This window comes from Hordeum vulgare, chromosome 5H (assembly GCF_904849725.1).
Source record: "Hordeum vulgare subsp. vulgare chromosome 5H, MorexV3_pseudomolecules_assembly, whole genome shotgun sequence".
In the NCBI taxonomy this organism is placed as follows: Eukaryota; Viridiplantae; Streptophyta; class Magnoliopsida; order Poales; family Poaceae; genus Hordeum; species Hordeum vulgare.
Genome location: NC_058522.1, coordinates 515,929,472 through 516,001,560, shown reverse-complemented (window position 1 = coordinate 516,001,560; position 72,089 = coordinate 515,929,472). Strand labels below are relative to the sequence as shown.

Genomic DNA, 72,089 nt, shown 5'->3' with positions numbered 1-72,089 from the left:
TCACGATAAACTACACCAACTTCCCCAAGGGAGCAGAGTTTGCCATCATCTTTGACATCATGGCTGGCAGCCTCTTCATCATCGATGGTGCACCGTCTGTTCGTTCGTGTGCAAAAATCCAGAGCGCGCTCAGCAGCCCATGGTTGGTTGCTAGTAGGGAGACTTGCTGTCATGACAAGATGGAGAATGTCCTTCTCCCATTGTTTGCCCACCTAGCAAGCACCGACACTCCGTTTGACATGGAAGAAGTGATTTCAAGGTTTATGTTTGACCTGGCTGCCACACCTCTCTTTGGCGTGGACCCTGGCCTCCCGTCCTTATCCTCGGACATGTTGATGCCACCCATGGATGCCATGGTCGCCATGGAGACGGTCATGGAGGTGGGATTTATCCGACAATTAATTCCAGGTTCTTGCTAGAAGGCAATGAGGTGCCTAAACATCGGCCCCGAGAGAAAGCTTCGTGGGGCCCACAAGGTTGCACCCATCGGCACCTATCGAGCGCAGGACAGTGGCTGCTGATGAAATCATGCCGAGTGGCCACGTGGTGCAGGTCGAGAACACAATCCTTATTTCTCTCCACTCTATCGACCGCAAGAGAGTGGCTGCTAATGATCTATGATTATGATGGATATAAATAAATATCACTATACTGATAATAATATCGACCACGATGGAAATAAATAAGGACTACAATGAATAGGCCCTAATAACTTCAACAAAATCAGCTTCCATCACTGCTAATGTGACCGATCCCGGTAGCTTGGGGGAAGCAAACTCACTTTGTTTATATCCATCGTGATCAAAGATCGTTGCCTAAATTCAACTTTTAAGTTCCATGAAAAAGATACCGGTATTAGTAGCATTAAGGTTTATTAGCTGTCACATTTTGAATTTCATAGGGAGACAAAGGAGATACTGTATACAGCTAACCATCAGGATAGATGCCCACCACCAAATAACCGAAAAGCGTGTTTCCTAGTCGGTAAGTGATCGGCTACTGACCAACTGCTAATTAAGTACAGTTTGGAGACTTTTCTCGAGCGCACAACTCTTTTGCTGGAGCTATTAATATATCTTATATTTTTGACAAATGCGGTGAATCGGGCCAGCCCATACTGATCATAATATCATTCATGATGGAAATAAATATGGACCATAATGAATAGGACCTAATAACTTCAACAAAATCAGCTTCCATCACTGTTAATGTGATCGATCCTGGTAGCTTGGGGTAAGAAAACTCTCTATATTTATATCTGTAGTTCAACTTTTAAGTTTCATAAAAAAGATACCTTGTTTGTAATAGTAGCATTACAGTTTATTAGCTGGCACGTTTTGAATTTAGTATTGACATAAAGGATACATACAGCTAACCATCAGGATAGATATCGACCACCAAATAACCAAAAAGACTATTTCCTAATCAGTGAATGCTCGGCTACTGACCAACTGCTAATTAAGTGTAATTTGGAGTCTTTTCCGGAGCAACAAATATATCTTATAGCGGCTGTTAGAATAAATCCGAGGTGCACCGTCGATGATCCGAGGACCAAGCAATCACACGAGTACGAGATCGGGATTTGTTAACGAGGTTCATCGGTATGGCCGCATCTCCAGGGCCTGACTACGGACAGTCCTTCCCATGACACTATGGCAATACCGCACCCTGGTCGTCCTGGGCGCTGGCATACGGCGCCGGCTGCCCCTATGCGTCTGTACTATTATGTTGGCATATCTTACATTGTGTGACTAGCCGCGTTATATATGAGAGGCCTAGGATACAAGTGTTCTATTAGGACACAACGCCATTCCTACTAAACAAAATACAACTACAAGTCCAGTTGTAACCTATCTTGTACACAATATTCAAGAGAACTCTAACAAACTCCACCTTGTTGAATATTCTCCACCAGCTTAAATTCGTTTGTATGTCAAACTTCCATATCCATTGGACTTGTGCTTATCCATGAGCATTGCTGCGACTCCAAAGACTCCATGTGACTCCACCTGCAACTTGTAGTCCCTTTTTTTCTTGACCACAGTCACCGCTCGAGTGAAATTAAGTTTCACATACTCTTGTTTGCGCTCCCAACTTCCAAAGAATCCGTTTAATGTCATCACACATCGATCACTTGCCTGCATGAAAGTGAACAACTCACATATTGCATGTCACAAATAAAAGTTACCTGAACTCAACATCACCGCTCTTCCTTGACCGCCTGTCTAAAAGTTGAAGAAATTTCACCATTGCTTGTCGTCATCTCGAATCAAATTCGCAGTTGTCTGATCACATGTATGACCACCAGAGCCTGGGCCCGTCTCCATGTCTTGTGTGTACCGCACGCCTCGCCGCTATTACCACATCGAGCCTGCGCTGTGTCGATCGAGGCTCAAGGGTCGCGAAATCCTCACCACTCAAGCCCCACTGCAGAGTATCACCGATAATCGTCGATCGATGATGAGTATGATGTTTCCATCAGACCATCGGGCTCGGTCCCGAACCACGTGTCACTTGCTTTTCCCGCTGAATAGGCTTCGACTCTGCGACGTCTTACGCCGTAGCCCCTCAATCCAGCTCCACCTTCACCATGACTCCTTGCTAGATGATCAGTCCATCCTCGCGCCCCGTCGATTTCAAGCTCTCATGTGCACCGTCTTGAATCAACCCTGCACCATAGTCTTGTCGAAGCCACACAAGCCGTCAGGCATGCGTGACATATTTCCACGTCCAGAAGTCGGTCACCATTAGCATCACGCTCCTATATCGTCATCGCCGATCCCACCACCGTCTTTTGTAACAATCGATTTGCGCCGGTCCATCAGACTGTCCAGTCCAACCCAACCAGACTTGTTTGACTAGATGACACACTCGAGCCTCGCAAATCATATTCCGTAAATTTCCGTCCATCACATAATAATTCCATCATGGCTGACATGACTTCCCGTAATGTCTTCAAGCATCCATGTTGTGCCAATAACTTTTTCACCCTTGTCAGTCATAACCTAAGGTTTTCTCTTCCGTCGAACTTCTTCGCCTTAAACCTGATATCCATTGACGTCATGTTTCTTCGTATGGCTGATCCGTGAAAAAATATCCGAGCTAACAACGTGATGCCCAAGTACACCAAAAGTCTCGACGTACTAATAGCAATTCCAACCAAAACAACCTTCTGCTCTTCACGTCTGTAGCTCCATGACACAATCAACCCTAATACTAGCAATTGCCTTGTCAATGCCTTTTGCTAATTTCGATGGATGCCAACATAATGGATTTTTGCTTCACCAACTTGATCTGCCTACTGCCTCGCTCTGTCACATGAGGACTCGGTAAAAAAAAATTGTTTTTCTCAAACATATCTCAGGTCCGGATTACTCTTGTCGACTACGGCTGCAAGAGAAGCTCGAGCCTCGTGTGCCATTCGTGGTCGATTTGTCTTTTAGCTTGACTCGAGATCGACTCGAAAACAAACAGATTAAGTTTCAACACTTTATGGAGCTCGACCGAAAAATGAATCGATCTTGAGCCAAGACTAGCTCGCTCGATTTTAGCTCGATAGCTTGAAAACATATCTTTATGTTAAGTGATAATATCATATATTAAATGGAATCAAAATAATTTATTACCATATATGTTGTCCATGGTTTTCTCCACTTTATTTAGTGACAAATGTAGAGGCTTAATTAAATGCAATGAAGATTTAGGCCTTGTTATGGTATTTGGCCCATAATTCTTCTTCCAAATTATATGTCTGAATCATTATTTTATTTTGTGATTACGTTTGGTTGTGAGAAAATAAATCAAACTACTTTGATTTTTCAATAATTATCATCGTCTTGATATAGAATGTTATTTTTTAGTGTTTTTTATAACGTGTTGAGCCTTATCTAATTAGAATAATCATCATAGATTTATAAGTTTTGCATACTCAGCTCGAAACTAGCTCGAGATCGAATTGAGATCGTTACAAGCTGAACACGAGTCATGTTCTACGACTCGATCTTGAGTTTCACTTAGTCTGAGCTCGCTCGACTTTTAATATGAGTTGAGTTTAGTCAACTCTAACTCGCTCGAACTTGACTCGTTTGCAGCGCTATACGGGACTTGATCCGGCACACGCCTTGGTCTTCCGCAGCCAATGCCCATCGATCAATCCGACCAACCTGATGTCATATCTGCCCCGTGTAATGCGCCGCCACCGCTGCTTCACACACCCGCTTCGTCACGCCTCATGCTGCCATGCACGCATGCGCCTGGCTATACGCTCGCCCAATCGATCAGCAGATCTATCGGCCCGATCGATCAGCAGATCGGTCGCCGCACGTCTCACCAGGTGGTGTATCACGCACACGCGCCTCCTGATCATTCTCTTGGATCTGACAACGTCTCCCAATCGCTTTCGTCCGTTGCTCGCTGACGATGATCATGACATCAAATCTTTCTCTTTTAGATCAACCCTCAGCAACCTGAAACAACCTAGCTCTGATATCACTTGTTAGAATAAATCTGAATGCACTGTCGATCATGAGAGGATCAAATAATCACACGAGGACGACACCGAGATTTGTTAACAAGGTTCATCGATATGGCTACAAACCGAGGGCCTGACTACGGACGCTCCTTCCGGTGACATCGTCATAATACCGCACCCTGGCCGCCTTGGGCGTCGGCACACGCTGCCGGCTCCCCATGCGTGCATGTGTTATTATGTTGCCTTAGGATACATCGTGTGTCTCGCCACATTATATATGAGAGGCCTAGGATAGAAGTGTCCTATTAGGACACGACTTCATATCCTACTAAACACAATACAACTACAATTAGTTCAACTGTAACCTACCTTGTACATAATATTCGACACAACTCTAACAGTGGCTAGCCAATTGTTAGTTAGTCTACTTTACAATGCAAAAGCGTGTGCACACCAATGGAGTTAGATCGAGGCAACTTGTCTATAAATGAAGACATCCCCATGTCGATTGCAGGATCCATAAATCTAAGTAGTACTATAGTAGCATATCCCCCACTACCCTCATGATAATATTGTCAATTTGTTTCTCGCAAGAGCTACTGATCTCCACTCTCGTGCTACTTGTCCCTATGTACTTGTACTTCAAGTATAGTAGTAGATCAAAGAACCCATCAATGCTTCCCACAAACTGGCCAATAATGCATATGTTACCTTCCTTCCTGGCCAACGCCCGCAACTTGCATGACTATCTCACCAAGGTCCTTGCCGAATCAAGCCACAACTTCAGGGCACGTGGCCCGGTTGGGACTAGGATGCGGTTACTAATCACCTGCGCGACCCTGCAAATGTCCGACACATCTTCACGACAAACTACACCAACTTCCCCAAGGGAGCAGAGTTTGTCGCCATTTTTGACATCATGGCTGGCAGTCTCTTCACCATCGATGGTGCACCGTCTCTCCGTCCACGTGCAAAAATCCAAAGCGTGCTTAGCAGCCCATGGTTGGTTTCCAGTATGGCGACTTGCTGTCATGACAAGGTGGAGAATGGCCTTCTCCCATTGTTTTCCCACCTAGCAAGCACCGACACTCCCTTTGAAATGCAAGAAGTGATTTCAAGGTTTATCTTTGACCTGGCTGCCACACCTCTCTTCGGCGTGGACCCTGGCCTCCTGTCCTTCTCCTCGGACATGTTGATGCCACCCATGGATGCCGCGGTCGCCATGGACACGGTCATGGAGGTGGGATTTATCCGACACTTAATTCCAGCCTCTTGCTGGAAGGTAATGAGGTGCCTAAACATCGGCCCCGAGAGAAAGCTTCGTGCAACGCACAAGGTGCTAAGAAGATTTGCTGCAGAGATGATCAAGGAGAGGAATAAGATCACTCACAATGGAGGAAGACGTGCATTAAGTAATAATGAGGAACACGAGGATATTCTATCTTCCTACATCAATGACCCAGACTACATCAACACTGACTTGCTGCATGCGGTGCTCCTCAGCTTCATGCTTGCTGGTCGGGACACGGTTGGTACCACTCTACCATGGGTATTCTACAACCTCATCCTAAACCCTGACATTGTGTCAACTATCCGTAGTCAACTCTCACCCATTGCATCACGCAAAGAACCCATGGGCCCGGGTGCTATGATGATCTTTGAGCCGGAGGATACAAAATCTCTGGTCTATCTCAGAGCTGCCTTGTACGAGACTCTTAGGTTGTACCCATCGGCACCTATCGAGCGCAAGACAGTGGCTGCTGATGATATCATGCAGAGTGGCCACGAGGTGCAGGGCGGGGACACCATCCTTATTTCTCTCCACTCCATGGGGAGACCATCCTTATTTCTCTCCACTCCATGGGGAGAATGGAAGACCTGTGGGGTAAAGATTGCCTTGAGTATAACCCAAATAGGTGGTTGTCGGAGGATGGCAACACCCTGAGGTACGTCCCATCTCACAAGTTCTTGGCCTTCAACTCGGGCTCAAGGATCTGCCCAGGCAAGGAAATTGCGGTTATGCATATGAAGACAATAGTCGCAACCGTGGTGTGGAACTTTGACACGGAGGTGGTGGCAGGGCAGATCATCCAGCCTAAGCCGTCTTGTATTCTACAGATGAAAAGTGGATTTATAGTAAAATTGAAGAAGCGGGAATTGTAACATTATGCTCTCCTTATATTTAAATTACTTTAGGGTCATTCGTGGTTCTTTCAAGGCCTGGAATCTCGGTATTGTATTTATATACACGGCTTGTTATTTATATGATAAAATAATCGGAATATATATTTATATTTATATCTATTATTTGCACACATTTTCTATTGAATCGGGAAGATGGATGGTTTGTCTCTGAAGCATTTTCTGTTTGTCTTGGACGAGAAGTGGGCATAGTTGGCCAGGATGTGGCTGTGCTGTTTTGTGTTGTTGACTCACTCATGGTTTTTACTTAAAATCAATCGAGAGGCCATACCTAGATCATTAACATTTTTGGTTGATTGAGCAGTATGTAATCGGATAATTTTACGTTGTTATTGAAGTTTAGTGAATGACTCTACACCACCTCCATGACCATTCGCCATCATTGAGCCCACCTGTCTTCTCTGGTGTTACCACTTTATAGGCATCATTGACAAGAGAGAGCGAAAGACAAAGCCATCTAATATATGGTAAGCGTAAATGTTATATAGTTGGCTTTTCGATTGTCAATTATTATTTTTACTATCGCTTTTCGACTGTCAATTATTTTCTACAGATATGTTTATCACATGTGGGCTCAACATCCATGTGCAAGGAGAGTCACAAAGGATGTACATTTCTTTCTTCTGTTGCTACCAGCGTATGACCGCGATTGTCCTAAATATACACCACGGTCAAAGTTTTAAAAAACGGGTTATTGCAAATAACATCATAAGTGTTAATGGGTAAATTTGGCGCGCTAAAGCGCATTAAATGATCCTAAATGGCTTAGCGTGATCCCCTCCGAACAGTGTAGCACCACGGACCGTCGAAGTAGCGTGATATTTAAAACTCAGACCACTATACATAATAGTATGAATTATTTTGGATATAAATATGAATCAAAACATATAAGAACTAATAATAACTTCAACAAAAATAGCTTCCTTTGTTGCTTCTGTGGCAGGTTTACAAGCGAGAACCAATCACTCCATATTTTTAACCATCACGATCATAGATCCTTGTGTCAAAACGTGAATGTTGGTGTAAGTTAGCTTCAAATACACACGTTTGTAATAGTGGTATTAGTGTCCATTACTAACTAGACACTAGATTAACAAAGAATTTGGTTCTTTTCGTTTGAAGTCCAATGTCCTTTTTCACGGTTTCTATGCCCACCCTTTTATGTAGGGGTGGGAATAAATAACAAACACTGATACCGTACCACATGAATTCTGTATTTTTTCAGTCAATACCTAAAATAATTGTTTTGATATCTGATTAACTAGACTAACATATGGTGATCTCAGTTGTTAGCAGTTAAGTAAAACCCCAAAGTAACATGCCCACATTTATGTATTATTCCCGACTCAGCTAGATATTCCTTGCATGATGGAGGAGCTGTGTGACTGCTAGTTCTATAAGAAAATATTTCTATTATATATTAGAGCATCTATAGTCGGACTTGAAAAATCCTATCCCTCATACACCCGCGGGAGCTTCCGTTCTGTGTCCGGGCGTGTCGGTTTTGAGGCCTTACTTTTCGCCCATGCAGCCGCACTTCTCATATTGTTTCTCATATGTTAGGCCACCTGCACATGACTGATGCACAAGAAAAGAAGAAAGAAAAGAATGAATAAAGAAAGAGAACATGTTGTCTGTTGTGGTGCCGCGTCCTACGTGGCGGACTGATGGGGCATGCCCAATGCGTCCGTCAGCCCTCAAATCGTCTTTATATTTAAGATGGATCACTAGTAAAAAACAGGGCTATCGTTCGGCCCTGGCCAGCCTATTAGTCCCGGTTCTTCAAGAACCGGGACCAATGTGTGGTATTAGACCCGGTTCGTGAGCCCAGGGGGCCGGCCGGGGCCTCGTGGGCATTGGTCCCGGTTCATGTGGAACCATTTGTCCCGGTTCGAGCCACGAACCGGAACCAATGGTCCTCGCTGCTGGCCCACAACCTTTAGTCCCGGTTCATGCCACGATCCGGGACAAATAACTTGCCTACATATATACCCACCGCCGCGGCAGAGCACTCCACAGTGCTCTGTTTTTGTCGAGCCGGCGAGGGGAGGGCATTTGGGTGCTCTAGTTCACCTCCTATGCACATGAGGTGTTCGATGAAATGCCCGAGCCACACTAGTTAAGCTTTCTCCTCTCGAAACTCGACCTCCGAGCTCCATTTTCAACGAGACTTGTCTAGATTTAGCAGTCCGTCACGCCCCGTCCTCGCCCCGTCTTCACCGCCGTCGATCGCCCGCGCCGATCTCGTCACCGGCACCACCGTGGTGAGCCTCTTGTTCTTATCTTCTTACTGAAAGAAAAAAATTATGACTTCAGATAGATACTTGTCTAATTTTCTTACTTTTATTATTCCTTGTTATTATATAGTGCGATGGTTTTGGTATCCGCCCCCGTCGGCCCTCGTCCTGTCTATGATTCAGATGTGGTATATATTATCTTTTCATAACTATTTGATTCATTTATTGTTTATGACAATTATGATGACCAACGTGACATATATTTTTAATCTAGGAGGTATGTGAACCGGAAATTCCAACCCACCTAGAAGTGCTTCTCGAGAAGTTAACTTTGGTTGAAAAATAAAACAAACACTTGAAGGAAAAATTGAATATAATTGAGGATCAGAATATGGAAATAGAGTTGCATGTTGCCGAGGTCATTGACGATCGCAAGATGAAGATCGATGCGATGCGGTTGAAGATGGATGCAATGCGCTTGAAGATGGACGAAATGCGCTTGAAGATTAGGAATATTAGAAAATATGCCATTGATAAAGAGGCTTGGTATCATTATGCTGTTGGGTCCATTGTTACCTTACTTGCGATTTTGATCGCGTTTGTTGTTGCATTTAAATATTTTATATAGTTGTATGTTGTTTTATGAGAGAACTTTATGTATTTATTTTTCAATAATAACATTTGATCACTATTGTGCTTTGGTTTTAATGTGATGATGAACTTGTATTAATTTGGTCATTTCTCTATTCATTTTGTTCTGCAATGGTTTTTTGATATATACTTAATTTCATAATAGAGATGAACCGCCAATGGATGTATGGTGACCGACGCACTTTGGAGTAAATTACGAGCCGAGACTAATGCCCGAGTCAAAAAGGGTTGTAAATTGATGATGTGGCTTTGAATGGTGCATTTTGAACACAGAAAAACTATGGAGTTCAAATAAGTTCAAAAAAATGAAATCCCTTTGTAACATAAGTATTTTGTTGTAAGTAAAAACAAAACAAAATAAGCTAACTAGCACTTTGAATTTAAGTAGAAACAAAACAAAATAAACAAAAGAAAAAATAATGAGTAAATGAAACTAAAATTATCAAAGTATTTTCTGTTAAAAATCATTAAAAGCAAAAAGAATTTTCATAAAGAACTTTTTTTCTTAGAAACTTCATTGGCAAAAAAATTATCATATATAAAATAAATAAGTAATTAGAAACAAAAAAAATAAAAAATAAGTATTTTGTTGTAAGGAGAAACAAAACAAAATAAGCTAACTAAAAAAATAAACAAAACAAAAATAATGGAAAAAAAATAAAAAATAGATGTGAATTTATAGAGAAAATTCAACCTAAATTCAAAGTATTAGTTAGCGCTAACTAATAACTAATACTTTGAATTTAGGTTGAATTTTCTCTATAAAATCATTCCTCTCCACGTTGCAGCCGCGACGGAGCTTATAAACAAGCTCGGAAGCCCTTCGCTTGGCGAGGTGGGACTAAACATTCAACCGCACCACGGCTGTGGGAGGCAACCGGTCTCAATGCAAAAAAGAAATAAAATAAATAAAGCAAAAAAGAAAACAAAAAAACTGGGAAAAAATAAAAAATTGCCACCAACTGGGCCACCACGGCCTGAATACGACTAGAAACCCATCCATGGGCCGCAGTAGGCTGAGAAGGCCCATCAAGCAAAGCAGTAGCAAGTAGGCCCGTAAGCCTGAAGTGGAGAGGAGCTCGAGAGGGGTGCGGCAGTGGGGCTTATAAACCACCCGCGCCCCTCTCAACTAGGGAGGTGGGACTAAACTTTGGCTGCAACGCGGGCAGCACAGGGGGCATTGGTACCGGTTCGTGGCATCAACCGGTACCAATGCCGGTTGGTGGCACCAACCGGGACTAAAGGGGGGATTGGTACCGGTTGGTGCCACGAACCGGTACCAATGGCTTTGATATATAAGTCCGCGCTTCTGAAATTTTCGTCAATTTCTTCGATCCCTCCGACGACGCCGGCAGGCTGCCCGAGATCCCGACCACGCCTCTGCCCCCCGACCACGCCACCGTTGCCCCGTCCCCGCCCACGTCGCCGTCGCCGCCGTCGTCGTGCCTCTGCCCCCCAACCACGCCGCCATCGCCGTGCCTCTGCCCCCCGACCACGCCGCCGTTGCCGCCGTCGCCGTGCTTCTGCCGCGCCCCTGACCCACCCCGTCGACGCCGTCGCCGCCCTCTGCCCCGACCACGCCGTCGTCGCCGCCCTCTACACCGACGTCGATGCCATGCCTCTGCCCCTGCCCCGACCAACCTCTCCCTCCTTGGTCAGGCCGGCGACGCCGCCCCCCTGTCCTCTCCTCTGTTTTTTTCATTATATGATGTTTTTTCCACATTATTTGTATATGTGTGAGTATATGTATGTATATGTTTTTTTCATTATTAGACTTTTTTTTCATATATATGATGATTTGTTTTTTACATTTTTATAAAAATTGATGTACGTATATGTTCTCTGTGCATATAAAAGTTAGATTTTTAATACATTTGGGTACATTTTAGGTTAGTTTAATCTATATATGTTCTCTGATTTAGTATATTTTAGGTTAGTTTTGTCTATATATATTTAGGAAGAAGGAACAAGGAAGAAGAAGAAAAAGTTTTATATAGGCAAAAGTTACATTTTTAGAAAAGTATTATATATCTAGCTAGGAAGATAAGGAAGAAGAAGAAAATGAATGAGAGGAAAAAGGAAAATAAGAAGAGGAAGAAAGGAGAAGAAGAGGAGAGCAAGAAGAGGAAAAAAGAAGAAAAAGAAGAGGAGAAGAAGAAAGGAATAGAGGAGAAAGAAGAAAAAAATAGAAAATTCTTTCTATTTTTTTTCTCTTTTCTCCTCTGTTCCTTTCTTCTTCTCCTTTTTTTCTTTTTTTTCTTCGATTGCTTCTTTTCTATTCCTTTCTTCTTCTCCTCTTTTTATTTCTTGTTTTGTCTTCTTATTTTTTATCCGCTATGTCGTTGTCGATATATACCCCCTCCCAAATTTATCAAGTTAAAAGAGCGTTGTCGTCGAGGCCACCCCAAACCCTTGAAGCGTTGTGTCCAGGCCACCCCAAACCCTTAAAGCGTTGTGTCGACGCCACCCCAAACCCTTGAAGCGTTGTCTAGGCCACCCCAAACCCTAGAGAAGCAGCGTCGAGTCCACTAACATGATTTCTTATTGTGATTAGCTAGCTAGTTTTACGTTTGCCACTAATATATATCCATCTGTACCATGTTTGAATAATAATTGACATGTTGTAAATATTTGCAGAAACTATGGATCACTCCCGAGACGAAGAGGAAGAAGCGATGTTGGGGGAGATAATCGCACAAGGAAGTGATGTCATTGCGTCGTTTCTCTACGACACCGATGGTCTGGAAGGACCGGGTGAAGAAGAGGGCTATGTTCATGATGATCTGGAAGGACCGGGTGAAGAAGAGGGCGTTCATGATGATCTGGAAGGACCGGGTGAAGAAGAGGGCGTTCATGACGGCTCCGTGACCGAATCGAGTCCGGCCAGGTATATATATATTACACTAGTGGGGACGGGGCCTTTAGCCCCGGCCCGTAAGGGGCTTTAGTCCCAGTTCACCAACCGAGACTAAAGGGGCGGGACTAAAGGCCTAACCTTTCGTCCCGACCCTCTTACAAGCCGGGACTAAAGGTGCTCCACATGGGCGCCTCGTAGCGCCCCAGGGGCAGGCCCTTTAGTCCCAGTTCGTTACACGGACCGGGATTAAAAAATTTCAGATTTTGCTGGTTTTTGGGTTTTTTTTTGAATGAAAATATTTTTGGGTTTTAGGGTTTTAGGGTTTAGGTGTTCGGGAGATTAACGTGATGCCTCGTTTGGTGTTCGGGAATTAGTTTTCATATAATTTAAATAGAAATAATTATGCATATATATATATATAAGATTAACTTATCTTACAAGTGAGCATATATATACAATTATATGGAGATCTGAATTATCGGGACTAGAGTCCGTCTATTCGATTACATGGACGAACATCAGTAATGGCCCTTAGCTACACTAAGTCGTCCTTTGAGCTCTATAACTTCCGTCCTCAGAAATCCCGCAAGCTCCTCTGCAACAGCAATCGCGCGTTGCTCTAGTAGGACCTTCGTCCTCATGGCCGTGTGCTATATAAGAAGAGGAGATGAATATGAAAATCAATCATGATAACAAAGAATGACGAGTAAAAATAGAGGTGTGGATGTTCATTGCTTACGTCGAATCTGTGATCCTTGAACTCAGAGGTAAACGTGCGAATGGTCTCGCAAACATAGTATCCGCATAGATGCGTTCCCCGTGGCTGCTGGTCGCACTTTACGAGAATAGAATATATATAATCAAAATAATAATCTAGCATCATAAATGTATTGAAAATTAATAGAAGTATATCATACTACTACTTACCTGAGCCGCTCTAAAGGTCAGCTTATCACGAAAGTTACCGAGAGTCACGCACTTGAACCGCTTCCAAACCCTGCCCGACAAGGATAATGATTTGCTAAGTTTTTCATTAATTGATATATCAGAAAATCATCGAAAGAGACCGATAGAGCGCAAGAATGATTAAAATTACCCTTGGAGCATGTCCTGCAGGCTTTAAAACTGTTCCAAGGGTCTCGATAATGGGTCGAAGGCATCAACTCTTCCCTTACCAATTTGAATGTCCAACAGAATCCAATGGAAGCTGCATATGTATATATATATATATATATGTGTGTGTGTGTGTGTGTGTGTGTCAGTAACTTATCAATTACACTTATAAGTGAATGGACACAACAGAGTAAAGACCCTCACCTGAAGTTGTATGGAAACAGTATGTGGTCACAGAAATTTTGATCTATTAAAAACCTTAGAAGGTTTTCCTCCGTCTCCTTGGGTATGTCAGTTAGCGTCGCTATATGTATTTTATCTGGGTCAATAAACCCAATATTTAGGATGCTCTTACTTTTACAATCCAGAATCTTCATTCTGCATAATAGAGTACAAGTTATATATAGACAATGAATTGAAATAACTAAACAAGTTATATGTAGACAACGAATTGAAAAACTTACAGACAATAGCAACTCATAAGCGATTTGTCGAGGGCGTCGCCATTGTACATCTGGAAGAGTTCATCAAAGTCGATATGGATTTCTTCGGAGCGACCGTAGTACTCCCGTGGGACACTCAGCACGATCATCGTTCTCCCATTCTTTGATTCACTTAAGTACCATTTATGCAAGTAACGCATATTTGTTGGGAGATCATCTTTGCTGACCAAAGGCTCTCCCATGACAAACTGTGGCTTAGGGGCTACCACAGCCTTGGGTATCCTGTTGTCTTGGGAAGCCAGCAAATCTTCAACCGAGATACCACATTCAGCCGCCAACTCCTTTGCTCTTTCAAAAGCTTGCCCCTGCACCGGAGGGGGAACATTCTCGGTTAACACCTTGAGGGGTGGGATCGACTGTTTGGCCTGTTGTCCCAGCTGAGGAACGTCTGATTTTTTCTTGCTTGTAGTTGAACTTGATTTGCTCCCACTTGCACTTGCACGTGAGCTTCTCTTTTTCACTTCCTTCTGCAATGTGCGTGTATAGTCATCAGGCTTATAGTGTAAGTCATACTGTGATGGAAGGGTTATGAAGTCTTTTGCCCATGCTATTTGCTTCTCGGTGTATTCCGGGCGGGGCTCGGGTTCCTTCTTTTTCATTTGCGCATCATGTTGTTCCTTTGCTATCCTGGCGTTTTCCTCGGGGGTACGATCGTAAGGTATGATAGGAAGATTAGCATGAGGTACCTTTGGGAGGGGCGACAGTTTGCGTTTTGGGGAGATCCGTCGCTTAGAAATCATCGACGGAGCGTTCTTGCTGGCATGCTTCTGCTTAGTATCCTGTGCGGGCGGCGGCGGAGACGGACGACCCAAGTCCGGCGGCGGTGATCGAGATGGACTCGTGTTGTGCTGGCCGACGTCATGTGGAGGGCTTGGAGGTAATAGAGGTGTAGGTGACCTGCGACGACTCGGAGGCGGTGTTCTCCTTGGGGCCGAGCCTGGAAGCTTGATGTAGTTCTTGTCCCATAGGATGACTCCACCCAGTACTTCTCCGAGTGTCCTCTCATCTTCGGGTCCAGCTATGTCGAGCTCCAAATCATAAAACCCCGTCATGATTTCATCCACCCCGACTTTAGCAAAGCGAGCTGGAATCTCACGGCCATGCCAGCGTGCATCAGGGCCAGAAGGTAAAGCTTGTCCGACGGCCACCTTCATGGATATGTTCTTGAATTTCTGATGGAGTTCACATGATGTTGACTCCTTGATTCCATCCACGGGGTAGCCGGGACCGCCCTCTATCATTCTTCGTGCATCGTCGGGCGGGGCCTCAGATTCAGCCACGCTGCTTTTCCGCTTAGATGGGGCGCCGGTAATATCAAGTGCAGGATCTTCCTGGCGCGGTACTCCTCTAAGCTCATCAATCTGCTTCTGTTGCTCGTTAATCCTGGCAAGCAACTGGTTGAACTTGTCATTCTCCTCATCCTGCTGCCGCTTCTTTGCTCTCTCTCTCGGCTTCTGTAAGTGTCTTGTTCTCTGGCAAACCCAAGCCACCACGGTTAAGAAGGACCGAAGCCTCGCGTTCGTCCTCCATGTTCGTCATTGCCGAGGACCAGTGTGAGAAAATCCTTATCTCTATCTGAAGTGAACTTTCTTTTTCCCTCCTTAATTTCTTTCACTATCCTTTTCCAATTCTCCCTGGGTATCCTAAGACCGTCATTGCAGATGAGGTCCCCTGTTTTTTCGTCGTACGACCCACCATGCGCAAGGAACCAATTTCTTGCTCTCAATTCCCACTCATCACGGAGTGGTTCAGGTACGATGCCTTTATCTATCAGATCTTGCTCTTTCTTATCCCACTTTGGGATGGCAGTCTGATAGCCCCCTGGCCCCAGCTTGTGGTGATATTTCTTCTTGTCGGCATTTATCTTGTTCTTTTCTGATAATGTCTGGGCATCTTCTGACTCCTTGTACTCTTGAAATGCCTTCCAGTGATTCGCCTGCTTGGCTAGATACCCCTCGAATACTGGCACTTTCTTTGTCTTCAGATAGTTTTTCCATAGCTTCTACTTCCAGCTACGGAACAGTTCGGCCATCTTCTTCAGAGTCCACTGCTTGACTTTGGCCCTCAGATTGTCTGCGGCGTCTTCATTCTCACATTCTGGCAGGTTGAAATGTTACATGAGATCATTCCAAAGATTATCTTTGTACCTTTCTGCGACATAGTCACTATCGGCTGCCCCTTTGCGCTTGTTCCACTCCCGAACGCTGATCGGGACGTGATCCCTAACGAGAACTCCGCATTGCTTCTTGAATGTGTCAGCAGCATTCTTAGGAAGCTTGGGTTCGCCCGTAGGAAATATCACCTCAAAGGTGTAATGCGTCCGTGCATCCAACTTTCTAGTCTGGCCTCGTTTCGTAGTTTTGCTCGATGTGGAGGCCTAAGAGGGAGAAACAATCGTCAAATGAATGTATATGTATACAATATAGAGCTATCTCCAATATTTTTCACATATTACAAGTGATTGTCGAACTTCATATGTATACCTCGTCGGACTTTATTATTTCTTCACCGGCTTCTCCATCAGTGGAGCTATCTCCTTCTCCGTCATTGGACCTATCTCCTGCCCCATCGGCTTCATCTTCGTGTCGCTGGACCTCCATTCCAACGTCCTGGTTTAGATATGACGACGGAGATTCAGCTGGTTCAACGTCGGGGCCGTATTTGATTATATCTTCGAGAAGTTCTTCCTCTTCGAGGTTCCTCATATGTGGATCCATAGTTCTGCAAAGAACGAATTCTCTTAACCTTTGTACCAAAAAAGAATTATTCTATCAGGAACTCCGTTCCAAAACAACTTAAGTCCCGGGTGGTGGCTCCACCCGGGACTCCTAGATTTCTGCATGGTATTCAAAGTAGGAGTACTTTTCCTATTTGAGCATTCAATAAGCAAAACCAAATCGTAAAATAAAGTAGTATTCAAAGTAGCATGCATTCAATTATAAGCTAATACATCATCACTTTTGTCCGTACATCGTCGAATATTATCACTAATACTCCTCGAATACTATCATACATATAGCATCACTGATACATCTAGAACCGTAGCGCCCGTCGGGTATCGGCGCGGTCGGTGGACACCCAAAGAGAAGGAACCATCACAGGATCATAGCTCCAGTGAGATCCCCGAAGAACCAGCCAGGTATGCTCGAACCTGCCCTCCAACGCAACCATGTAGCGACGGACGTGCTCATCCTCCTCGCTGACACGGTGACGTACCACCTCCGCGGTGTCCGGAAGCCTCGGCACCCTCACTGGCCCACGCGACCGCCACCAAACAAGGATCGGGTCAACGACGAGCTGGCTCCTCACCAACCTACGGCCCCCGGAAGGTAGCACCTCCCAATACCAGCCGGGCGGAGCCCAGTCCCAGACAGGGCCCCTCTGATCAAGCAGATGTCCTCCGCCAAGTCGACGACGAGGATGCGGGATAGGCTTCGTAAAATGAACTAAAAAAATAAACTAGTTCCATTAATTTTCTTGCTAAAAATAAACTATTAAAACTTAAGCATATACAATACCAAAATTAAACTATTAACACTTAAGCATATACAATAGCAAAATTAAGCAATAATCTAAGAAACACTATTAACACTTAAGCATGTACACTATACAATAGCAAAATTAAGCATATACACTATACAATAGCAAAATTAAATGACACTATACATATTTTTGTTCATATACACTATCTTATTTTCCTATTTTTGTTCATATTTCTTCTTCTTGTAACCCTAACCTAATTCTAAATATTACTAACCCTAATAATCTAGCACAAACCTAATAACAATAGGAATTAAATGACAAAAAAATATTTTTCTTTTTCTTCTTTTCTTCTCCTTTTTCTTCTTTTCTTCTCCTTTTTCTTCCTTTCTTCTCCTTTTTCTTCTTTTCTTCTCCTTTTTCTTCCTTTCTTCTACTGGCCGGAGTGTTGGGGAGGAGGGGGCGGGAGGCTTACCGGCCGGAGGTGTCGACGGCGCGCGGCGAGGAGGACGGCGTGGTGCGCGGCGAAGAGGGCGGCGCGCGGCGAGGAGGACGATAGCGACGGCGAGGAGGACGGCAGGCAGCGGCGAGCAGGATGTCGGGCAGCCTGACGGCGTCGTCGAGTTCGTCGTTGTGCCGCGCCGGGCAGGAGAACGAGAGGAAGAAGAAGAGAAATGGACGATTTGAGTTGGAATTTTTCGAAGTCCCGCTTATATACGTGGATCTTTAGTCCTGGTGCGTGGCTCGAACCGGGACTAAAGACCCCCTTTAGTCCCGGGTGGAGCCACGCCCGGGACTAAAGCCCCTCGTTTCCCGCCTCCTCGCCTGCCGAAAAGGGGTCTTTAGTCCCGGGGCGTGGCTCCAACCGTGACTAAAGGGGGTCTTTAGTCCCGGGGCGTGGCTCCACCCGGGACTAAAGCCCCTCATCGGGTGCACGATAAGTTTAGTCCCACCTCGCCCAGCGAGGGGGACTAACACTTGTTTATAAGCCCCGTCGCAGCTTCTTCATCGAGCTCCTCTCTAAAGCAGACTTACGGGCCTAAACTCACTGAAAATTGAAACTATATTAGAAATTATAGGGAAAATTCAATCTAAATTCAAATGAGAATTTAGAGTGAATTTTCTCTATGATTTCGAATATAGTTTCAATTTTTTTTTATTTTCATAATTAATAATTTTGACTATCCAAACTAGTATCTATTTTGTTATTTTCAATTAAAAACTATGTTTATTAAAAAAATTTGCATATTTGAGAATTTGACAAAACTATGATAATGAAAAGTGTTTGAAATTGAATAAATAATGCAAAACTATTTTCTATTTTCATAATTAATTATTTTGACTATCCAAACTATTATATATTATGTTATTTTCAATTAAAAACTATGTTTATTAAAAAATCTTTTTGCATATTTGAGAATTTGACAAAACTATGATAATGAAAAGTGTTTGAAATTGAATAAATAATGCAAAACTATTACAAAGGGATTTCATTTTTTTGAACTTATTTGAACTCCATACTTTTTGTGTGTTCAAAATGCACTATTCAAAGGCACATCACAAAATTTCAACAATTTCTGACTTCATTTGGTATTCTTCGTGCATTTACTTCTTTTTTTTTGAGCTAGTTGACCATGTAATTGAACAGCACTAAAAATGAACTCTGAAAATGTTGAAAGTTGGCATGCTATCATCATTTCACCCACATAGCATGTGTTAAAAAGTTGAGAGGGCTACGACAAAAACTGGATGCACTTCGTGTACAAAACGGACCATCTCTCTCGAAGTAGCAGGGTTTCGAACGAGAACTCATCTCTTACAAAGGGATTTCATTTTTTTGAACTTATTTGAACTCCATACTTTTTGTGTGTTCAAAATGCACCATTCAAAGGCACATCACAAAATTTCAACAATTTCTGACTTCATTTGGTACTCTTCGTGCATTTACTTATTTATTTTTTGAGCTAGTTGACCCTGAAATTGAAAAGCACTACAAATGAACTCTGATAATTTTGAAAGTTGGCATGCTATCATCATTTCACCCACATAGCATGTGTTAAAAAGTTGAGAGGGCTACGACAAAAACTGGATGCACTTCGTGTACAAAACGGACAATCTCTCTCGAAGTAGCAGGGTTTCGAACGAGAACTCATCTCTTAGAAAGGGATTTCATTTTTTTGAACTTATTTGAACTCCATACTTTTTGTGTGTTCAAAATGCACCATTCTAAGGCACATCACAAAATTTCAACAATTTCTGACTTCATTTGGTATTCTTCGTGCATTTACTAATTTTTTTTGGAGCTAGTTGACCTGTAATTGACAAGCACTACAAATGAACTCTGAAAATGTTGAAAGTTGGCATGCTATCATCATTTCACCCACACAGCATGTGTTAAAAAGTTGAGAGGGCTACGACAAAAACTGGATGCACTTCGTGTACAAAACGGACAATCTCTCCCGAAGTAGCAGGGTTTCGAACGAGAACTCATCTCTTACGAAGGGATTTCATTTTTTTGAACTTATTTGAACTCCATACTTTTTGTGTGTACAAAATGCACCATTCTAAGGCACATCACAAAATTTCAACAATTTCTGACTTCATTTGGTATTCTTCGTGCATTTACTTTTTTTTTGAGCTAGTTGACCCTGAAATTGAAAAGCACTACAAATGAACTCTGAATATGTTGAAAGTTGGCATGCTATCATCATTTCACCCACATAGCATGTGTTAAAAAGTTGAGAGGGCTACGACAAAAACTGGACGCACTTCGTGTACAAAACGGACAATCTCTCTCGAAGCAGCAGGGTTTCGAACGAGAACTCATCTCGTACAAAGGGATTTCATTTTTTTGAACTTATTTGAACTCCATACTTTTTGTGTGTTCAAAATACACCATTCAAAGGCACATCACAAAATTTCAACAATTTCTGACTTCATTTGGTATTCTTCGTGCATTTACTTATTTTTTTTGAGCTAGTTGACCCTGTAATTGAAAAGCACTAAAAATGAACTCTGAAAATGTTGAAAGTTGGCATGCTATCATAATTTCACCCACAGAGCATGTGTTAAAAAGTTGAGAGGGCTACGACAAAAACTGGATGCACTTCGTGTACAAAACGGACAATCTCTCTCGAAGTAGCAGGGTTTCGAACGAGAACTCATCTCTTACAAAGGGATTTCATTTTTTTGAACTTATTTGAAGTCCATACTTTTCGTGTGTTCAAAATGCACCATTCTAAGCCACATCACAAAATTTCAACAATTTCTGACTTCATTTGGTATTCTTCGTGCATTTACTTATTTTTTTGAGCTAGTTGACCCTGTAATTGAAAAGCACTACAAATGAACTCTGAAAATGTTGAAAGTTGGCATGCTATCATAATTTCACCCACAGAGCATGTGTTAGAAAGTTGAGAGGGCTACGACAAAAACTGGATGCACTTCGTGTACAAAACGGACAATCTCTCTCGAAGTAGCAGGGTTTCGAACGAGAACTCATCTCTTACAAAGGGATTTCATTTTTTTGAACTTATTTGAACTCCATACTTTTTGTGTGTTCAAAATGCACCATTCTAAGGCACATCACAAAATTTCAACAATTTCTGACTTCATTTGGTATTCTTCGTGTAGTTACTTATTATTTTTTTGAGCTAGTTGACCCTGAAATTGAAAAGCACTACAAATGAACTCTGAAAATGTTGAAAGTTGGCATGCTATCATCATTTCACCCACAGAGCATGTGTTAAATAGTTGAGAGGGCTACGACAAAAACTGGATGCACTTCGTGTACAAAACGGACAATCTCTCTCGAAGTAGCAGGGTTTCGAACGAGAACTCATCTCTTACAAAGGGATTTCATTTTTTTTAACTTATTTAAACTCCATACTTTTTGTGTGTTCAAAATGCACCATTCTAAGGCACATCACAAAATTTCAACAATTTCTGACTTCATTTGGTATTCTTCGTGCATTTACTTATTTGTTTTTTAGCTAGTTGACCCTGAAATTGAAAAGCACTACAAATGAACTCTGAAAATGTTGAAAGTTGGCATGCTATCATCATTTCACCCACATAGAATGTGTTAAAAAGTTGAGAGGGCTACGACAAAAACTGGATGCACTTTGTGTACAAAACGGACAATCTCTCTCGAAGTAGGAGGGTTTCGAACGAGAACTCATCTCTTACAAAGGGATTTCATTTTTTTAACTTATTTGAACTCCATACTTTTTGTGTGTTCAAAATGCACCATTCAAAGGCACATCACGAAATTTCAAAAATTTCTAACTTCATTTGGTATTCTTCGTGCATTTACGTGATTTTTCAACCGTTGATGATGGTCGCTACTCCTACTTCCCCTAGTGCATAACCAATATCTAGCACAAGGAGAAGAAGGAGAAGCGACCCCCACAACAAAAGTGGTTCCGCGGCACACCAGTGGTTCCGATGCACGCCACGTGGTTTCACTGCACGCCACGTGGGACTAATGGTCTTTCATTTTTAAATGATTGTTTTTATAAAAAACATATCTGTTACAAAAGGGATTTCATTTTTTGAACTTATTTGAATTGAAGACTTTTTGTATATATATGTGGTCGAAATGCATGATACCATGAAGTTAGAAAGGGCTAAACCATTCAAAAGTAGCAAATGAAGTTAGAAAGGGCTAAACCATTCAAATTTGGAAACTATAATGGCACAAACAGAAACTAGACATATATAAATTGGTCCAAGAAATACATGATACTAGTCCAAACAGTACATAATAATAGCTACCATAGATATATATACAAGTGTTCGACGTTCAGAACACTACTCGTCTGGATCATCTAAATCAGAATGTCCACCTTCCTCGAGGTGACGCTGGCCATAGTGGACGACTCGAATCTTGCGGTATAACTCGTATGAGACGTATGCATCTTTTGCTGCATACTCAATGTTGATATCATCAAGTGGGCCCTTCTCCCAAAGTTTGTGTTGATACTTTGGGAAACTGGTCTTCATATCACCATATCCCTCGTCGATCAAGGCAACTGCCATATGAGCCATCGAAGTCCTGTCATGTCGAAGTCTGAATACCGTTTGGAGATCAACGATGCAACCAGCTGGTATCTCAATACCGAAGCTGTGCCTCATCTTCAGCTTGTCGTTCCTTATGTCAACGGAAGCAAAAGTGATGCCGCTGCGAAGGAGGTCCATGAGTTCTGGACAATGCTTGTCACTCCTGCAACAGAAACAAACTAAAATGGAACAAATGTTACATACTGCTGCAATAAGGAAACATGTTTCACTACAACTAAAGAGAAACTTATCTTTAGGATTCAAATAGAACATATGCAATGGAACCTAGAGAGATCACTATAGCTATCCAATGGAACCTAGAGAGATCACTAGCTATATGCAATTTTCATGACTATGACATATCATATTGCTATCCAATGGAACCTAGAGAGATCACTAGCTATATCCAATTTTCATAACCTTGGATCAAAGAACACCGCATAAAATTGTATCACTACAACTATGATTTCAATGGAACATATTGAACCAATCAGATTTTTCAAATTGTGGAACACTATTCCAATCAGATTGTGTTCCCTTCAACTAATCAAAATTGTTTCACTACAACTATTTGAAGCGAACCAACTATGATTCCAATGGAACATATTAAACACTAGTTGATTCTAATACGATTTTTCAGATTACGGAACACTATGCCAATCAGATTGTGTTCCCCTTCAACTAATCAAAATTGTTTCACTATAACTATTTGAAGGGAACCAACTATGATTCCAATGGAACATATTAAACACTAGTTGATTCTAATACGATTTTTCACATTATGGAACACTATTCCAATTAGATTGTGTTCCCCTTCAACTAATCAAAATTGTTTCACTACAACTATTTGAAGGGAACCAACTATGATTGAAACAAATAAACTTACAATGTCATTATCTTGGATCAAAGAAAGCCTCAAAACTTACCTCGCCCATTGGAAGACCCAAGACATGGCGTGCGAAGCATAGTTGGATGACAGCAACACCGCGTTGATCGGCCGTGTACTTCGGATCAAGCCCCAAGAACTTCTCATGATCCACTGCGTTGTCAAACCATTTTTCCTTCAACTGTTGAAGAAAAAACGGCACCTCCCTGCTCAGGTTTGTGTACACGACATCGAGCTTGGTCGTGCCATGTGCGAGCACCTCATGAAAGCTAGTTGGCATGGTGCAAGAAGAGAAGGGAAGAAGAGAGGAGAAGAACAGAGAGGGAGAGCGAGAGAGAAGAAGAAACAGAGAAATGGCGACTGTACGCTTCGGTTCGTGCTTTTCATCGCCCGAAACAACGCGGGATGCAAACCGTTTGGGTCTTTAGTCCCGGGTTGAGCCACCAACCGGGACTAAAGAGGTATACCAACGGTTGCCACCACTACGGCAGGCCACGTGTTAGTCCTTTAGTCCCGGGTTGAGCCACCAACCGGGACTAAAGGGGGATACGAATGGCTGCCACCACCATTGCCCGCCGCGTAGCCCTTTAGTCCCGGTTTGGGACACGAACCGGGACTAAAGGATCCTTACGGGCCGGGACTAAAGCCTCGAGGGAGGCATTGAGAATTGGGGCGACGTGGTCGGGCCTTTAGTCGCGGCCCAAAGGCAGGCCGGGACTAAATGGTCCCGACCAAAGGCCCGTTTTCCACTAGTGTTAGTTAAGCCCGTGCTAACTAGTTAATTGATGCATTCATTGTTTTCATATGTACACATATTAATTAACTATCGTCTTTCTTCTTTTTTCTCTAGCCCTCCACATCGACCTCAACTTTGTTAAAGAAACGAGGCCCGAAGAAAAAGTTGCGCTCGGATGAAAGGTTTGAGATCACAGCAATCGCGCGCGATGGCAAGACGATTGAACCCATCCGGACAAGGGATGCATTTCGTGCTTAGTGCGGGGTTCTTGTTAGGGACAAGATCCCGATCAGTATCCAGCAATGGTTAAAGCCAAAGAAGGAAGACCCTGAGGTGCCGTCGTCTTATGTCTCCGATAAACAGAAAGAAGATCTTTGGACAACGCTTAAGGAAAATTTCACCCTACCGCCAGACGAGGATCCAGAGAAGCGAGTTAAAGAGGAATTGATCAAGTATCATGCTCTTAAGAAGATGGCAGAACTATTCAGGAGGTGGAAGAATGAGCTGAAAACGTATGTCAACAAAGAAGAGACACCAGAATTCACCGGCCGGTTTGAGAAGATCAGAGATCAATGGTCCGCATTTGTGGCCCACAAGACATCGAAAAAGAGTAAGAAGATGTCAGCGACAAACAAGAAAAATGATGTGAAGAAGAAGCATCACCATCGCACGGGGTCAGGTGGTTACCTCAAAGCCCGACCTTTGTGGGACAAGGCTGAGAATGACCTGATTGCTAAAGGGGTCGAACCAGAGACATTGAGATGGCCAGACCGTTTCCGGACTTGGTTCTTCGGGGTTGGCGGAACCTTGGACCCTGTATTAGGGGAGTGCGTTTGGATGGAAGAGCAACTGCGAATACCCGTCAGGAAGCTTCAGCACTATATCGCCGCAGCACAGGAAGGGGCGTTCATTCCAGACAGAGAGAATGACGAGCTCACAATGGCCCTCGGGAATCTTGAGCACCCTGGACGAACACGAGGCACGCCAGGCTCCCTTCCGTGGAAGGCTGGGTTTCTGGACACAGGGGGTTACAAAACCCAGGAGAGGAGGAAGAAAGAGGAGCATAGCCAATTGCAGGCGCTGCACGAAAGGGTACAAGGGTATAGGAACGAGAAGCAGATCGCAGCAAACGACGTGCCGAAGCTTCCCCTAAAGCTACCCTGCCATCTCAGCGGAGAAGCAGCGTGGCTTCCACCGAGCAGACTCAGCAGCTGGAGCCTGTCTTCACGGGCTATGCCGTGGATGCTATCACAGAGTCTCAACATTGCTACCTTATGACGCCATGGATGACATTAAAAGTCAAGGCGGGTGTTGGCTCTGTTATACCTAATGAACCTGGCTCAACCTACCACGGCCAGCCGATTCCAGAAGGATATGCTAGGGTGATGGTGGATCAACTAACGGAAGGATTTGAGGACCTTGAGCTTGACCACCTTACGGGTGAAGGGGAGATTCAGCTGGGTTCTTCTCTGAAGACTCCATGCCTATGGAGGAAGGAGCTCATCAACCTTCCGAACTGGACGCCTCCGCCTCCTCCGGCGAGTCAGGGCCCGCCTCCTCCTCCGCCTCCTCCTCTGCCTCCTCCGGCGAGTGATCAGGGCACTCAGCCTCCTTCTCCGGCGCGTGACGGCACTTCGCCTCCTTCTCCGCCTGCGCCGGCGTGCCCGAGCAGCCAGCTGCCTCCTCCTTCTCCGCCTCATCAACAAGGGCTGAAGAGACCTGCCGCCGCTCCGGCTCCTCTGCCGCGTAGTCCTTCTCCTCCGCCTCGTAAGAAAGGAAAGACAGTCGCAGCCGCTCTGTCTGCTCCGACGTATAGCAGTACATCCAGAGGCAGGCAATACAAATATGGTCCTTCTCTGAATCCTCTAGAGAAGTTACCATACGAGAGGAGCCAGGAGGAAAACGAGAAGATCGTGCAAGCCGAAGTGGCCAACTTCTTTGAAGGGGTCAAAGCAAAGAAAAATCCACCTCCAGAGGAGAAGATAGATCCGGTAAAAGCGAAGCGTACTCTGGCTGCCCTGACGAAACCACCAAAGTCTCCGGTGAAAGACAACTATCAGCGCATTCTTACAAAGTCATTTATCGCAGCGGAGCGGTCGGGAAGTACTGTTAGTGCTCAAAGGTTAGTAGGACGACGAGTTCGGAATAAAGTTGCCCAGCTCGGCGAACACGCGAACCAATCGTTGCCCCCGCTCCAGGTGTCTAGCGTCGTCGCGAATCATCCGGGCGGGATGGTGCACGGTTATAACGATCTTGGAGATTACCTGCCCGACTCTGCACATTTTGATTTCTTGGAGGTGGACGAACACAGATACGTGTACGGGAAGCCTCTCGTCAAAGATGAAAAATCTCTAACAACGATGATGCGAAGATTCCATTATTGGTATATGAAAACCTGCAGAGAGTCTGGGGAGGAATATAGTTTGATGCTCAGAGTTAAAGAGGAGCATGACCTCATTGGAATTGATCTGTTGAATGTTCCATTTGACGAGTTTTTCGAGTTTTTCAATCTAAAAGCCCTTGATAAGTCAATTATCACTTGCTACTGCCTGTAAGTAGTACTACTTCTATCAATAAGTCTCTATATATAGGTCAGCTCTTTCATTGCATGTATCTTTAATTATTCTCATTATATTATGCAGATTGAAGATCGCCGAATTGAAGAAAAGACAAATCGGTGATATTAATCTCATAGATGAATATATGGTTAAATATCATGCCAAAGATACCGAGACCAACCTGCTAGAATCGTTTATATTAAATCAAAACAAAGCTATAATACTCTTCCCTTACAACTTCGAGTGAGTGTTACTGTCTTGTGCATATTCGGTTTCCCTTATTAGTCGAGGTTATAGTAATTAATGTAATTGATGACTTATGCATGCGTGCGCAGTTTCCACTATATTATCCTAGAGATTAAGCTTGAGGAGGGACTAGTAACCGTCTTAGACTCGAGACGAAAAGATCCCAAAAAGTACGCAGACATGACTAAAATTCTAGAGAAGTAAGTTAAATCTATCATTATCGCACCATATCGGCAACTTCAATTTGTTCATTTCCTTATATCAAGTAATTGTTTTCTTTGTCTGTCAGGGTTTGGAGTAAATTCACCTTAAAAACTCCGGGACTGCCAAAGAAGATGCAGTTTAGATACCCAAAAGTAAGTACTATAGTAGCATATATGTTCCACGCATCTCCTAGTGATTCAAGCGCTAGTTTCATCAATACCATTTAGCATGCTTGCTAATTATCAGTTTGATTGACCTCTATTTCTTGTAAAGTGGTTGTGGCAGGAAGAAGGGACTAATTACTGTGGATACTACATTTGCGAGTCCATCCGCAACACGACCTATGAGCGGGGCTACTCCGAGAAACAATATGAAGTGCGTAAATAATTATATTCACAATTTTATTTTATTACCATCGTTTGTGTTCAGTTTCATTTATTCATATATATGTATTGACCCCCTTCTTTAAATTAGATATTTCGGATGCGAGATGAACTCCTAGCACCAGATCATATGCGAGGAATTCAAGAGGAATTGGCGGCATTCTTTCTTGACCACGTGATCGCTAAAGACGAAGAATACTATGTGGACCCTACAGGGTTCAATTTTAATTAGGAGATTATATTGTAAAAGATACTTATATTGTATATATGTAGCCAGTAGCGTCGGATAGATATACGAGAACTTGTTGTTCGACCAATCTCTCAGAGAAGGAGAGGTGGTCGATATCACTTCTCTTTGTATGCATCTATTCATGACGATCTTCTGTTTCCTTCATTTGCTTAACTAGCTAGCGTGTCTAGTCCTCTCGATACATATAGTATGTAGCATCGACCAAGCACGGAGATAAGAAAGGACACTTCTCTCTATTAATTAGCATGCTAACACAATATATGAAACACCTAAATTAACCCCCCAAAACCCCAAACCCTTCCCCCCCCCTTTCAAAAAAAAAACAAAAACCCCAGCACCTGAGATGCTGACGCGTGGATGCCTACTGGTCCCGGTTGGTGCCACCAACCGGGACCAAAGGGCCTCCTGCCTGGGCTCGCGGCACCGTCCACATGGAGGCTCATATGTCCCAGTTTATGCAAGAACCGGGACTAAAGGTATAGGACATTAGTACAGACACTTTAGTCCCGGTTCAAAAACCGGGACAAATGGCCCTCACGAACCGGGACAATAGGTCCTTTTTCTACTAGTGGATTTGAGGGATGCTGGTGAGTCTGAGCGTTTAAGACAGGTATGAGGGGTCCGGTTGGATCGTGTTTTTATGATCGGCCACTGACCGGACGGTCTACCCGGACGTTTGAAACATATGTAAGGGGTTTAGTTGTAGATGTTGTTTGGTGTATGCCCGCTCGAATCAACTGGTTTCCATATAGGGACCCTAGCTATCAGTTAATTATTCCTAGCTTAGCATTCATCGCTGGTTCGATCGACATTGGATAGAGGATCGCAATGAATATAAGATACTTTTCATTTCATTCTTCGCTTGCTGCCGGCCTATGATTATGATGGATATAAATAAATATTACTATACTGATAATAATATCTACCATGATGGAAATAAATATGGACCACAATGGATAGACCCTAATAACTTCAACAAAATCAGTTTCCATCACTGCTAATGTGACCGATCCCGGTAGCTTGGGGGAAGCAAACTCACTATGTTTTAACCATCGTGATCAAAGATCGTTGCGTAAATTCAACTTTTATGTTCCATGAAAAATATACCGGTATTAGTAGCATTAAGGTTTATTAGCTCTCACGTTTTGAATTTGATAGTGACACAAAGGATATACTATATACAGCTGACCATCAGGATAGATGCCCACCACCAAATAACCAAAAAGAGTGTTTCCCAGTCGGTGAGTGATCGGCTACCGACCAACTGCCAATTAAGTACAGTTTGGAGACTTTTCTCGAGCGCACAACTCTTTTGCTGGAGCTAAAAATATATCTTATAATAGCTAGTTAATTGTTAGTTAGTCTACTTTACGAGGCAAAAGCGTGTGCACACCAATGGACTTAGATCGAGGGAATCTGTCTATAAATGAAGACATCGCCATGTTGATTGCAGGATGCATAAATGTAAGTAACACTTTAGTAGCGTCTTGAAATGAATTCTGTATTTTTTCTGTCAATTGCTAAAATTGTCTTGATATCTGATTAACTAGACTAACATATGGTGATTTCAGTTGTTAGCAGTTAAGTAAAACCCCAAAGTAACATGCCCACATTTAGGTATTATTCCCGGCTTAGGTAGATATTCCTTGCATGATGCTGGAGCTGCGTGACTGCTAGTTCTATAAGAAAATATTTCTATTATATTAGAGCATCTACAGCCGGACTTGGAAACTCCGAACCTTCAAACGTCCGCTGACGTGTCCGTTTTGAGGCCTTATTTTTTTGCCCGTGCAGCCGCATTTCTCTTTTTTTTTCTCATATGTCCAGTCACCTGCACGTGATTGATGGAAAAAAAATGACTAAAGAAAGAGAAAAGGTTGTCCAATGTGGGGTCACGTCCTACGTGATGGACTAATGGGGCATGCCCGGACACGTCCGCCAGCCCTCATATCGTATTTATATTTAAGATGGATTTGAAGGATACCGATGAGTCCAAGCGTTTCAGACGGATATGAGGGGTCCGGTTAGATCGTGTTTTTATGATCGATGACTGACCGGACGGTCTATCCGACATTTGAGACGGATATAAAGGATTTAGGAACCCTGGCTAGCGATTTTTTTTTTCAGAGGCCGGTCTGCAGGCGGCGCGGAATCCACCCGCCCAAGGTAGATTAGAATATCGATACTTTCTTTATGCAGTACTCAATTGCCCACTAGTTTGAGTGTTAGTTTGTAGAAACAGAGAAATCCACCATGAATGTGTGTTATTAGCACCCAAATGCACAACATTTCTTTTAAGAAAAGAGGCACATTTAGCTAAATATTTGTTCAAAAATAGTAGATAATTGCACAATAATTTGAGGTTTAGTTTTACGAAAACAGAGAAATTGGTGATGAATATGTGTCATTAGCAGCCGGACGGTGGCATAACATTTTTTAGAGAAATTTCAAGATGGTCCAAAGCAATATAGACCGTTAAATTTTAATTATCTAATGGCTGATTTAACTATTACACCCTCTGATTTTATTTACTCCATATATTAAATTTGTCTAACATCAAACCTTATAAACTTTCAACAAGTTTGTAGAAAAATATAATAATATGTACACCACCGAATTAACACCAATGTATTCATAATAGAATATATTTTCACATCATGTAGATTTGTTACTGTAAATGTTCTTATTTTTTAGACAACAGCCAAAGCTAATATGCAGAGTACATAAAAATGGGGGGAGTAGCTCTTAGTAGGTAATATGAGGTAATATACCATTAAGGATGGCGTGGGGTTTAGTATGGACATTGTTGTGGTATGGTTAAGAAAAGAAATCATTATAATTTATTCCTATCCTTTTAAACTGTGAGTATATAAGAAAATAAAATAAATAGAGCTAATTAATTCCATATTTTGTTTCCAACTTTGTTTTTCTTAACGTACCTTATCATCATGTCTAACAAATGAAATAAGAAGTTTGTCATGTTCTATCATATATATCTATGCTTGTTTTATATTGTCAGTTGGGAGATAATTAAACAAAAGAAAATGCACTGCATAAGTTTTTAGAAATCACCATAAATGAATACTGCTTGACCAAATCATAGCAAAAAACAGTCAAAATACCATCCGAATTTTTCTGGAACAAAGCAACCATGTGTACCAGTGTTATTGCACATCTTTTTTGAGGGGTAACACATTTTTTGTCAGAGCAGATAATATATAACGGAGAGCATTTTGTATATTTCTCACACAAGAAAGAGTCACACGGTCCTATCATGTGTGTACATTTATTTTGTTTACTCGCTCTCTTAGAATGATGTGAATACATGTATTGATGATTATTACGTTGCAATCTAGATGAATTATAATAATGTCTTTTATAGCGTGTATATAATTCATTAGGATCACATGGATATTTATCATATTATACAACATGAGAATTATTCATCTCCATATGGTAGATACAACACATATGTACAGGGGTCAAATATGAACTATTATTATCTTAAAAGGAGATGTGGGAAATATTTTAATCATTAATTTTTGACAAGTAATTGCCATATTACAATTTGTGTGGTCAAATATATCCTTGATGAATGGACAAAGCAAATATTTCTCTTGCCTCTTAAAAGGTAAGAGGGACCATCTTAAGAGAGCTCTTTTTAAAAAAGAAGAAGAAGAAGAGAAAATTTAGTTAATTTTATGCTAAAAAAATAACTAATTCCACACTAATTTGAAGATTAGTTTATATAAAAAAAAAGAGAAATGCTCTGACGGTACATATACAGAAAAACAGCCGAATAGAAAATTGATACCTTTTGAAGTTGCTTTTTTTTTTGGGCTAGTGTAATAATAATTGCTGCTGCAACTCTGCTGACGGGGCATGGCCTATCCTGTGCTATTTCAAAAACCTGGACATGCCCTGTTCGTTTCACCGGTACGAGCAGGCCTGACAATGTGCCACTTTCATACGGCTGCACTATTCATGCATATGTATATTAGCCCGTATACCTCGAAAACGCCTGATAAAAACAAATCGCGAAGTCCTTTTCCACGAAGGAGATTCTGAGTTACCTCACGCTCGGCCTCTGCAAAGCCCTAGCAGTTAATTATTCCGAGCTTAGCATTCATCGCAGGTTGGATCGACATTGGGTAGAGGATCGTGCTTCCTGCCGGCTTATGATTATGATGGATATAAATAAATATCACTATACTGATAATAATATCGACCACGATATGCAAATAAATATGGACCACAATGGATAGGCCCTAATAACTTCAACAAAATCAGCTTCCATCACTGTTAATGTGACCGATCCTGGTAGCTTGGTGGAAGCAAACTCACTATGTTTATATCCATCGTGATCAAAGATCGTTGCCTAAATTCAACTTTTAAGTTCCATGAAAATGATACCGGTATTAGTAGCATTAAGGTTTATTAGCTGTCACGTTTTAATTTGATAGTGACACAAAGGATATACTGTATACAGCTAACCATCAGGATAGATGTCCACCACCAAATAACCAAAAAGAGTGTTTCCTAGTCGGTGAGTGATCGGCTACTGAAAAACTACTAATTAAGTACAGTTTGGAGACTTTTCTCGAGCGCACAACTCTTTTGCTGGAGCTAGAAATATATCTTATCATAGCTAGCTAATTGTTAGTTAGTCTACTTTACGAGCCAAAAGCGTGTGCACGTCAATGAACTTAGATCGAGGGAACCTGTCTTGAAATGAAGACATCGCCATGTTGATTGCAGGATGCATAAATGAAAGTAACACTGTAGTAGCATACTTATGATAATATAATGTCAACCTGTTTCTTCCAAGAGCTGCTCATCTCCACTCTCCTGCTACTTGTCCCTCTGTACTTCTACTGATCAAAGAATCCAGCAGCGCTTCCCACAAACTCGTCAATAATGCACATGTTACTTTCCTTCTTGGGTAATGCCCACAACTTGCATGACTATATCACCACGGCACATGCCCTGTCTGGGACTGGGATGCAGTTATTCATTATGTGCGACCCTGCGAACGTCTGGCACATCTTCACGACAAACTACACCAACTTCCCCAAGGGAGCAGAGTTTGCCGTCATCTGTGTCATCATGGCTTGCAGCCTCTTCATCATCGATGGTGCACCGTCTCTTCGTCCGTGTGCAAAAATCCAGAGCGCGCTCAGCAGCCCACGGTTGGTTGCTAGTAAGGCGACTTGCTGTCGTGACAAGGTGGAGAATGGCCTTCTTCCATTGTTTGCCCACCTAGGAAGCACCGACACTCCGTTTGACATGCAAGAAGTGATTTCAAGTTTTATGTTTGACCTGGCTGCCACACCTCTCTTTGGCGTGGACCCTGGCCTCCTGTCCTTTTCCTCGGACATATTGTTGCCACTGATGGATGCCGCGGTCGCCATGGACACGGTCATAAAGGTGGGATTTATCCGACACTTAATTCAAGCCTCTTGCTGGAAGGTAATGAGGTGTCTAAACATCTGCCCCGAGAGAAAGCTTGGTGCGGTGCACAATGTTGCACCCATTGTCACCTATCGGGCGCAAGACAGTGGCTGCTGATGAAATCATACCGAGTGGCCACGAGGTGCAGGCCGGGGACACAATCCTTATTTCTCTCCACTCCATGGGAAAAATTAAAAACCTGTGTGGTAAAGATTGCCTTGAGTATAACCTGTTAGGTAATCTTGTCTTAGTCTAGTTGATGTTCTAGTTGTATACGTGTTAGTAGTAGTATTCCTGCCTGCCGTGTATACAAAGGACTTATTAGGTTAGTAAGTCGTGTGTTTTGTTTAAGCTGAGTTTAATTGGAGTCCAAATAGTACTAGGACTAGAGTCCTTATACGGACAGGATTAGAGGTAGATCCCGTGTTGGTCTAGAAAGTTTTGGGTCGGCTGGTTGTGTATATTTATATACACAGCACGCTGCAGGTTTTGTAAAATTGTGAGTTGAGAAAAAAGAGAAAATAAAGAGAGAATAATTATGGCACGACAAGGACCTTTGGCTACATGATTTTGTATGCGCGTATCCGTCGTGATTTGATGTGACCGGTCCCGTGGACGAGTTCAAATAATCAGTATCTAGAGCAAGGTCAAGGTGAAGTTGTGCTTGCCCCGGGGAGGCGACCCGACTAGCGCCTCGGGGCGGGCCATGAAGTCGCTGGGTGGAGCAGCGACGAGGAGGATCTGGCGATTGTCATTCGATGGAGCGGCATGGAGGAAGACGACAGGCTGTTGTCAGCAAGGAGGTGGAAGAAGATCGTTGATGGGAGCGGTGGTGCCGAGGTGCGGTGCCGGAAAATCCGTCAAGATCATCGTCCCGGGAATCAAGGTGTCGTGCGGGTTATCACATCTCGGTCGTCATAGTCATCGTCCTCGTGTCAGTGTCGTCGTGGCCAAGTGCTCATCTCTGGGAGGAGGTGTTAAAGATGAAGCTCATGTCGTCTATGCGTCCCGACGGGAGGATCAAGTTCAAGTATGCGGGGGCGGTAAACCAGTGAAGGTGAGTCTCTTCGATGAGGCCATGTCTCTACATGAGGCTGGAGTGCATGGCATAGTGCACGGGGTGGTGTTTTCGTAAGGAGTCGGCATGTATCTCGCTAGGGTGGATGGTGTTGTCCACTGGGTGGTATATGTTGGAAATATGCCCTAGAGGCAATAATAAAGTGGTTATTATTATATTTCCTAGTTCATGATAGTTGTCTATTATTCATGCTATAATTGTATTAACCGGAAATTGTAATACATGTGTTAATATATAGATCACAATGTGTCCCTAGTAAGCCTCTAGTTGGCTAGCTCATAGATCAATGGATGATCATGGTTTCCTGATCATGGACATTGGATGTCATTGATAACGGGATCACATCATTGGGGAATGATGTGATGGACAAGACTCAATCCTAAGCATAGCTTTATATCGTGTTGTTCGTCTGTTAAAGATTTTCTAATGTCAAGTATCATTTCCTTAGACCATAAGATAGTGCAACTCCTGGATACCGTAGGAGTGCTTTGGGTGTATCAAACGTCACAACGTAACTGGGTGATTATAAAGGTGCACTAAAGGTATCTCCGAAAGTGTCTGTTGTGTTGCACGAATCGAGACTGGGATTTGTCACTCTGTGTGACGGAGAGGTATCACTGGGGCCACTCGGTAATTCATCATCATATTCAGCTCAGTGTGACTAAGGAGTTAGCCACGAGATGATGTGTTACGAAATGTAAAGAGACTTGCCGGTAACGATATTGAACAAGGTATGGGGATACCGACGATCGAATCTCGGGCAAGTATCATACCGTAGACAAAGGGAATTGCATATGGGATTGATTGAATCCCTGACATCGTGGTTCATCCGATGAGATCATCATCGAATATGTGGGAACCAACATGGATATCCAGATCCCGCTTTTGGTTATTAACCGGAGAGGTGTCTTGATCATGTCTGCATGTCTCCTAAACCCGTAGGTTCTACACACTTAAGGTTTAATGAAGCTAGGGTTATAGGGAAATAGTGTACGTGGTTACCAAAGGTTGTTCGGAGTCCTGGATGAGATCCCGGACGTCACGAGGAGTTCCGGTAAAGATTGATATATAGGAACTGAGGATTTGGATGCCGAAAGTGTTTCGGACGTCACCGGTAATGTACCGGGACCAGCGGAAGGGTTCCGGGGGTCCACCGGCAAGAGCCACCAGCCCCAAAAGGGTGCATGGGCCAAAAGGTGGAAGGGAACCAGCCCAAAGTGGGCTGGTGCGCCTCCCTCTCTCAGCCCAAGGCGCACAAGGGTGTGGAGGGGAAAACCCTAGGCGTGGGAGGGCACCCTTGGGCCCGAAGGCCCACCCTAGGGCGCCTCCAACCCTGGCTGCCGTCCCTTGCCCTAGATGGGGCTTCCGCACCCCTTAGGGTGGGAAACCCTAAGGGTGGGCAGCTCCTCCCTCTCCTCCTATATATAGTGGAGGGTTTTGGCCTTTTGGAGACACACAATTCATCTCTCCACGGCGCAACCCTACCCCTCCTCCTCGTCGTCCTCCGCATAGCTTGGTGAAGCCCTGCTGGAGTACCACGTAGCTCCACCGTCACCATGCCGTCGTGCTGCCGGAGCTCTTCCCCAACCTCTCCCTCCTCCTTGGTGGATCAAGGCGTGGGAGACGTCACCGGGCTGCACGTGTGTTGAACGCGAAGTCGCCGACGTTCGGCGCATAGATCAAAATCCACCGCTATCTGAATCGCTGCGAGTACGACTCCATCAACCGCGTTCTAGCAACGCTTTCGCTTAGCGATCTTCAAAGGTATGAAGATGCTCTATAACATCTCTCGTTGTTGGTTTCTCCATAGGTAGATCCTTGCATGGCGTAGAAATTTTTTAAAATTACTACGATCCCCAACAGTATATTCCACAGGATACTGGCAAGGTTGGGTAGTCCAAGGCATATTTGTGGTGATCCGTAAAATTCGCCAAGTTAAAATTGAAGGGGAGATTGTTGTGATCAATGAATCCTATCAATTTAACTTGTCGTGGTGCAAGATGGATGAGTCGACAAGGGGTGAAGCTTCAACGAGCCAAGACCAGCGAAGAGCGGAAGACAAAAGTCAAGATTAGGGAATGATTGTTAGGTAAACGTGTCTTAGTCTAGTTGATGATCTAGTTGTATACGCGTTAGTAGTAGTATTCCTGTTAGGATTACTATTTGGCCGTGTATACAGAGGACTTATTAGGTTAGTAAGTCGTGTGTTTTGTTTAAGTTGAGTTTAATTGAAGTCCAAGTAGTAGTAGTACTAGGACTAGAGTCCTTATACGGACAGGTTTAGAGGTTGATCCCGTGTTGGTCTAGAAAGTTTTGGACCGGCTGGTTGTGTATATTGATACACACAGCACGCTTCAGGTTTTGTAACATCGTGAGTTGAGAAAAAAAGGAGAAAATAAAGAGGAAAGAATTAGGACACGACAAGGGCCCTTGGCTATATGATTTTGTATGCGCATGTTCGTTATAATTTGATGTGATCGATCTTGTGGACAAGTTCCAACATAACCCAAATAGGTGGTTGTTGAAGGATGGCAAAACCAGGAGGCACGTATCATCTCACAAGTTCTTGGCCTTCAACTCGGGCTCGAGGATCTGCCGAGGCAAGGAAATCGCTGTTATGTATATGAAGAATGTAGTCGCAACCGGTGGTGTGGAACTTTGATGTGGAGGTGGTGGAAGGGCAACTCGGGCTTTTTAAATAAGCTTAGACATGAGGGGGGTGTTTAAATATATTGTTCGTCTTTCTTCATTAGTTTGGAGTTTTGAACGAACTGGTTGGAGCATGAATTTAATAACAATTTCTTCTTAGAATCAACCGAGAGTCTATACCTAGATCATTAGCATTTTTGTTAATTGAGTTGTATGTAATCTTTACGTTGTAATTGAAGTTCAGTGAATGAATGCACACCGTGTCCATGACCATTCGTCATTATTGAGCCCTCCTATCTACTCTAGCGGTACCACTTTCTAGACATGACCAGAGAGAGGGAGAGAGAGAGGGAGAGAGAGGAAGTCATATAATGTATGGTAAGCCCAAATGTTATACAGTTGGCTTTGATATATGGGCATCATCTTTAGCAGACCTCGTATAAGTGATCAAACCCGTAATTTTTGTGTGTTTTATAGTTTTAGTCATAAAAAGTGTGCAGAACAAAAACCGTAAAAATGGTTCAACCCGTAAAAATTTTAAGGGGCACGATAAAATCACACCCGAAACCCTTATTTTTGAAGGTTGGAAGGCCGATTCCAGGGGGCCTAGAATGGACAAACCTCGTCGGAGCAAACACGCCGTCGCGGAGTTTGCCGGAATCTGCCCTAAACTTGCTGGAATTCATCGCCGCAAGCCGGAATAGGCCGCTGGATGCCGGAATCGATCACCGCCGGTTTGAATTGGACGAGATCGACCTCGCCATGGCCTCCCATGACCTCAGTCTGGCCGCCGGAATCCTCCCAGTGCGGCAGGCAAAGGGGCACAGCTCGGCAGGCACGACTGGCAACAGAGCAAGTCACTAACGACGGAGGCGACAGGGCATGACCGGCGGGCGACAAGGCATGGCCGACGAGGCTGGCCGCAGCCGGCGTGGTGATGGGGTGCAGTCGACGGGAACGGGCCGCAGTCGACAGGCGACGAGGCATGGCCGACGGGCGACGGGGCGCGTCCGACGGGGTTGTACGCGGCCGGCGTGGCCGATACGGCCGGCTGGAGGAAGGGGCGGCGACCGCGAGACCGAAGGAATGAGCTCTTTACCGCAGTTTTATAGTGTTTTTTTTTTACAATTTCTGTTCGGGCATAGCTGAAATAAACCCTTGAAATGTCTTTTTTCGACTCGTATTCTACTTTTGCAGTTTACGTTTTTATAGTGTCTGCTAGAGATGCTCTTATATAGTTTTTTTACTCTTCCTTTTGGATAGTTAATTATTTTCAAAGAAAATGTTTATCGCATGTGGGCTCAACATCCGTGTGGAAGGAGAGTCACAAAGGACATACATTTCTTTCTGTTTCTACCAGCCTACGACCATGACAGTCCTAAATATACACTACAATCAAAGTTTTAAATAGGGTTTACGGCTAAATTGTCGTGCTAAATGATGCTAAATCCAAAATCCATTCTTATCCCAGGCTCATGTGCATCCCTGCTGAGTAAAAAAAACAATATATATTATTATTTTTTAAAATTCCAAACAAAATTTGGACGGTAGATAATTTGATGTGTGAGGTTTGCTCCATTTTTTTGAATAGTTTGGACATCTGAGCATCTATCGGCAAAAATGACAAATTCGGCGTCTCTAAAAAAGTTTACTGTTCTTGTGCTATTTTGATTCGATTTGTCTTTTTTGCCAAGAGCTGCTTAGATGTTTAAATGATACAAAAGGTGAAGCAGACCTCAGGAATCAAATTATCTATCATGAGGAAAATTCTGAATTTTTTAAATTTTTTTAGTATTTCTTTTGAATTGTTTTCTAAACGGGTGTAGATGAGCGTGGGCACCGAAACGCTGCACTCGCTTACCGTGATCCCCTCCGAATAATATAGCTCCACGATAGTGTGATACTTAAAACTCGGACCACTATACATGATATTATCGATCACTATGGAAATAAATTTGAATCACAACATATAAGATGTAATAATGACTTCAACAAAAAATATCTTCTTTGCTGCTTCTATGATCGGGTAACAAGTGAGAAACGAGCACTCTATATTTTTAACCATCACGATCATAGATCCTTGTGTGAAACTGTGAATGGCGGTGTAAGTTTTTCTTCAAATACACATATTTGTAATAGTAGCCCATTACCAACTAGACACTCGATTAACCAAGATTTTTTTCTTTTTGTTTGGAGTCCAATGTTCTTTTTCACGTTTTCTATGCCCACCCGATGGGCCATTTAGATAGGGGCGGGAATAAAAACCGAACATTGATACCGTGCCAAATTAATTCTCTGTTTTTTCAGTCAATAGCTAAAAAAATGTCTCCATTTATGTTTGGCTGGACTAACATGGTGATTTCGGTTGTTAGCAGTTAAGTAAAAAAACCAAAATAGCATGCCCACATTTAGGTATTATTACCGAATTAGGTAGATATTCCTTGCATGTTGAATAAACATTTGAGCGGGTGGAGGGTCACAATCAATAGGATATTTTTCCTGTTCACTTTTGGGTCTCACCGGCCTACGATCGTGATAGACATTAATATATTTGGTGATACATAATATTATGGAACACAATCAAAGTAAATATGGATCACGACTGCTAATAAGTACTAATAACTTTGAGGAAAACTTCTCCGTCCACTGCTACTTGATCTTGTAACAAGGGACAAGCAAACCCTATATATTTATAACAACCATGATCGAATATTATTTTTAATATAATTATAATTTTCCTAGAAATGGACATGGATATGTAGTAGCATTTGTTTATGTTAAGAAGGCAGATAATTAATTGAGAATTCACTTATTTCCGTTTGGTATTTTGTTTGATATTCGGTTTCAAGTTTATTATGCCCACCATAGTGGATTGGCTTCCATATAGGCACCTTTAAGTAGTTAACTATTTCCTAACTAGAAGATCAGCATAGACTGGATCAACATTCACGAGGAGGGATGGCCACAATGGATATAAAGTATCAATCATCCTTCTTCACTTACTACCGGCAACTGTCACGATGCATATAAATATATGTCACAAATAATCCAGAACTTATGTTGTGATTTAAAACTCTTTGTAGGATGTCACGGCTTGTGTGCTGATATAGGAGTATTTCATTTTTGTGTAGTAGTTTTTTGGTAGGGAGTAATGACGTCCATCTGGAATATACTTGCATGAAGATACATAATTATTTCTATTTTTGTTGCAGAATTTTTTCGTAGTTAACTTGCATGGGTGCCCATATGATTTTATTACCTCATATTTTAATATGAAAGCAAAATTAAAATTTGTATATTTGTATTAAAAGCACACAATGGCTATTTAGATGTGTACCCGGCGTCATTGTCCTATATTTTTAGGGAAAGCCAGTTGGCACATTAATGTTCGTTTAATAGAGTTACATCCTTCAAGACATGTGGGAGAAGAAATGGCAGCATTGTCATGTTAACTGCGCAACATTATATTAATTCAGATAAGAATAGCTATGCGTGTACTAATTATAGCTGTAGCAAAGTAAATATCTACAATACATCCTTCTAAACAATGGTTTTTAAACCTTGTCCGATGGACGTTCTTCATCTGATATGAGTATTGCGTTAAGCATACCGTATGTCATTATTTTAAGGAACACAAAAGAATCGACCTGTAAACAAACAGAATTTTGAAGATATGTACTGTACTTCTTTAGTCTCTGCCAAACAAACACAAATTTCGTCATGTAGTTTTAAGCAATAGAAAGTGGACAGTCCGACAATGTGACTGAACCAACTGAAAAAATAATCATTAAAAAGACTGGGCGAGAAAGCAACTAAACAGAGACAACCATCACACCTAACTCGATAAGCTCGGCCAACCCATGCAGCGCAGGGCTAGCATCAGAAAGAAAAAGAGTATTTATATTAAGAGAAGATTTGGATTGAAATGTTGATAATATAGCAACATCTATTGATTCCATTAGTGACTTGTACTGCCACCATTTTGTTCTAGATTATACGATTTATTGGTGTATCTAATTTTTTTTCTACAATCACATTAGACGATTTAGTTCTAACACATTTCCAGAAATTTACTCCTAGTCTCAAAATAAAGATGTTGACTTTTTAGTCTCCGATGCATAATGAGATAAATACGGTTGAAAAAAATACATGTGCAATCCATGTTACTTTTCATATGGTCAAAATTTAAAACATCGACCACATCATAAGCTATCTCCTGATCGTATGTAGCTCAGCTTCACACCGTAAATGCTTTCTAGTTGTCTAGGATTACAGATATCTTTCTGGTGTTAAACTATGAGGATCATGTAAATAGAGATTGTTCACAATATGCGTAAGAAATGAAAGCAAGCCAGGTATAAATCTGAATCTCCTTAAACACCATATATATAATAGAAATAAAGAGGCATATTATAGGAACCAACCTGCTATGCTTGTAGATCTGCATCGTTCATATCCTACTCATTTATGCCAATAAAGAGTTGGGAAAACTATACATACATGGAATTGGTTGTACAATTTTAGTTAAGAGAGTATTCTTTACAAGTATTTTGGAGACCTGAATAAATGTATTTTGGGCTTAAGTAAAAACATGAATAACATCTTATTGTACTTGGTATTACGACCATTATGCAAAATACTGCTAGGTTAACAACCTTTCATGTGTACAGCTGAAACACGCATGGAGATATTCAAAAGAATAAAGTTATCAGTCTCAGAATAATATAACCACGAAACGAAGCTTGTAGAGCTGCAAATATGGCTTTAGAATGGAGTTACCCTTGAGAGGAGGCTTATAGCTGATTCAACTTGTTGATGAATGCTTTAGAATAATATGGATTTAGAATAATATGCTGAATACTCCCTCCGTTTCTAAATATAAATATTTTAAGAAATTTCACTAAGAGACTACATACAAAGCAAAATGAATGAAACGACATTCTAAAGTATGTCTATATACATCCGTATATAGTCCCCTAATGAAACCTATAGAAAGATTTATATTTAGGAACGGATGGAGTAGAATAATAAGGAAGTCATCGTTTGCTAATGGAAATATATACTCTCCTTTTTGCAGTTTACAACTTTACATGCTAATTAATCTTAGCACTTTGCAAGATTCAACTATATAGAACCCGATTTGATACCAACTATATATATATGACAACAACAAAATATTTGTAGCACTGTATCAACTCCTAATCATTCCTATTCTTGGTAATTTGGTCCTTACTTCACGAAATAGGCTTTCGTCCTGCTATATATATATAGCAACCACTAGATATAACCAAAATCCCACAGTTGGGGCAGTCAGCACAGGAATGCCCAAAAGAAATAAAAGAGAAATTAAAAAGTGTGACAACAGAGTCGGATCGACAAAAACGATGATGATACCGCACCGCTGCACCCTCCGAAGATATCCACCGCGCTCCTAGCACTTTGGACCACCGCATAACAAGGAGCATCTTCAGGAAGGAAAGCGACGATGGCGACCCTGCTGCCCGGATTGCTCCTGGGGTTACCCCCGTGTGTGGTGGGGCGAGAGTGAGTGGAAACCCTGAAGCCCTTCAGGAAGGAACGACGGCGCCCACGGGCGTCGCCGCGTCGGTGCCAGCCACGCTTGACAAGGATTTCTCCCGTCCTCCACACACACCACCCCGATCGATTCGTCGTGCATCACCAAACTTGTTGCTCACCAACATGCGCCACCACACTCCAGGAGAAACCGCCGCCGTCTCACCATGGAGAACGAAGCGGGACCAACGGGGCCGAGAGGAAGTAGCCAGGAATGAGGAGCGATAGAGTCAGCAGCCACACGGAAGGGGACAACCTCCACCGCCCTCGACGGTCAACGACCGGACGCAGCAGGGGGAACACACCAGACATGTAGATCTGCTCTAGCCCTTAACGGCCCGTGAAGCTCCCGTTGTCGCGCTGCAGTGGGTGTGCCGCCGTCTCTGCAACCCCTCGCACGAGCCACCCCCTCCGTCCACCGAAGCCGGCGTAGGTGTAGCCGAGCCAGGCCCGCCTAGACCCAGATTGGGCCCCAAAGGGCCCATATCTGGGCCAAGAGAACGCCGCGGCCAACTGATGTGCCAGCCCGTCGCCAAGTGACCGCACCACCACCTCCTCACCATCCAGAGCAGCGCCGCCCGAGGTAGAGCCGCCACCGGAACCACCGTTATTCGAGGAGCATCGCCGCGCACCCCCGACGGGACGACCACCTGCAGCCGTCGAGCCCGAAGTCGGACCATAGCAGCCGCCCACGCTGCTTGCAGCCTGCTTCACCAGGAGCCAGATCCTGCCGCTGGCCGATCACGATCCACGACACATGCACCCCACCATGACAGCCACCACGCCACCACAAGAACTACCGGAGCCGGCGGGCCGCGACCATCCGGAGCGCTCGGATCAGCACCTCCGACGGCCAGCCATCCCGCACCGGCCAGGGGGGCCGCGATTAGGGGAAGGAGCGACCCCGCCGCCGCCCACGCCAGCCTGGCTTCACCTAACGGCAACTCGGGGCGGTGGCGAGGAAGGGAGAGGCCGGAGGACGAGGGACTAGGGGCCAGCGGCTATGGTTCCTCCCATCGCCGCGCGGGAGTGGCGAGGGAGGAGGAGAGGAAAAGGGGGAAAAGCCTCACAATTTGGTCCTTACTTAAGACCAATTAGGAAGGTTATGTCCCTTAAATAAAAAATATCAGAACATATGTGTCCACACCTAATTAGTAATGATATTGTAGGACTTCCGTTAATGCAGCACTGGTTAAAAACTACAAATTGTTCATCTAATTTGATTGATCAAGAACATGGATCTTCCTATCTCCTCTTCACAAACACCAACAAACACATGATTCTAATTCGAGGGAACTTTTAAGAAGCACGTGATCATAGAGATACCAGAGAAACCAAAATTTTCACAAATGGAAGATGGTTACTTAAACAACAAAGATAATGGGTGAATGTGTTGCTGCTGGACTTAACACGTGATGCTGATCCACCGTGCAAACCTTGCATGTGCAATGTGGATGACAGGCATGTCATGATGGTCCACTGCAGACACATCCAAGACAGGCTAATCAGTGAACCAATTGGATGTATCTAGTGAGTATGCAACGCGAGGAGATAGGAAGTGCTTGCCTTATAGCGCCTTATAGCATCTTTAACAGATGCCCTATTTTAATCTTCGTGTGCGAAAAACTGCTTTTTAAGTCATCGATGGGCAAAAACACAGCTCCAACAGGTGCCCTAAGCGGTGCCCTAAAATGGGGCAGCCCTAAATTTTGTGCCCTTTATTTGGGGCAGAGAGGACCGCGCGGAGACATGCCCTATCCTTTCCATTTTCGCGCGCGCCCAACCGCTCTTCCTCCTCCCGCTCTCCACCTACCGCCACCGCCCCGACCGGCCAAATCCGCCGCCGCCGCTCACATCCAGCCATCGTCCGACGCGCCCAATCGCATCCGGCGCCGCTCGCAAACCCTAGCCGTCGCCCCCAAATCTCGTCCGCCGTCGCCGCCGCTCCCGAGCTCCCCTGCCCCCAAATCAGGTCCGCCGCCGCCGCTCTCGTGCTCCCTAGCCCGCTCTCGTGCTCTGCACCCATCCGCCGCCGCTCCCTACCCCCGCACGCAAACCCTAGCTGTCGCCTCCGCACCTTCGACACCGCTGATTTGGCCACTCGGGCGTACGACTTCGTCGGGTGGCGGCTCGGCGTTCCATAGGAGGATCTCAACTTCCCGGACATTACCTCCCTGCAGGATGCCATCTTCGTCGGGCCCCCGATGAAGAACCGGGAGAAGACCTGGTTGGTGAAGAAGAAGGAGGAGCCGGCGAGGGTGATTGAGACCGACGACGAAGCAATGGCTCGGTTTGCTCGGGAGCTTCCCGAGTACGTGCAGTACGAGCACGAGTTCTTATGGAAGCACGAGATTGAGAAGAAGAAGAAGCTCGACGAGGCTGGACCATCAATGGTGAAGACGGTGATCGAGTTGAGCTCCTCCTCCTTCGAGTGGACATCGGACGGATCATCCAATTCGTCGGATGAGTTTGTTGGCGTACGTTGTGAACTCGAGTTCAAATCGAGTTTAGGTTATGTAGAATCGAGTTTAGGATATGAAATCGAGTTCGAATGATGGTTTGTAGTTCGTAATTTTAAAATCGAGTTCGATTTTTTTTAAATGTTGATAGGGCATATGTGGGAGAATGTGTGCTCTAAAATAGGGCATGTGGAATAACAAAAAAAAAATTACTGCCCTAGAACGCTAAAACAGGTGCACTATAACACAAAAAACTGGATATAGGATAAGGCATCTGTTAGTGTTAGAGATGCTCTTACGTGTGTGGGCAGATCGAGGAGTTGTGAGCGGGTCTCCTAATCTTAACTTGGAGCACAGGCTAGCCGTCGCTGTCATCGGAGCGAGGCCATCCTTTCCCCAATGAATCCTTTTCATGAGAAGGGTACACAATATTTACTAAAGTTAATTATTTCTTGCTGTTCAATGGAACCCCACGGAGAGTCCTTTTACAATTTTCTGCAAGTCTTTACAGAACACTACATTGCTGCATAATAATGCGGCAGCGTGGGCAACAACTCTTCATTTGCCATCTACTATAGGCCAATGAGCAGCTCCTAGGGTTAATATCGTGAAAACATGGGCCTTCTCCTTGAGCATGTATTTCTATTTCTAAAGATTTGTGGGCCTTCTAATCAATTGTTTTTTTACAAATTTATCACAATTCCAGCCTAGAATTATGTGGGTTATCTACATCATAATAACTCGGTCTCATCAGATGAACGGTTCATATATAGTTGTGTGCATTATTTTAATGCAGAGACTAGGGTCATTCCTCCTTTTCGAAGAAAAATGAACGGATCATAGTTTCTAAAGAACATTATAATTTTTTGGAATTTAGGTATACATAGATAGATACATAGCGGCTCAAAAAAGATAGATACAAATATAGATAGATAGATGGATAGATTAGCTGGCACGTTTTGATATGGTACAGCTAACCGACCCGATAGATACCCATTACCAAATGACGAAAAAAGATTCATTGAAGAAAAATGGAAAAAAGTGGTTGGCTACTGATCAACTCTAATTAAAGATGATTTGGACATTTGGTCGACGTTTTTTTTAGAAAGGGAGGTTAAACTCGTGGCCTTTACATCAATCGATGCATACATTTATCTTTATTAAATATTTGACAAAGGTTTAACAAAAGCATACATCAAGCCACCTGGAGCCACCACTCACACCTACAACATTAATAATGTGAAGTGTTCTCATTCTCCATATCTAAAACCAATGTTGTCGCCGATCCATCCATATAACATATCGGCTTTAACAACCGGTGTAGCACACCTAAAGCGTACACCACATGCATACGATTTATAAGCCAACATCATCACCGAGCCACCGTTCCATCTTCAGGCGAGAGATCCGTATCATCCTTGCCAGTCCGCCATCCGTCGACGCCACCATGGCACCAAACGGCGCCACCGCCCTGCGCTCGTTCATCCCGATGCGAAGACTCTAGAAGATCTGTTGTGCGTAGCACCTGCTGAACAGGCATGACACATCGTAGCACCTGTCGGTTAGGCATGACTTGACATCTCCACCGAAGCTCCGCTCAAGACGACGTGGCTCCGCCTTCTGCCTCTGTCTTCCAGCGCTACTCCACAAACGATGCTCTCAAGAGAGAAACGACACCGTAATGCAGCCATTGTCCGATCTGGAATACCAGATCCCAGCGTTTCCCCCGGAGTAGCACGAGTAGATTGACAGTAGTTACATGACGATGCCTTCATCAAGCTAACGACGCAGAATGCTGCCATCGCCTGCGTCGGCTCGGTTTTTACCGGCAACTATGTCTCCCCAACTCGCAGCCGGAACTAGATGACCGATCTCGAGATCCGACCACCCAGCCTAAGGCCGACCGCCTCCGAAGGAGAAGATGACCACCACCGCCAGCTGCATCAGCCAGAACAGATCTGACTGGAGATGTCGCTAATCCGTCCACCAGGCCCTCCATGTTCTCGCCGATCCGAAACCAGATGACGCGTCGCCGCTACCGACCGCATCACATCGCTGCCCAAACCAGGCCAACCGCCGCACGCCGCCGGCCGTGACCAGGTTGCCTGACGCATCGGCAGTCGCCGTCACCCGAGGTAGAGCCGACCACCGCCGACATCGTTGCTTCCATCGTCGCCTCTCCGCTAGATCGGTCGCGCCACCACGCATGTAGGGGGGCGCACCACCCCTGAGACGCGGGAGAGAGGGAGTCCCCCGCCACCGCCCTCGGCCTCCGGGCTTAGCCCGGCGACGACGAAGGAAAGGGAGGGGGGAGTGCGCGCCCCGGCGGCTAGGGTTTGGGCGCCATCCGAGTCGCCCACGCTGGGACGACACGTGGGCAGTTCTGTACAATTGATCGATTGGATTCGATAGGCCATTTGGTGGACCGTAGAACTATCTTCGAGGAGACACTAAAATATATCTTTGTAGTAGGCTAATGATTGGCTGGTCCATATGCAATGCATAATAATGCAAAAAGATGTGCACACGACCAATGGAGTTAGATCGAGGGTCTTGTCTATAAATGAAACAATTGCCATGTAGTAGCGTGTATCCTCCCACACTAGTGATAACAATGTTGATTCCGTTCTGGCAGGAGCTGCTCATCTCCACACTCGTGCTACTCGTTCCCATGTACTTGTACTTTAGGTCTAGTGGTAGATCAAAGAATCCAGGAGCTCTCCCCATAAACTGGCCAGTAATGCACATGTTCCCTTCCTTGCTGGCCAACGTCCACAACTTGCTCGACTATTTCACCTTGGTTCTAGCTGGATCAGGCCTCAACTTCAGAGCGCACGGCCCAGGCGGGGCCGGGATGAGGTTCTTCGTTACCTGCGACCCTGCAAACATCCGGCACATCTTCACGAAGAACTACACCAACTTCCCCAAGGGCACGGAGTTCGCTGCCATTTTCGACATCATGGGCGATAGCCTCTTCAACGTCGACGGTCCGCTGGCTCTTCGTCCACGAGCGAAGATCCATACTGTACTCAGCAGCCCACGGTTGGTTGCTAGTATGGAGGCTTCTTGCCGTGACAAGGTGGTGAGCGACCTCCTCCCGTTGCTTTCCCACATGGCAAACACCGGCACAGTATTTGACATACAAGAACTGATGTCGAGGTTTATGTTTGACTTGGCCTCTACGGCTCTATTTGGCGAGGACCCTGGCCTCCTTTCCATAGACATGCCTCACATGGATGTCTCGATTGCCATGGATACGGTCATGGAAGTAGGCTTTTTTCGGCACATGATGCCGGCCTGTTGCTGGAAGGCGATGAGGTGGCTAAACATTGGCCCTGAGAGAAAACTCGGTGCGGCGCACACAATTCTACGAGACTTCATCGCAAAGATGATCGAGCGGAGGAATATTAACAAAGGACATGTTAATAGTGATCACGAACAAGAGGGTGTGGATATTTTCTCTTCCTACATCAACGACCCAGATTTTTCCGACTACGACTTTCTCCGTGCGGGGCTCATTGGCCTCATGCTCGCTCTGCGGGACACAGTTCGTACGACGCTGTCATGGATCTTCTACAACCTCGCCCAGAACCCTGATGTTGTTTCAACCATCCGCAATGAACTTACACCAATTGCACTACGCAAAGCATCCACGGCTGTGGGTGACATGGTGATCTTTGAGCCAGAGGAGATCAAATCTATGGTCTATCTGCGAGCCACCTTGTACGAGACACTCAGGTTGTACCCACCAGCGCCTTTGGAGCGTAAGACGGTGGCCACTGACGATATCATGCCGAGTGGCCACAAGGTACACAGCGGTGACACCATTTTTGTTTCTATCTACTCCATGGGAAGAATGGAGGGTGTGTGGGGTAAAGACTGCCTCAACTATAACCCACACAGATGGCTCTTGGAGGATGGCAAACTCAGGTATGTACCGTCTCACAAGTTCTTGTCCTTCAACTCGGGCCCGAGGATATGCCCCGGCAAGGACATTGCAGTCATGCAGATGAAGATCGTCGTCGCTACAATAGTTTGGAACTTCGATGTGGAGGTGACGGAAGGGCAGAGCATCCGGCCCAAATCGTCTTGTATATTGCAAATGAAAAATGGTCTCACAGTGAAACTAAAGAAGCGATAAACCCAACATTAGACTGTTTACATATTCTGCATGACTATTCCGAGGTTGAAGACCAGTATTGTATTTACATATGCGTGTTGCTATATATGTATACTCTCCGGATATTTAATTTGGCTCTGCGGAGCATATGCTCCTGCGTGTTAAAAATATATTTTACAAATGTCAAAAAAATGTATACTCTCTGGATATATTCCTGTATGCTATATCCCTCAGGGTCTGATGAGGGTTGCAGATTTGGAAGGACTCTGGTTTGGTGCAGTTGTAGCAGAAGTGCTAGTTCTTTTTGGTTCACCCTAAGCAGTGCGAGATCGTCGGTCTAACCCACGAATCAATCACATGCCTCGGTGGAACAACACGGTCGAAAATCTTTTGGCCAGAGGAACTTGTATGTGCATTGTTTCCATTCTTTCTTATTATTGTGTGACAAGTGTCAACTCTCGCGATCTTACAACAAACAGGAAGAACCGATCTTACAACGAACAGGAAGAACCGGTAGAACAAGCAAGAATGATAGAATTATAAAAGAGAGCGAACTATCACTCCAAACATAAATCACACAAATTAAGTACTAGCTGGGCGTTGTTAGTGATTTAAACGCTCTTATCTTTCTTTACGGAGGGAGTATCTGATAAACAAAGACAAAAATGCTGGCTTGGCAGCTTTTCATTACATGGAAGAAAAGGAGAAAGTACATGCCCTAGGGCCACCATCAAGAGTTCAGGCAGTGCTGCAACAGCAGGTTGCCACACAAACCGCAACGTGAATCAGAAAAGAAAGTGTCTGGTCAGGTTCCAGGGGTCTATGCATCAGGCTGTAGATCTTGCACTTCTGTGCTGCATTCCAGAGCTCTGTTAGACAACAACAAAGCAAATCTTATAAGTTCCAGAGCTCCGATAGATTGTTCAATGGAAATACGTAGTCTCATATCTACTAGAAGGGTTGGGCGCACTACGTTACGTCGTTGGTGTTGTTAGGTATCTTATAATAATACTCGCTCTGTTTTAAAATATAACATACATTACTTTTCTTTAAAAGAAAATCTTGTAAGTTCGATCAAATATGCAGAGAAATATATCATAATATCAAATCGGTATGATTTGATTCATCATAAAATGAATTATCATAATTTTTTTGTTTAATATTATGGATGGCGATTTTTTTTGCTCTCAACCAGATAAAAGCTGTAGAATTTTGACTATTCAAAAAACTAAAACCACTTATATTCTGAAGTTGATGGAATGTTTAGCTTGCCGGGTGAAGAAGATGATGGAATGTGTTTTATTTTTATTTTTAATGTGGTCATTTGTGGGCCTTCTATGGTGTGATTCTGTGTTATCTGCTAACCAACATATATTCATTTAAGGAAATTTACGTTTCAATGATTGCATGCACTATATTGGTGCTACAGTATCATCCGATGATACTTCTTTATTTTAGGTGGTGGGAGGGTGCGCGTGACTGGTATATTTTTATATACCAATTGATGTTAATTTATTTCAAAGATTGTCTGACAATCAAAATCGTAAACCAAATTGAAAAAACATAGTGAATTAAAAAAATGAATGAGAGAGCTCCTTGAAAAATTGCTAATTCGGTCAAAATCAATTGAAGCAATTCTAAATTGAAGACCTCAATCAATTGTGTGACCTTAAAAATTAGGAAGCATAGTGTATAGTATAAAAGAATTGAACGAGAGCGTTTCAACTTTTTTCTGGCTCTGTTAAATTGGATAACCCAATTTTCATTGAAGATCTCGATTGAATGTTGAATATTTAAAACTAGGAAGCATAGTGCTCTAGAGGATATGGATGTCGATATTATTTGCTCTGAACTTGGTAAAAGTTATAGAATTTTGACTTCCTAAAAAACTAATACCACTAATTATATTTTGAAGTTGATGGAATGTTTAGTTTGCCGGGTGGGAAAGATGATGGATGTGTTTTATTTTTATTTATAATGTGATGATTTTGTGGGCCTTTTTTATGCGTCAGTAATTGCATGTGTACTATATTGATAATTCAATATCACATGATGGCATTTCTTTATTTCAGGTGGTGAGAGGGTGTGACTGGTATATTTTTATATGCCAATTGTTGTTGATTGATTTGGAAAATTGTCCACGGTTTAAATGGTAAAACAAATTAGAAAAACCTAGTGAATTAAAAATATTGAATGGAAAAGCTCCTTGAGAAATTGTTAATCCGGTTCAATTCGAGTGAACCAATTCTAAATTAAAGACCTCAATTAATTTTGTGGTCTTACAAATTATGAAGCATAGTGTGTAGAATAAAATAATTGAACGAGAAAACTTTTAATTTTTTTTACTCGGTTAAAATCAAATGATCTGATTTTAATAGAAGATCTCAGTTAAATATGAAATATTTAAAACTAGAAAGCATAGGATTTTATGTATATATATAATACGAATAAAGAGATTAGTGCTTCTCTCCGTCCGTTGTTAAATTATCACTAATATTACATGAAATTACTAGTATGGCCACTCGTATAAAAAAAACTTCGTCCGTTCGGGCCGTTCGCCGGCCTGTCCGTGTGTGCTTTTTAAAAAGGTTCAGCACATGCATGCAACGGAAAGCAAGTGGACAACAGAGTGTAACAATGAAATAATAGGAGAGAGGTGGGTGAAGATGGGCCAGCGAATTAAAGAAGCAGACACAGGTGGGTGAGTGCCTGTGTGACAAATGGGTCAGGCTGGCCACATGCGGACACCGAGAGGGTGCGCGCGTCCGCGCCGACGCATTTTAGTCCCAAATTTGAGCCGAAAATGGGTCGGCGTGGATGCGAAGCGGACGCATTTTAGGAATGGGTCCGCGCGTTGGGCCACCAATTTTGTCTGCACGGACCCAGACCGACGGCAGTGGACGAAATGGGTCGTCTCATTGGAGTTGCTCTAACCAGTGCGCACCCATCTTCCCTCGTCCGCACTCAGCACCTCATAACATCGTCGTGCCACGCCGCCCAAATTACCCTTGATCATCGCTGGGATTACCAGGCCACCACAACTCTGATGAGATCACCTACAGCCAAACCTCTCAAACGTGCCTCAAATGAGTCCGGGCAGACAGCATGGACACTCACTTGTCATAAAATAATAATCCAGATGAACGATTCAAATGGACCTCAAACCTCCGGACTGACCGGTAATCCTCGTATCTAGTCCAAATATGAGGCAGATATGGGGGCGTTTGGGAGCCCGCTACGTTCGAGCCGGCCCATGCTGGCCCACTCAACCCCACATATATTTTTACCCATTCTCTCGCCAAACCAAACCCTACCCACTTCACTTCCCTCCCATCCACTCCCCTCCATCACTTGAGCGCACCACCAGCGATCTCCGGTCATCCCCGACATGGCTGGCAGTGAATAAGACTCCAACCAGTTTGGATCCGTCGAGTGGGGTGTCATCTGATGCGGGTTGGAGGAGGCAATGGTTGTCCGCATTCCACTCTACCACTCCCGCAAGGACACTGCCCGACCAACGACAGGATCTGTCTGGGCGACTCCATAGCTTCGGCTCGACGGGCACTCAGATCCTCTGCTGCAGGATCATCCCGACAGCCTTCAAATCTCTTCTTAACCACCACCGACCAGGCGGAGTATGAGTCCCATCGGGACCGTTGTTCCCATCGTGGGAAGGAGAGGATTAGGGCCACCGAGGCCTGACTCGCTGCCAACATGATGGCGATGGAGATGGCTGATGTGGCAACACATGTGGTCGCAGAGGAGGAATCAATTCGTGCATGCATTGTCAAGAAGAGACAAGGGACGAATACGTGCATCCTCGTCCGAGATCAGAATCGAGCGGTCCGTGAAATGGCCGGACTGCCACCAAAGGAGGATAAGGAGGACATCGACGGTGAGGATCGCTCCAGCAGGAGCAGATCCGGGTCAATCTGTATTGTATCTTCGGTCAGTACTTTCAAGAGAACGGTGGCAATGGTGCTGGCAAGTGAAAGGGCAGCCAGGGATGATATTCTCCACCATAGTCAAAGATGTCAAATTTTGATAGTCCAATGGCATGTCGTATGTAGTACTCACTCCTGCGGAGGCCAGGTACCTTTTGGTTACTGGATCTACCTGATGAGAGATGGCAGCTTAGGATTTCTGCAACCGGTTTGGATGATGGTCCAATAATAGATTAGGTGTTTAATCATCTTAATCTATTGTTGCCCGTTGTGGTGCTTTAGCTTTTTTATCTTCATTTACTTTCATTGCGGCTCAGAGTGAGCTTGTATCCGTACTTGGAGATTCTTTACGTTTTTGCTTAATAATATGGTCCCCTGCATCATGTTGATGTAGAGGCCGGGGTTCTTTCCTCTTTTTCAAAACAAAAATGTCATATGTAATAGCCAGACGATCTATATGCGTCATTTACATAGTTACATAAGATTGTGTCGATTTGAGACATGCTTATATGCGTCATTTACATAGTTACATAAGATTGTGTCGATTTGAGGCATGATAATTGAGGTATCCGGTAGTGAAAAGGAAAATATGGGACATGATTGAATAGTGTGTGTAGTGTCGATTTGCCAAAAGTATGGACGTAGAGATGGCGATGGAGATGGCTGATGGGGCATCGTTCCTACACGAAGCCCCCGTCCCATGGACCCTTCTCAATCTCCAAACGGAGCACCTACAGATCTCATCTCATGTTCGACGCCATGGAGCAGGTTGCATCAGCCCCTACGAACCCAAGCCGCCAACTCCATGTCGGCATCGTGTTGTATCCGCTTGCCCACGCATTTCGCCCACCCCTCGCCTTCCCCTGCTCTACGCCTCCCAGCCTTGTCTCACTTCATTGATGTTCGACTCGGTCGGCTCGGGTCCTTAGGCGGTCGCCCCCAGCGGCCTACAGCTCGAAGACTCGACTATGTCTCTACGGGCAAACTTCTACGGGGGACGCTACGCGTCCGTTGATGGATTAATTAAAAACATCCACTGCCTCCTTGGTTGTTGGATTGAGCCATAAATAACCGTTGAAATTCTCCAATGATGTGCGTCGTGAATTGCAACAAGGCAGATGTTGTACAACTCGCTCTGCAACAATTGCTTTGATGCAAAACCAGTGAACCGTTATTTTTGCTTGGAATTTGTGTGGGGCCTGCTAGCGAGCGTTAGATCTGACAATTCTATCCTGCAATTCACCCTAGGCGTTTTGGGTACCTGCTCACCGAACCCGAATCCGAACCGGTATCAGATTAGGTTTTGATTCTCATTTCCCGGATATTCGGTTTTCGGGTTAGAAATTGGGTTCTAGTATGAAAAAACCGAATTACCTATAAAAAGTTATGACATTTTATAAAAAGTCTCTAATGGTTTTGAAGGTTTAACGTGCAATCTATTAAAAAACTATATGTATGTTGGTTTTGAAGGTTTAACGTGCAATCTATTAAAAAACTATATGTATGTTGTTCATGCCTGCGTTAGAAGCATCAATTTGGGCCATAAATAACCGTTGAAATTCTCCAATGATGTGCGTCGTGAATTGCAACAAGGCAGATGTTGTACAACTCGCTCTGCAACAATTGCTTTGATGCAAAACCAGTGAACCGTTATTTTTGCTTGGAATTTGTGTGGGGCCTGCTAGCGAGCGTTAGATCTGACAATTCTATCCTGCAATTCACCCTAGGCGTTTTGGGTACCCGCTCACCGAACCCGAATCCGAACCGGTATCAGATTAGGTTTTGATTCTCATTTCCCGGATATTCGGTTTTCGGGTTAGAAATTGGGTTCTAGTATGAAAAAACCGAATTACCCTATAAAAAGTTACGACATTTTATAAAAAGTCTCTAATGGTTTTGAAGGTTTAACGTGCAATCTATTAAAAAACTATATGTATGTTGGTTTTGAAGGTTTAACGTGTAATCTATTAAAAAACATATGTATGTTGGTTTTGAAGGTTTAACGTGCAATCTATTAAAAAACTATATGTATGTTGTTCATGCCTGCGTTAGAAGCATCAGTTTGGGCCCAATGGGCTTGCACTTTTGGGGGATCGAACTCCCAACCTCCTCTACGCAGGCTTGAGGGTGAAACCAACTAAGCTAAATAATGTCTGCCTGAAAAACTAGGGCCTGGTTCATAATTATTAGAGATTTTCATCGAACTTAGATTTTATTCTACTAATTTTGTACCCGTTGCAACGAACAGGCCCTTTCACTAGTTCATACTAACCAAATTATGTGTGCTATTATCACGTTGTCATGTTACGCATACTAACTAAAATACCCATACTATCCAAAATACCCATACTGTCCTAATTATTCATACCAAAAGATGATATGTGCTCCGAATATTTTGAGTTTTTAGGGTACCCGAATTACTCAAATTAAAATTTGGGGCAATTTGGGTTCGGGTCTCTTTTTTGGCACAAAAAATTTCAGTTTCCATTTTTGACTACACGAATTACGCACAAACCAAACTGCCCGAATCGAAATAATCAAAATACCCGAACGCCCAGGGTGACCTGCAACGGCTGTTTTGTTGAGGAAACATTTGCAGTAGACATTATGTTGCGGTTTTTTATGGCATGGGTCGTGTTGCCGGATCTATTTTTGCAACATGGACCTTGTTGCAGATGTTTTTGCAACATTGGTCGTGTTATGATTTTTCCTTCAACATAGGTCGTGTTGCCGGATTTGTTTTTGCAACATAGATCACAATGTAGATTATTATTTTGGTAACATGGATCATGTTGCGGAATATATTTTTTGCAACATGAGTCGTGTTGCAGGATATTTTTTTACAACGCAGGTCATGTTGTGGGATCTAGCCTCTGCGGTATCTAGCCATTCGTCGGTTTGCAACACGAAACTAGTTGCAGAATCCCTCTTTGAAATAATGGACCAGTTGCATAACGTGGACATTGATTATCTGACGAAGCTCATCAAACGGACATGAAGGTGATGGACGTTCACGTAAGGTCTGTCGGTTGAAGGAAATAATTTCCCATATGTTAATGTACTTATTCGTTAAAAAACTAGTGCTCTACTGATCATATATTTAAGCATACATATACATGCATGCATAGCATTTGTAGAACTAAAACATGAGTGAACTAATTGCCGTTTTAGTACATCCAGCATTGTTACACAATGCACCAGGAGAAAATGGTCTTTTCACCTCACACTTAACCCCTTTAGTGCATAAAAATGGACAAAAGTAACAAAATTTATTTTAGGTGTCAAATAGGGAAGAAAATTTTAATTGAACCAAATAGAAAAGAAAATTTTAAGAAAGCGTCAAGTAAGGAAGGGGCGTGCTACGCGTCGGCTGACGAATCATTTTAAAAGATTCACCGTCTGACGAGCCGTCCAATTTCATAATGTGATCGGCCCGTACTGTCTCTTCTCTTTTTTAGTTTCCTACGACAAAACTCTCATTGTAAAACATTATTTTTTTCTAATTTCGTGCAACATGAGTCATATTGCATTTTTTTCTTTTTTTTCTATAACAAGATCTTTGTTGCACAAATTGCAACAATATTTTACGCCGTCGTGTCTAATTTTATACAACAACATCATTATTAAAAAAACAGCATCTTCGATCGCGTCACACCACTTGCGCCATCGCCGATGTCGCTGTTCTGCAACAACGCCAGTTTTGTAGGAACGTGTCTCAAAGATTTTGTTGTAAACAACAACGTGGGACCGCATGCTAGTAGTGGAGCGTGGACATACACGCGCTGAGTTGTGGCTGCTTCCATCGTCGGTAGGCTAGTTACAAACCCACCTCCTGAAATAAAGTATAAGTTGCAGAAAAATAGAGACGGAAGGGTTGCTCTTGTCCATCTGATGAAGACTACATCCGACGGACACAAAGACGGTGGACGCCCCGCAAGGGATGAAGACAAACTTTTCCCAACTTTTACTCTGTGTTTTCGTAGGAGACGCAGAGGGCCGCCCCTCATCCATCTAATAATTACTGTGAGCAGCTACTAGATTTATGAACCTGAAATCTTTCCACTGTTCATGCCAACTCGGCAAAAATAGAAATGTTTCGACCAATCTCCGTTGCGTGATTGCATGAAGGTTTGGAGGAGACCGTCCCACCGGTCACCAAAGGGGGCCATCACGTTCCTTCACCGAGCTTGCTGATTAATTTGCCCACACTATTCACATGAAATAGCATCAGTCCAATTCATTTGATTTTGTAGGAAGGGGGAAGTCAATAGCGAGATTTATGATTTTGCAAGTAAGATGACATACAACCGGGTATGTTGTTCTGACTTTATGACATGAGTGTTCTGCACAAATATTTGTCATGTTCAACGGATAATGAACATCTGCTCTATTTTGAGGTTGCATTAATCAATGCTTTGAACTGATGTATCTGAGGGTCCGATACCCAATGATAAAATATTCAAGTTATGGACATGTTGATTGTTAGTTATCAAGCAAAGAGAAAATTTTGTAAAATTTTAGTGGTTATCGCAAGAAGTTGATTTATTAGTGGTGTAGTAAGAAAGTGGCACAAGCTGATTTTGTACATATACTAAATTTTCATGCATGCTTTTATAGTTGTTTCCTCCATATGGAGGGGGGTGTGCATGATCTTTTTCCTAAGGTAATGTAATATTTTCATTTGTTTTAAAGGATGTTGCTTCTTCGGGTATTGATCTGGCCAAATGGGGATCTACAATTTGGATACGTAGATCCTCAATTTCTTTTTGGCAGTAACCTCAAATCGTTTATCAAATATTTATTGGCTGCCTAATACATGTCATGTTATCCATGTGCAAGATCCTATGTTAAATAATCTACAATCAGAAAATAAAGGGTATGTTATTCTCTAATACATGTCATATTATCCATGTACTAGATCCTTCTTGTTTCTGCAATGTCACAACCATGCTCAAGCTAGAATGCAGATAGGATTGGACTTTCAGCATACCACATAAGTAGAGATGAGTCACGCCATTCAATCATAGTTTTGAGAGGTCAAACTTCATAGCTATATTTTCGGTCTGCTCGGAGCTAATAAAAATTGATGAGGCCTCTTACAACGCATTGCTGATATGACAGACTGAAATGAAGACCATTTTAATTGCTATTTACTTTACAAAAATCCCCTCTAGATATTTGCGCCAATCAATTTCTTCCTTTGGTACGACTTAACCTTCATTTCCTACTAATGCAGATGTAATTTTGCTTCAGGGTTGGCAGTAACAGTTCTTTGAAGCCACTAGACAGAAATATTGCTAAAATGAAGATCATTTTAAGTGCTATTTCCTTTACAAAAGTCCACACTCGAGCTTTGAGCCAATCAATTTCTTCCTTTATGTACGACTTAATCTTCATTTCCTGCTGATGCACATGTAATTTTGCTTCAGGGTTGGGTGTAGCAGTTCTTCAAAGCCACTAGGAAGCAATTGACAGGGAAGAAAGTGTTTCTATTAGTTCCTTTAATTTTATTTTGCTTGGGGAGTTCCTACATGTATTAGTAGCTAATGCTTTGTCCTATGCTTTAGGAGACACATTGCGGAAGATATGTGTTCACATGCATCATGGTTTAAGTATCTTCTTTCACCTGGTAAATCAGTCCCTATGTTTCTTGAGAGTATAGGACTAACTGGAAAGTATTGTATGGCTCACAACATGAAGAAGCATGCAATAGTTTATAAGTTCTGATGTTTGCTAAACTTCGATTATGATTCGCAACATACCCACGTTACCTTTTGAGTTTGCTCTGTTAGACATTGTATATCCCGTATACACATGGTATATGTATAAACCATGTGTATTACGTTGTAGGCGTGCGTGTGTTGGTTTAAACTAGGGATATCTTGTTAGGGTCTATCTCTTGTGTTTAACTTGTAGATAGAGATAGATCCTAACTCCTTGTTGTAATCTCCTTGGTCTTGTGCCTTTATTAACACGCACGCGTCCCTGCTAACGCATACGCTTCAAGCCTCTCTATTCTCACATGAGCCTATCTCTTCCACCCACGTCCAAACCTCCACCGCCGCCGCTGCCGCCCCACCTTCCTCCATCGCCGCTGCCGCCATGTCTTCCTCTTCCTCGACCCACGTTCATGCCTCTTCCTCCCTCGCTGCCCTCGGTCATACCATCACCGAGAAGCTCTCCCGAGACAATTTTCTGGTGTGAAAAGCTCAAGTACTTCCTCACATCAGGGCTGCCGGCCTCATGGGGTATCTTGACGGTACCACCACGGCGCCCCCTACCGTTCTTCAAACTGAAATGGACGTCGCCAGGAAGAAGGAGATGATCTCCACCACCAATCCTGCGTACACCATCTGGTATACCCAAGATCAACAAGTCCTCACCTTCCTGCTGGCCTCGCTCTCTCGGGAGGTTCTCCTGCAAGTTCATGACATCACCTCATTCACCGGGGTATGGCACATGATCTTGCAGCTATTCGCCTCGCAATCCCATGGGCGCATCATGCAGCTTCGGGGGCAACTCTCCACAACTCGCAAGGGCGATCTCTCTGCGGCCGCCTACTACACCAAGATGAAGGGCTTCACCGACGAGCTTGCTGAAGTGGGCAAACCCGTTGATGAAGATGAGGTTGTGTCTCATCTACTCCACGGGTTGGACTCCAATTACAACTCCTTCGTCTCGGCGATCTCCACCCGTGCTGCAGGCGATCACCCCATCGGCCTCGGCGAAGTCTACTCCCTGCTACTCTCCGCCGAGTCCCGCCTCGAAGCACAGAACACCACGCTCTCCCACTCCCTCAACCTTGCATCGAAGGGGGGTGGCCGTGGTTTTACTGCTCAGCCTGCAGAGGGGCCAGATCATCGCTTCGGTTCCAGCGACGGTGCGTCTCCTCCAGGCCGCGGTGCTGCCTCCCCTCAAGGGCCCCTAGGTCCCCTTGTCTGTCTAATCTATAAGCTTGACGGCCATGGGTGTGGTCCTGCAAGAAGCGCTTCGAAAAAACCTTCAACAACAATCCCAAGCGTCGTGACAAGACTATGAACACTGCCACTGCCTCCTACGGTGTTGACACCAATTGGTACCTCGACACAGGCGCCACCGATCACGTTACCGGCGAGCTGGAGAAGCTGACTGTGCGTGATCGCTACACTGGAACGGACCAGATTCACAATGCGAGTGGCCAAGGTATGGAAATTACACATGTTGGTCATGCACTTCTTCCTACTCCTCATGAATCTCTGTGGCTAAACAACATCTTACACGTTCCCACCGCGTCCAAAAGTCTTCTTTCTGGTCACCAACTTACCAAAGATAATTCTGCATATCTTCTTGTTTACCCCGAGTTCTTTTCTGTTAATGATCAGGAAACGGGGAGAACAATCCTTCAAGGTCCAAGTAAACATGGACTATACCCCATTGCTGGCCAGTCGGTAGAACCTGGACGTCAACTTCTTGGTGTCGTCAAGCCATCTACCTCTAGGTGGCATCGGCGCCTAGGTCATCCATCAATCCAAGTGGTGCAGCAAATTCTTCGTCACAATAGTCTTCCCGTGTCAAATAAAACTGATCATCACCTCATTTGTGATGCATGTCAAATGGCCAAGAGCCACCAATTACCTTATTCTCGTTCAACTAGTGTTTCCAATGCTCCTTTAGAGCTAGTTTTTTCAGATGTATGGGATCCTGGACCTCTTTCCATTGGTAGACAGAAAAATTATGTCAGTTTCATTGATGATTTTAGCAAGTTTAGTTGGATTTATCTCATTAAAAATAAATCTGATGTCTTCCAAAAGTTTCATATCTTCCAAGCTCTAGTTGAACGCTTATTTGATCGTAAAACCATTGCCATGCAAACTGATTGGGGTGGTGAGTATCAAAAGTTAAACCAATTCTTTGAACGTATTGGTATTACCCATCATGTTTCATGTCCCTATGCTCACCAACAGAACGGGTCTGCAGAACGCAAACACCGTCACATCGTTGAGGTTGGCCTATCCCTCCTAGCACATTCATCCATGCATCTCAACTTTTGGGATGAAGCATTCCTCACAGCCGTCTACCTTATCAACCGTGTTCCTAGTCGTGTTATTCATAATCAAACACCCTTGGAACGCCTCTTTAACACTACACCTGACTATTCCTCTCTTCGTATTTTTGGCTGTGCGGTATGGCCTAATCTTCGGCCCTTTAACAAACATAAGCTGGAATACCGATCCAAACAATGTGTCTTTCTTGGTTATAGCGCCCTTCACAAAGGCCATAAGTGTCTCGAGGTTTCCACCGGCCGTGTTTATGTTTCTCGTGATGTGATTTTTGATGAACATATTTTTCCCTTTGCCGCACTACATCCTAATGCCGGTGCTCAATTGCGCAAAGAACTCCTACTCCTTCCTCCACTTCTCCTTAATCATCCACCTCTCTCGGCTCCGGAGGAAGTGCATATTAATAATGTGACAATTTCAAATACTAATGGGCCTAACTCTGATGCAAGTGTGCAGGAATCTGTTCATCCAAGTGATGGCGATGCTCATCATTTTATGTGTGCAGATTCTCCTACAGATGCGGTCTCCACAGAAGATCCGGTCGGCGCTGAATACGGGGCTGATCTCGCTGCCAAATCAGCCTCGGTATCGGCCCCTCCGGCTGGCGCTGACAACGGGGCTGGTTTCCCCGACACTCCAGCCTCGGGATCCCGCCGCGCCAGCGGATCCCTGCCGGTTTCCGCACCCCAACCGCCTTCTGCCACGTCTTCAGATCCGGTATCGAGCGGCGCCTCCGACGCTCCCGCCTCGGGATCTCGTGCCGCCAGCGGGCCCCTGCTCGTCTCCGCGCACCTGTCTCCTCCTGCCACATCTCCCGACCCGGCCTCGGGGTCAGGTCGTGCCGCGTCACCGTCGCCTTGACCGGATGCCTCCACCTCGGGTCAGCCGCGGCCCCGTCCAGCGCCCACCCACCCGACCGGCCCAGGTGGTTCCTGTCGTGGTCGCCACGCCCCGCCAGGAGCCTGCTCTGGTCGGTTCTGCTGCCGACCCGTCGCTATGCGCGGCGACACAGGACTCGCCGTCCTCCCCGAGTGCGTCATCATCCGCGGTCTCCTCTGACCCTCCTGCTGCACAGCGCCGTCAACAGCAACTCCTCGCAGCTCCTCCACCATCATCATCAACAACGTGTTACTACCCACTCTCGTACTGGTATTATTAAACCTAAAGAATTTACCGATGGATGTATTCGTTGGGGCTCCTTTTTGTTGGGGAACGTCGCATGAGAAACAAAAAATTTCCTACGCGCACGAAGACCTATCATGGTGATGTCCATCTACGACAAGGGATATTCGATCTACGTACCCTTGTAGATCGCAGAGCAGAAGCGTTAGTGAACGCGGTTGATGTAGTGGAACGTCCTCACGTCCCTCGATCCGCCCCGCGAACCGTCCCGCGATCAGTCCCACGATCTAGTGTCGAACGGACGGCACTTCCGCGTTCAGCACACGTACATCTCGACGATGATCTCGGCCTTCTTGATCCAGCAAGAGAGATGGAGAGGTAGATGAGTTCTCCGGCAGCGTGACGGCGCTCCGGAGGTTGGTGGTGATCTTATCTCAGCAGGGCTCTGCCCGAGTTCCGCAGAAACGCGATCTAGAGGTAAAACCATGGAGATATGTGGTCGGGCTGCCGTGGCAAAGTTGTGTCAAATCAGCCCTAAAACCTCCGTATATATAGGGGGAAGAGGGGGAGCCTTGCCTTGGGGTCCAAGGACCCCCAAGGAGTTCGGCTGAGCCAAGGGGGGCAACCCTCCCCTTCCAAACCGAGTCTAACTAGGTTTGGAAGGAGGAGTCCTTCCCCCTTTTCCCACCTCCTTTTTTTTCTTTTCTCTTTGATTTTCTTCCTATGGCGCATAGGGCCTTCTTGGGCTGTCCCACCAGCCCACTAAGTGTTGGAATTATGCCCTAGAGGCAATAATAAATATAGTTATTATTATAATTCCTGTATCAAGACAATCGTTTATTATCCATGCTATAATTGTATTGAATGAAGACTTATATACATGTGTGGATACATAGACAAAACACTGTCCCTAGCAAGCCTCTAGTTGGCTAGCGAGTTGATCAAAGATAGTCAGTGTCTTCTAATTATAAACAAGGTGTTGTTGCTTGATAACTGGATCACGTCATTAGGAGAATCACGTGATGGACTAGACCCAAACTAATAGACGTAGCATGTTGATCGTGTCATTTTGTTGCTACTGTTTTCTGCGTGTCAAGTATTTGTTCCTATGACCATGAGATCATATAACTCACTGACACCGGAGGAATACTTTGTGTGTATCAAACGTCGCAACGTAACTGGGTGACTATAAAGATGCTCTACAGGTATCTCCGAAGGTGTTCGTTGAGTTAGTATGGATCGAGACTGGGATTTGTCACTCCGTGTGACGGAGAGGTATCTCGGAGCCCACTAAGTAATACAACATCACACACAAGCCTTGCAAGCAATGTGACTTAGTGTAAGTTGCAGGATCTTGTATTACGGAATAGTAAAGAGACTTGCCGGTAAACGAGATTGAAATAGGTATGCAGATACTGACGATCGAATCTCGGGCAAGTAACATACCGAAGGAAAAAGGGAATGACATATGGGATTATATGAATCCTTGGCACTGAGGTTCAAACGATAAGATCTTCGTAGAATATGTAGGATCCAATATGGGCATCCAGGTCCCGCTATTGGATATTGACTGAGGAGTCTCTCGGGTCATGTCTGCATAGTTCTCAAACCCGCAGGGTCTGCACACTTCAGGTTCGACGTTGTTTTATGCGTATTTGAGTTATATGGTTGGTTACCGAATGTTGTTTGGAGTCCCGGATGAGATCACGGACGTCACGAGGGTTTCCAGAATGGTCCGGATACGAAGATTGATATATAGGATGACCTCATTTGATTACCGGAAGGTTTTCGGAGTTACCGAGAATGTACCGGGAATGACGAATGGGTTCCGGGAGTTCACCGGGGGGGCAACCCACCCCGGGGAAGCCCATAGGCATTAGGGGTGGCGCACCAGCCCTTAGTGGGCTCGTGGGACAGCCCAAGAAAGCCCTATGCGCCATAGGAAGAAAAATCAAAGAGAAAAGAAAAAAAAAAGAAGAGGTGGGAAAAGGGGGAAGGACTCCTCCTTCCAAACCTAGTTGGACTCGGTTTGGAAGGGGAGGGTTGCCCCCCTTGGCTCGGCCGACCCCCTTGGGAGTCCTTGGACCCCAAGGCAAGGCTCCCCCTCCTCCCCCTATATATACGGAGGTTTCAGGGCTGATTTGAGACAACTTTGCCACGGCAGCCCGACCACATATCTCCACGGTTTTACCTCTAGATCGCGTTTCTGCGGAGCTCGGGCAGAGCCCTGCCGAGATAAGATTGTTGGGGAACGTCGCATGGGAAACAAAATTTTCCTACGCGCACGAAGACCTATCATGGTGATGTCCATCTACGAGAGGGGATGAGTGATCTACGTACCCTTGTAGATCGCACAGCAGAAGCGTTTAGAGAACGCGGTTGATGTAGTGGAACGTCCTCACGTCCCTCGATCCGCCCCGCGAACAATCCCGCGATCAGTCCCACGATCTAGTACCGAACGGACGGCACCTCCGCGTTCAGCACACGTACAGCTCGACGATGATCTCGGCCTTCTTGATCCAGCAAGAGAGACGGAGAGGTAGAAGAGTTCTCCGGCAGCGTGACGGCGCTCCGGAGGTTGGTGATGACCTTGTCTCAGCAGGGCTCCACCCGAGCTCCGCAGAAACGCGATCTAGAGGTAAAACCGTGGAGATATGTGGTCGGGCTGCCGTGGAAAAGTCGTCTCAAATCAGCCCTAAAACCTCCGAATATATAGGTGGGCGGGAGGGGAGGAGGCAGCCTCAAAACCTAAAGGTTTGGCCGAAATTGGAGGTGGAGGAGTCCTACTCCAATCCTACTTGGAGTAGGATTCCACCTCCCACTTGGAAACTCTTTCCACCTTGTGTTTTTTCCTTCTCAAACCTTATGGGCCTTAGTGGGAACTTATTCCAGCCCACTAGGGGCTGGTTTATCTCTTCCCATAGCCCATGAGACCCCTTGGGGCGTGACACCCCTCCCGATGGTCCCCGGCACCCCTCCTGGCACTCCCGGTACACTACCAATGAGCCCGAAACTTTTCCGGTAATGCACGAAAACCTTCTGGTAACCAAATGAGGTCATCCTATATATCAATCTTCGTTTCCGGACCATTCCGGAAACCCTCGTGACGTCCGTGATCTCATCCGGGACTCCGAACAACATTCGGTAACCAATCATATAACTCAAATACGCATAAAACAACATCGAACCTTAAGTGTGCAGACCCTGCGGGTTCGAGAACTATGTAGACATGACCCGAGAGACTCCTCGGTCAATATCCAATAGCGGGACCTGGATGCCCATATTGGATCCTACATATTCTACGAAGATCTTATCGTTTGAACCTAAGTGCCAAGGATTCATATAATCCCGTATGTCATTCCCTTTGTCCTTCGGTATGTTACTTGCCCGAGATTCGATCGTCAGTATCCGTATACCTATTTCAATCTCGTTTACCGGCAAGTCTCTTTACTCGTTCCGTAATACAAGATCCCGCAACTTACATTAAGTCACATTGCTTGCAAGGCTTGTGTGTGATGTTGTATTACCGAGTGGGCCCCGAGATACCTCTCCGTCACACGGAGTGACAAATCCCAATCTCGATCTATACTAACTCAACGAACACCTTCGGAGATACCTGTAGAGCATCTTTATAGTCACCCAGTTACGTTGCGACGTTTGATACACACAAAGCATTCCTCCGGTGTCCGTGAGTTATATGATCTCATGGTCATAGGAACAAATACTTGACACGCAGAAAACAGTAGCAACAAAATGACACGATCAACATGCTACGTCTATTAGTTTGGGTCTAGTCCATCACATGATTCTCCTAATGATGTGATCCCGTTATCAAGTGACAACACTTGCCTATGGCCAGGAAACCTTGACCATCTTTGATCAACGAGCTAGTCAACCAGAGGCTTACTAGGGACAGTGTTTTGTCTATGTATCCACACAAGTATTGTGTTTCCAATCAATACAATTATAGCATGGATAATAAACGATTATCATGAACTAAGAAATATAATAATAACTAATTTATTATTGCCTCTAGGGCATATTTCCAACAGTCTCCCACTTGCACTAGAGTCAATAATCTAGTTCACATCACCATGTGATTCCAACGAATCCAACACCCATATAGTTATGGGGTCTGATCACGTCTTGCTCGTGAGAGAGGTTTTAGTCAATGGTTCTGAAACTTTCAGATCCGTGCGTTCTTTACAAATCTTTATGTCATCTTATAGATGCTGCTACTACGTGCTATTCGGAAATGCTCCAAATATCTACTCTACTATACGAATCCGTTTCACTACTCATAGTTATTCGGATTAGTGTCAAAGCTTGCATCGACGTAACCCTTTACGACGAGCTCTTTAACCACCTCCATAATTGAGAAAAATTCCTTGGTCTATTTAGTTACTAAGGATAACTTTGACCGCTGATCAGTGATTCAATCATGGATCACTTTCTGTACCTCTCAACAGACTTTGAGTCAAGGCACACATCAGGTGCGGTACTCAGCATGGCATACTTTAGAGTCTACGGCTAAGGCATAGAAGACGACCTTCGTCTATTCTCTTTATTCTGCCGTGGTCGAGTTTTGAGTCTTACTCAAATTCACACCTTACAACGCAACCAAGAACTCCTTCTTTGCTGATCTATTTTGAACTCCTTCAAAAACTTGTCAAGGCATGCATCTTATTGAAACTTTCATTAAGCGCTTTTGATCTATCTCCATAGATTTTTGATGCTCAACGTTCAAGTAGCGCAATCCAGGTATTCCTTTGAAAACTCCTTTCAAACAACCTTGTATGCTTTACAGAAATTCTACATTACTTCTGATCCACAATATGTCTACCATATATACTTATCAGAAATTCTATAGTGCTCCCACTCACTTCTTTGGAAATACAAGTTTCTCATAAACCTTGTACAAACCCAAAATCTTTGATCATCTCATCAAAGTGTATATTCCAACTCCGAGATGCTTGCACCAGTCCATTGAAGGATCACTGGAGCTTGCATACTTGCTAGTATCTTTAGGATCGACAAAACCTTCTGGTTGTATCACATACAATGTTTGCTCAAGGAAACCATCGAGGAAACGATGTTTTGACATCCTACGTGCAATATTTCATAAATAATGCATCAACAACTAACATAATTCCAATATACCTTTAGCATCGCTACGAGTGAGAAAGTCTCATCATAGTCAACTGTTTGATCTTGTCGAAAACATCTTTGCGACAAGTCGAGCCTTTCTTAATAGTGACTTATCACCATCATCGTCTGTCTTCTTTTAAAGACCCATCTTTACTCAATAGTCCTCTGACCATCAAGTAGTTCTTCCAAAGTCTACACTTTGTTTTCATACATGGATCCTCTCTCGGATTTCATGGCTTCCAGCCATTTGTCGGAATCTGGGCCCACCATCGCTTTCTTCATAACTCGTAGGTTCATTGTTGCTCAACAACATGACCTCCAAGACAGGGTTACCGTACTAGTCTGCAGCAGTACGCAACCTTGTCGACCTACGAGGTTTGTAGTAACTTGATTCGAAGCTCAATGATCATCATCATCAGCTTCCACTTCAATTGGTGTAGGCGCCACATGAACAACTTCCTGCACCTTGCTACACACTGGTTGAAGTGATGGTTCAATAACCTCATCAAGTTCTACCACCCTCCCACTCAATTCTTTCGAGAGAAACCTTTCCTCGAGAAAGGATCCGTTTCTAGAAACAAACACTTTGCTTTCGGATCTGAGATAGGAGATGTACCCAACTGTTTTGGATATCCTATGAAGATGCATTTATCCGCTTTGGTTTCGAGCTTATCAGACTGAAACTTTTTCACATAAGTGTCGAAACCCCAAACTTTCAAGAAACGACAGTTTAGATTTCTCTAAACCTCAGTCTATACTGTGTCATCTCAACGGAAATACGCGGTGCCCTATTTAAAGTGAGTGCGGTTGTCTCTAATGCATAACCCATAAACGATAGTGGTAATTCGATAAGAGACATCATAGTATGCACCATACCAAATAGTGCGTGGCTATGACGTTCAGACACATCATCACACTATGATGTTCCAGGTGGCATGAACTGCGAAACAATTTCCACATTGTCTTAACTGTGTACCAAAACTCGTAACTCAGATATTCATTTCCATGATTATATCGTAGACAGTTTATCCTCTTGTTACGACGAACTTCACTCTGAAACGGAATTGAACTTTTCAACATTTTAGACTTGTGATTCATTAAGTAAATACTCCTGTATCTACTCAAATCGTCAGTGAAGTAAGAACATAATGATATCCACTGCGTGCCTCAGCACCCATTGGACTGCATACATCAAAATGTATCACTTCCAACAAATTACTATCTTATTTCATCTCAATGAAAACAAGGCCTTGCTCATGTGGTATGATTCGCATGTCACTAGTGATTCGAAATCAGGTGAGTACAAAGATCCATCAGCATGGAGCCTCTTCATGCAATTTATACTAACATGACTCAAGCGGCAGTGCCACAAGTAAGTGGTACTATCATCATCAACTCGTATCTTTTGGCACCAATATCATGAACATGTGTAACACTAAGATCGAGATTCAATAAACCATTGAAGGTGATTATTCAAGAAAATAGAGAAACCATTATTCTCTTTAAATGAATAGTATTGCAATAAACACGATCCAATCATGTTCATGCTTAACGCAAGCACCAAATAACAATTATTTAGGTTTAACACCAATCCCGATGGTAGAGTGAGCGTGCGACGTTTGATCATATCAATCTTGGAAACACTTCCAACACGTATCGTCACCTCGCCTTTAGCTAGTCTTCGTTTATGCCGTAGCTTTCATTTCGCGTCACTAATCACTTAGCAACCGAACCGGTATCCAATACCCTCGTGCTACTAGGAGTACTAGTAAAGTACACATCAACATCATGTATATCAAATACACTTATTTCGACTTTTGCCAGCCTTCTTATCTACCAAGTATCTTGAGTTGCTCCGCCTCAGTGATTGTTCCCCTCATTACAGAAGCACTTAGTCTCGGGTTTGGGTTTAATCTTGGTTCTCTTCATTAGTGCAGCAACTGTTTTGCCGTTTCACGAATTATCCCTTCTAGCCCTTGCCTTTCTTGAAACTTAGTGGTTTTACAAACCATCAACTATTGATGCTCCTTCTTGATTTCTACTTTTGCAGTGTCAAACATCGCGAATCGCTCAAGGATCATTGTATGTATCCTTGATATGTTATAGTTCATCACGAAGCTCTCACAGCTTGGTGGCAGTGACTTTGGAGAACTATCACTATCTCATCTGGAAGATTAACTCCCACTTGATTTAAGCGATTGTCGTACTCAGACAATCTGAGCACATGCTCAACGATTGAGCCTTTTCTCCTGTGCTTTGTGGACAAAGAATCTTGTCGGAGGTCTCGTACCTCTTAACAAGGGCACAAGCATGAAATCACAATTTCATCTCTTTAGAACATCACTTATGTTCTGTGATGTTTTACAACGTTTTCGGCGCCTTGCTTCTAAGCCATTAAGTATTTTTGTACTGAACTATCATGTAGTCATCAGAAACGTGTATGTCGGATGTTCACAGCATCCACAGACGATGCTCGAGGTGCAGCACACCGAGTGGTGCATTAAGGACATAAGCCTTCTGTGCAGCAACGAGGACAATCCTCGGTTTTACAGACTCAGTCTGCAAAGTTTGCTACTATCAACTTTCAACTAAATTTTCTCTAGGAACATATAAAACAGTAGAGCTATAGCGCAAGCTACATCGTAATTCGCAAAGACCATTAGACTATGTTCATGACAATTAGTTCAATTAATCATATTACTTAAGAACTTCCACTCAAAAAGTACATCTCTCTAGTCATTTGAGTGGTTCATGATCCACTTACACTAGCTCAAGTCCGATCATCACGTGAGTTGAGTATAGTTTCAGTGGTAAGCATCCCTATGCTAATCATATCATCTATATGATTCATGATCGACCTTTCGGTCTCATGTCTTCCGAGGCCATGTCTGCACATGCTAGGCTCGTCAAGCTTAACCCGAGTGTTCCGCGTGCGCAACTGTTTTGCACCCGTTGTATGTGAACGTTGAGTCTATCACACCCGATCATCACGTGGTGTCTCGAAACGACGAACTGTAGCAACGGTGCACAGTCGGGGAGAACACAATTTCGTCTTGAAATTTTAGTGAGAGATCACCTCATAATGCTACCGTCGTTCTAAGCAAAATAAGGTGCATAAAAGGATTAACATCACATGCAATTTATAAGTGACATGATATGGCCATCATCACGTGCTTCTTGATCTCCATCACCAAAGCACCGGCACGATCTTCTTGTCACCGGCGTCACACCATGATCTCCATCATCATGATCTCCATCAACGTGTCGCCATCGGGGTTGTCGTGCTACTCATGCTATTACTACTAAAGCTACGTCCTAGCAAAATAGTAAACGCATCTGCAAGCACAAACGTTAGTTATAAAGACAACCCGATGGCTCCTGCCGGTTGCCGTACCATCGACGTGCAAGTCGATATTATCTATTACAACATGATCATCTCATACATCCAATATATCACATCACATCGTTGGCCATATCACATCACAAGCATACCCTGCAAAAACAAGTTAGACGTCCTCTAATTTTGTTGTTGCATGTTTTACGTGGTGACCATGAGTATCTAGTAGGATCGCATCTTACTTACGCAAACACCACAACGGAGATATATGAGTTGCTATTTAACCTCATCCAAGGACCTCCTCGGTCAAATCCGATTCAACTAAAGTTGGAGAAACCGACACTTGCCAGTCATCTTTGAGCAACGGGGTTACTCGTAGCGATGAAACCAGTCTCTCGTAAGCGTACGAGTAATGTCGGTCCAAGCCGCTTCAATCCAACAATACCGCGGAATCAAGAAAAGACTAAGGAGGGCAGCAAAACGCACATCACCGCCCACAAGAACTTTTGTGTTCTACTCGAGAAGACATCTACGCATGAACCTAGCTCATGATGCCACTGTTGGGGAACGTCGCATGGGAAACAAAATTTTCCTACGCGCACGAAGACCTATCATGGTGATGTCCATCTACGAGAGGGGATGAGTGATCTACGTACCCTTGTAGATCGCACAGCAGAAGCGTTTAGAGAACGCGGTTGATGTAGTGGAACGTCCTCACGTCCCTCGATCCGCCCCGCGAACAATCCCGCGATCAGTCCCACGATCTAGTACCGAACGGACGGCACCTCCGCGTTCAGCACACGTACAGCTCGACGATGATCTCGGCCTTCTTGATCCAGCAAGAGAGACGGAGAGGTAGAAGAGTTCTCCGGCAGCGTGACGGCGCTCCGGAGGTTGGTGATGACCTTGTCTCAGCAGGGCTCCGCCCGAGCTCCGCAGAAACGCGATCTAGAGGTAAAACCGTGGAGATATGTGGTCGGGCTGCCGTGGAAAAGTCGTCTCAAATCAGCCCTAAAACCTCCGTATATATAGGTGGGAGGGAGGGGAGGAGGCAGCCTCAAAACCTAAAGGTTTGGCCGAAATTGGAGGTGGAGGAGTCCTACTCCAATCCTACTTGGAGTAGGATTCCACCTCCCACTTGGAAACTCTTTCCACCTTGTGTTTTTTCCTTCTCAAACCTTATGGGCCTTAGTGGGAACTTATTCCAGACCACTAGGGGCTGGTTTATCTCTTCCCATAGCCCATGAGACCCCTTGGGGCGTGACACCCCTCCAGATGGTCCCCGGCACCCCTCCCGGCACTCCCGGTACACTACCAATGAGCCCGAAAC

General features: G+C 44.0%; 1 protein-coding gene and 2 pseudogenes across 1 annotated transcript; all 3 read left to right on the top strand.

The window, feature by feature from the left end:
- The first annotated feature begins 5,100 nt into the window (after positions 1–5,100).
- Positions 5,101–6,634, top strand: LOC123397098 (annotated as a pseudogene).
- Positions 6,635–32,644: 26,010 nt separating this feature from the next.
- Positions 32,645–37,069, top strand: LOC123397096 (annotated as a pseudogene).
- Positions 37,070–47,651: 10,582 nt separating this feature from the next.
- Positions 47,652–49,371, top strand: LOC123398040 (noroxomaritidine synthase 1-like). Its single transcript, XM_045092552.1, has one exon. It carries the CDS (start codon positions 47,664–47,666, stop codon positions 49,188–49,190), a length of 1,527 nt encoding a protein of 508 aa, XP_044948487.1. The 5' UTR covers positions 47,652–47,663; the 3' UTR covers positions 49,191–49,371.
- Positions 49,372–72,089: the final 22,718 nt, after the last annotated feature.

Bases quoted from the DNA above. Each gene is read 5' to 3' on its own strand.
- LOC123398040 (XM_045092552.1), top strand. From the start codon at position 47,664: ATGTTGATTCCGTTCTGGCAGGAGCTGCTCATCTCCACACTCGTGCTA.